This window comes from Oryza glaberrima, chromosome 4, assembly GCF_000147395.1.
Source record: "Oryza glaberrima chromosome 4, OglaRS2, whole genome shotgun sequence".
In the NCBI taxonomy this organism is placed as follows: Eukaryota; Viridiplantae; Streptophyta; class Magnoliopsida; order Poales; family Poaceae; genus Oryza; species Oryza glaberrima.
Window position 1 is genome coordinate 29921797 of NC_068329.1, and position 68233 is coordinate 29990029.

General features: G+C 42.5%; 10 protein-coding genes across 15 annotated transcripts; 3 read left to right on the top strand and 7 right to left on the bottom strand.

The window, feature by feature from the left end:
• Nucleotides 1–325: 325 nt before the first annotated feature.
• LOC127771491 (GTP cyclohydrolase 1) lies at nt 326–4867 on the bottom strand. 2 transcript variants are annotated; one of them, XM_052297406.1, is made up of 3 exons: nt 4773–4867; nt 4404–4652; nt 326–1985 (listed from the first exon to the last, which is right to left on the bottom strand). In XM_052297406.1, the coding sequence occupies exons 1-3, from the start codon at nt 4792–4794 to the stop codon at nt 769–771; spliced, it is 1488 nt and encodes a 495-aa protein (XP_052153366.1). In that variant the 5' UTR covers nt 4795–4867; the 3' UTR covers nt 326–768. The 2 variants fall into 2 exon arrangements, with proteins under 2 accessions (XP_052153366.1, XP_052153367.1); XM_052297407.1 differs by lacking the exon at nt 4773–4867 and having other exon boundaries at nt 4404–4745.
• A 3702-nt stretch (nt 4868–8569) lies between these two features.
• LOC127770466 (uncharacterized) lies at nt 8570–14707 on the top strand. Of its 2 annotated transcripts, none has more exons than XM_052296195.1 (16): nt 8570–8925; nt 9688–9749; nt 9814–9881; nt 10003–10124; nt 10499–10604; nt 10734–10785; nt 10868–10985; nt 11079–11109; nt 11305–11328; nt 11418–11542; nt 12430–12511; nt 12662–12784; nt 12882–12935; nt 13012–13081; nt 13618–13651; nt 14169–14707. In XM_052296195.1, exons 1-16 carry the CDS (start codon nt 8694–8696, stop codon nt 14510–14512), a joined length of 1647 nt encoding a protein of 548 aa, XP_052152155.1. In that variant the 5' UTR covers nt 8570–8693; the 3' UTR covers nt 14513–14707. The 2 variants fall into 2 exon arrangements, with proteins under 2 accessions (XP_052152155.1, XP_052152154.1); XM_052296194.1 differs by having other exon boundaries at nt 8571–8925; nt 14166–14707.
• Nucleotides 14708–15083: 376 nt separating this feature from the next.
• Nucleotides 15084–18712, bottom strand: LOC127770467 (uncharacterized). 2 transcript variants are annotated; one of them, XM_052296196.1, is made up of 11 exons: nt 18475–18712; nt 17331–17437; nt 17158–17228; nt 17025–17074; nt 16763–16836; nt 16619–16681; nt 16179–16266; nt 15891–15953; nt 15735–15814; nt 15581–15652; nt 15084–15490 (listed from the first exon to the last, which is right to left on the bottom strand). In XM_052296196.1, exons 2-11 carry the CDS (start codon nt 17360–17362, stop codon nt 15409–15411), a joined length of 675 nt encoding a protein of 224 aa, XP_052152156.1. In that variant the 5' UTR covers nt 17363–17437; nt 18475–18712; the 3' UTR covers nt 15084–15408. The 2 variants fall into 2 exon arrangements, with proteins under 2 accessions (XP_052152156.1, XP_052152157.1); XM_052296197.1 differs by lacking the exon at nt 18475–18712 and adding an exon at nt 18006–18196.
• Nucleotides 18713–26144: 7432 nt separating this feature from the next.
• LOC127770321 (protein IQ-DOMAIN 32) lies at nt 26145–32037 on the top strand. Its single transcript, XM_052295986.1, has 6 exons — nt 26145–26440; nt 27909–28622; nt 28709–28879; nt 29316–29372; nt 29457–31071; nt 31723–32037. Exons 1-6 carry the CDS (start codon nt 26336–26338, stop codon nt 31740–31742), a joined length of 2682 nt encoding a protein of 893 aa, XP_052151946.1. The 5' UTR covers nt 26145–26335; the 3' UTR covers nt 31743–32037.
• Nucleotides 32038–34781: 2744 nt separating this feature from the next.
• Nucleotides 34782–40171, bottom strand: LOC127770220 (zinc finger CCCH domain-containing protein 30). 2 transcript variants are annotated; one of them, XM_052295885.1, is made up of 4 exons: nt 39732–40171; nt 36280–36489; nt 36070–36194; nt 34782–35984 (listed from the first exon to the last, which is right to left on the bottom strand). In XM_052295885.1, the coding sequence occupies exons 1-4, from the start codon at nt 39789–39791 to the stop codon at nt 34970–34972; spliced, it is 1410 nt and encodes a 469-aa protein (XP_052151845.1). In that variant the 5' UTR covers nt 39792–40171; the 3' UTR covers nt 34782–34969. The 2 variants fall into 2 exon arrangements, with proteins under 2 accessions (XP_052151845.1, XP_052151846.1); XM_052295886.1 differs by having other exon boundaries at nt 36280–36484; nt 39732–40170.
• A 909-nt stretch (nt 40172–41080) lies between these two features.
• Nucleotides 41081–41413, bottom strand: LOC127770962 (PHD finger-like domain-containing protein 5A). Its single transcript, XM_052296721.1, has one exon. The coding sequence runs from the start codon at nt 41411–41413 to the stop codon at nt 41081–41083; it is 333 nt and encodes a 110-aa protein (XP_052152681.1).
• A 1610-nt stretch (nt 41414–43023) lies between these two features.
• Nucleotides 43024–46071, top strand: LOC127770221 (U11/U12 small nuclear ribonucleoprotein 25 kDa protein). 2 transcript variants are annotated; one of them, XM_052295888.1, is made up of 4 exons: nt 43024–43349; nt 43482–43566; nt 45077–45176; nt 45500–46071. In XM_052295888.1, the coding sequence occupies exons 1-4, from the start codon at nt 43088–43090 to the stop codon at nt 45593–45595; spliced, it is 543 nt and encodes a 180-aa protein (XP_052151848.1). In that variant the 5' UTR covers nt 43024–43087; the 3' UTR covers nt 45596–46071. The 2 variants fall into 2 exon arrangements, with proteins under 2 accessions (XP_052151848.1, XP_052151847.1); XM_052295887.1 differs by having other exon boundaries at nt 43461–43566; nt 45500–46057.
• Nucleotides 46072–46594: 523 nt separating this feature from the next.
• Nucleotides 46595–48530, bottom strand: LOC127771984 (WUSCHEL-related homeobox 1). The gene is made up of 3 exons (XM_052297949.1): nt 47577–48530; nt 47354–47475; nt 46595–47273 (listed from the first exon to the last, which is right to left on the bottom strand). Exons 1-3 carry the CDS (start codon nt 47959–47961, stop codon nt 46911–46913), a joined length of 870 nt encoding a protein of 289 aa, XP_052153909.1. The 5' UTR covers nt 47962–48530; the 3' UTR covers nt 46595–46910.
• Nucleotides 48531–55667: 7137 nt separating this feature from the next.
• LOC127771135 (uncharacterized) lies at nt 55668–59449 on the bottom strand. Its single transcript, XM_052296967.1, has 6 exons — nt 58392–59449; nt 57452–57615; nt 57042–57280; nt 56764–56963; nt 56129–56254; nt 55668–56028 (listed from the first exon to the last, which is right to left on the bottom strand). The coding sequence occupies exons 1-6, from the start codon at nt 59172–59174 to the stop codon at nt 55930–55932; spliced, it is 1611 nt and encodes a 536-aa protein (XP_052152927.1). The 5' UTR covers nt 59175–59449; the 3' UTR covers nt 55668–55929.
• A 188-nt stretch (nt 59450–59637) lies between these two features.
• On the bottom strand, nt 59638–63066 carry LOC127770963 (peptidyl-prolyl cis-trans isomerase Pin1-like). Its single transcript, XM_052296723.1, has 3 exons — nt 63061–63066; nt 61950–62535; nt 59638–60040 (listed from the first exon to the last, which is right to left on the bottom strand). Exons 1-3 carry the CDS (start codon nt 63064–63066, stop codon nt 59916–59918), a joined length of 717 nt encoding a protein of 238 aa, XP_052152683.1. The 3' UTR covers nt 59638–59915.
• Nucleotides 63067–68233: the final 5167 nt, after the last annotated feature.

Sequence of the window (68233 nt, forward strand, 5' to 3'; positions counted from 1 at the left end):
TTGTCTGCATGGCGCGCGATGAGTGAACAGTGATGTAAGATCCGGTCCCGCTGCTTCGTTCGCGCGGCCGCTTTGAACGATTGGTGGTGAGCGGGCGGGTAGCCGTGGCGCGCGTTCTCCCGGCGGGGAGGGAGACGTCGCGTGCTCCACCAACCTGTCGCAACAGCCCGTCAAAATACCAGTAAATCGCTAGCCCCGCGTATCTGCAATCTACAAGCACCAAAAGGGCAAAATGCCAGTTGGTGCAAACCCCACGAGCCAAAAATATGCATATGATGCCCTCAGGAAAAAAAAAAGAGAAGAAGACAGCGAGTGCATTGGCGGGTCAACACTCAAGAGAACAATCACATTCATTTCACAGGAGCTGGAGCCATTGATCTCATCAAAATTTGCTACAGTGAAAAATGATGTGACAAACATTGCTTCTGTGTACATATCTTTCTCGGCACATCTGCAACTAGTGCAGTATAGATTTCAAGTGCCGTGCAAATGAAAAATGGTACAACACAGAGAAAACCAAACCCTTTTGGTGCTTCCAGTGACAGCTTCAATATAATCTTCCATGTGACGAAAATTTTCCCTCACCAAGCAAATGGACATTTTCCTTCCAGAGAGACGTGGCACCAGCCCCGGTCTCGAACCAATGGGCAATGTTTGCCGGTAACACACCGAACTGGGTACCAACTTTCAACCATATTAAAGTGGCTGCAGTACTTCTCTGAATAATGTATTCTTAGCTGATATTCTAGTTTGTATGATCTAAGTGATTCATACTGCCAAACCAGTTGTATCTACTACGTTCTGCAGAAAGCGTGCCTTGGCAGAAGGGTCCGTCAAAAACTGACCCAGAACTGCAATCGTTGCAGTGCTACTCCTGATTTTCTCTATTCCCCTTGATATCATGCAAATGTGGTTAGCTTCTACAACAACTATGGCCCCACAATGTGAAACAGAATAAACTGCTTCAGCTATCTGCCTTGTCATTCTCTCTTGAACCTGAAGCTTGCATCCATAAAAATGAACCAAGGCCTGAAAATGAGATCGATCAATCACTTCACCATCTCCGCCGTCAAGGTAGCCAATATGCACTACTCCATAGAACGGCAGAAGATGGTGCTCGCACTGCGCACAAAATGGCAAATGCAGCTCAGAATGGATTGCTCGATGGTCAGCAGCATCTCCAGCTGGACTCGGGTATACACTCAAATTATTGAGTGTAAAGCCATTCAGCTTCACATCTAGGTTACATGCTCTGAACTTCATCAGCCATTGCACGTAACGCTGAGGAGTACCTACAAGTTCTTTCCTGAAGGGATCCTCTCCAAGGGATAAGAGCATTGAGCTAACAGCAGAAACCATATTAGAGGGAGCTGGTACTGATTTGGGTGAAATTGCACCGTTGGTTGTAGCCTTCTTGCAGTGCCCATTGCAGACTGGGACATCATGAGACCTTAAAGGGCACCAAGCTATGGAGGCAGAATGGCTGTCCCTCTCCATGTCTATGCCCCTAAGCTTAAGAAGGGCTGAGAAGTCATTCCAAAAAGAGCTGCTCTCACCCTCAAAAACTCCAGAGCGAGATGAATGTGAAGTGCTAATCCAACCTTGCAAAGTCTTGCATTTCAAGTTTTTTGGCAAAGGTATGTGCCAGCATTGCAGAGCAACAGCCACACCAGCAGGTTGTATGCTAGCATGCAATGCACCACAAACTTCACTAGCCAGTCTTTGAGGATTCTGCAACCTCTTGGCGAAGACATCAGCTACTCTCGAAAGCTTGCTTAACCCAACAACCCTTCCACCAGAGGGCACATAGCCAACATGGAATTGTATGCTGAATGGAAGCAAGCATGACTCACAGTATGAGAAAAGATCAATATCACGAACAACAACTTGCCCTCCAGTTCCTCCAGCAGAACCAGTCCTCTTGTCAACACCAACCTCAGGAAAGAGAGCCCCCTGCACAATGTCCTTTACTTTTTGCTTGTAACCTGCAATATTAGTTTTAACTATATGTCAAATAAAGCTCATAAAGCAACTGCATTACAGTTTTTTTTTTACAAACAAATAATTGTTAGCAGCCCAAACATTGTAACAACAAAGAAGAGACGCTGATACAACAAAGTAAATATATTGGCACCACTGCCTGCTGATGGGGCTGAAAGGATTCTTTGCCTTGCATAAGAATAACATGACCACAGATTGTGCACATGAACGCATGTGCTGACTATCCATGACTTCACACAAACCTTTCAAGATTAGACCCAGCATGATGTAGCTTGGATTGGGATGCCGCAAGTTGCACACATCAAGCTCAAAACTGTCCTGTTCAGGTAAACTAGCAGTCTAGTGTAAAATGGTCCTATAGATGATACGGAAAAATATTATATTTATTCGACTCCAAAGCAATGGTAAGAGTTAGCAAATGTTCGCTGATTGGCTACACTGTATAACTCCAGCACTTGATTAAGTTCTACAAGACCATTATCAGCTGCAACAAAGTAGCCAAAAAAGTTGACTTGTTATTTTGTCATCTATGCATGCACAGCTTGGGAGAAGACAAGAACCACAAGCTCCCTAGCCCTACCAGTTTGAGTATTCAAAGTTGCTATTACCATGTTACTGTTGTAAGGGTTCTGTTCTGTTCTTGTGAGTTAAGCCACTAAAATAAATATAAAATAACAGTTTTCTTTCAAAAGAGATTATAAGAGAAACAGCATACTCAAACAACGCTCCAACGCTGACAATGGTCCAGTAATCCAGTAATACCACAGAACATCAGCAGTCCTCTTTACCATCACAGGTAAAAATGGCATTGTGTTCTAAAGTAATACGAGTATGGAATAAATGTACAAGAACAGGCTTTTCATGGTATAATTTATGCTGTAAACCAACCAGCAATAAAGGGTTCCCTTCTTGGAAATATTGTAAGAGTATCATTGTTAAGTGTTGATTGTGGCCAAAAGAATGCTCCGAGAAACAAATAAAATTTGGTGGTTAGTTCTCACTTCTCAGTTGCCCCTAAGCTTTATGTAGACTACGGTCTCTCATTGACAGCAGTAATTTATCAAACAAGCAATGATGAAAAAACAGTCATTTTTTGTGGCTAGTTTCCAGAGTACAACCATTTGATAAAACAAATATAAGAACAATGTAATCAATTCCAATGCCCCCCAAATCCCATGAATTGGTACTCAAACTAAATGAGAAGCACTGTTTTATGGACAACTAGACACAATTAAATTAAAAAATGGTTGCGTAAGACAGATTGATACAGAAAGCTCTCCAAGAATATGGTAACTGCCAGCTGGTCACAAAAAAGGATACTAATGCTTGGCAAGTTGGCATGGCATCAGCTATGAAATAATTAAAGTAACTTTTATTTCCAAATTTTCTCTTTGAAATCGTAGTAGTAATGTATCAAAAGTCAAAACAGCGGAACAGTACATAACTACGATCCAACGTTACATTTCATAATGAAACAAAGAACATATTTCTAATTTAATCAAGGGGCAGGTGAGTTTGTGTAAAAAGTGTGGCCAGGATGAGAACTAAAAGAAAATAGATTACATTTTAAGTACTAAGTAGAAGAGCTGCCGGTTGAAGTTGCAATTAGTCTGTACGGAGCAGGAACTTTGGAAAGTAATAATAGATTAACATAATTTAAATAATCCAAAAAGACAAACCCAAGCACATGGCACAGCATTATCCTGCTGCTGCAGCCCATAAGGCAAAAGTAGACTAATAAATAAAGGACAGCCATTGTGATTACTACAGGAATTCCCAGTATTGCAGACTGAAATAAACAATTTTCATAACCATAAGAAACTGTGGAATGGCTTATTGCAAGTATGCAATCCAATCATAAGACTCCTAGTAACCACATACAACGGATCCTCGTTGTAACCATCTGAATCCAACTTCTCTTTGCACAATCCTGCTGCATACTTTGGTCATTCATGCTTGCATCAAAGTCTGTTTGGTGGCCAGTTGCTAAATTTTTGAAGAGAGGGGAGTTAATTGCTGAAACTACAAGCATAATAGCGCTGTAATAGCCTAACACCACCATAACAGCAATGATTATGACCGATGGGCAAAACCATTTACATCAAGTTATCACTTCTATGATGGGCTACCGAGATAGAATTCAATCATTCAGGAATAATTCCCAGACAACCCGACCCATCGTCCTGAGATCCAAACAACACCACACGAGTTCAAATGCCCCACGGCTTTGTTCTGCTTCACCAGGTTCGGTGCTAGACAAGCAAGAGAGACAGCTGCGGCCCGCAGCTCGCAAATCACGGATCAAAAAATTATGCCATGGACTCCACAAACAGCACACACACACACACAAAAAAAACGGATCCACGAACTCCGGAGGCCGGAGGAGGGAGTCTGGGCCGTACCTCGGGTGCCGTCGCGGAAGGCCTTGGCGACGCGCTTGGGCGTCCTCCGCAGCCCCTCCCGGCGCGCGTCCTCGCCGAGCCCCAGCAGCAGCGCGCGCACCGCCGGCTCCATGGCGTCGGCGGCCGCCGCCTCGCCGTCCCCCTCGACGAGGTCATCCTCCTCCTCCTCCTCGTAGCACTCGCACTCGCACGCGGAGATGGCGGCGGCGAGGTGGGCCTCCTCGAGCGCTCCCATGGCGGTGGTGGTGCCTGGTCACTCGAGCTATTATTAGGCGGCGGCGAGAGATGGCACAAGGTGCGCGAGCTTGCGGCCGCGCAAAAATAGATAAATAAAAAAACGCGGTGGAGTGGAGGAGAATTGATGCCCACCGCGCGCCTCGAGATGTGTCATGTGTGGATCTCGCCGCCGCCGCCGCCTCGCCTCCGCTCCTCTCCTTTCCTTTCCTTTCACAGGCCTCAGCGCGTCCCGGAATTTTTGGACCGGGCCGAATTCCAAAAGGCTTATATAAAGTGGGGCGGTGGGCCCCGCTCTCCAGTGGCACGCGTTACGATGGGGTTTTGAGGATGTGGGGCCCACAAGCCGGAAAGAAAAAAAGTGCGGCTCCGGTCTCACGACTCGCGGTGAGGCGGGGGTGGTCGACCGGTCGCCGTCTCGTGCACCGGATGCGGTGTTTGGTGAGGTGGGGGGCGGTTGCTTTACGAGCGGTAGGTGGGTGGTGCTGGTAAGCCACGACCACGAAGGTGTGGGTGGCCAGGTCGGCTGCAGGGAGCTGCGCGTCACGGTGACCGTTGGATCGAGAACCTACGGATCGGATCAACCTATGGGAGAGTCATCACGAACCAAGAAAATTGGGGCGTGTGTTTCGTTGCGGTCGGGTAACTCAAACGTGCGGTAACAGGGTCAGTGGGAGGGTCGGGCTTTCGTTGAATTTTGACATTTTTTGTGGTTGCCCGTGGCTGCAAGCTATATCCATCCCCGCATTTCAACGAGAGAATAAAAATGATTCTCCTAGTAGAAAAGATAATAAAAATGATAGGTGGGTATATTCTTCCGTTTATCTCTGCTTTTATACCGGATAATTTTTTTGGGAATTAAATCTCTTTAAGAGATACTCCTTCCGTCTTAAAAAAAAGACAAACCCTAGATTTCTGTGTCCAACGTTTGACCGTCCGTCTTATTTTAAAAAAAATATTAAAAAATTAAAAAGACAAGTCACGCATAAAGTATTAATCATGTTTTATCATTTAACAACAATGAAAATACTAATTATATAAAAATTTCATATAAGACGGACAATCAAACGCTGGACACGAAAACCTAGGGTTTGTCTTTTTTTTGGACGGATGGAGTACGTATAAATGCGGATGCTAACAACATGAGCTCACCTCTATAAATACATACACAAACACTCGATCCTCATGTGTATCTAAAAAATTGGACCGGTGTATCATAAAATGTCACCACAACGTTCCGTTATTGACATATATATCGCCTACCACTGAAATAACATCATATGGGAGCATCCATGTTAGGTTAAACTCGAGTGAACATATTCCACCACAAGGAACCTATTAGCACATATTTATGCTTCCTAGTCACACTTGTTTCCTAAAGCAATATATGGCCAAATTTACTTTGAAAACGCTATCACTAGAAACATTTAGAGAAAATTCTCTGTGTACCCCTAAAAGTTCATCCAATCCTTTTTATATCCCTGAGATTTGCCCATTCCCTTCCATACCCCTAAATTTCAATTTGGATCTCTTATATACTCCTTTTGTCAGTTGACCGTTAAATTCATATCATAAAGTCCATTTTACCCTTTGGTATCAAGAAAATTTAAATTTATGAAGTATATTAATGGAGTGTATAAATTTATTGTATACGACTATTATATTTATGAGTTTATTTTGTGAGATATTATTTAACAAAAATAATTTTTACCTCGCATAGCAAGATTTATCTTATAAAAATTTCCGTACAACTATAACAAAATATGCAGTTTTTAATGGTAAAAAATACTACGTTTTGTTTTATCTAAAATAAATTTTGCCATAGATAAAAATTATTTTGTTTTCCCTTCGCAAGGCGTAAAATATTACTTTTGTTAAAAATATCTCACAAAATAAACTCACAAATATGACAGTCACATACAATAAATTTATACACTCCATCAATATAGTTCATAAATTTATATTTTTCTTGATACCAAAGGGTTGTCATAGATAAAAATTATTTTTGTTTTCCCTTCACGAGGCGAAACTAAAATATTACTTTTATTAAATAATATCTCACAAAATAAACTCATACATATAATAGTCACATACAATAAATTTATACACTTCATAAATTTACAATGCAGGCGTCCTCATGGTGCAGTTTTAAGAGAGATGGTATTTCATATAGCCCCAGATGTCATCCTATCTCCAATCTCTTCTCCGCCTTTTTTATCATCTTGACGTCGAAGCCTCCAAATCCCTCACTCTAGTTACTACCATTCATCTGCTCTTCAGTTGTCCTTGCCCCCTTTCCTCTCCAGTCATCATCATTCCTCGCACCCCTCTAGCTGACAGCGCTAGTTTTTGTTATCCACCCAATGAGTCGATTGTTAGGTTGTTCGTAAAGTATATGACGCGACCGACCGACGAGGGCAGATCATGTGCAGCCCGTGTCTACTGACCTTTGATTCCTTCATGAGCCACTGCGATATAGCTATACTCATTTGGTCTCCTTATTGCTAGAGTTGTCAAGGCCATCATCATGTGGCTAGCTTTCTCCTTCTCACACGTGGCTCGTCGTAGTGCTCAGCTCAATATTTGTTCTCCAAATGACATCCTCTTTATCACTTTCCTCCTATAATTTCATATCCCGCTCCACATCCACCTTCCCTTTCCATACTCCTATATCCTCCGCTAGACATCTATGCTCAATGAAGCCACTCTCTTAGCTAAGGTTGAGGCTTAGCAAGGTGAAGGCCCGAAACCACTCGCCATATTACTTCATGACCTAGCCTCACAAGGAAATCCATCCTCTTAGAGCAGCTCCAGTGTGTGGAGAAATCGAATCGTGAGCCAAAAGTATCGAACACATCATGCTGAGAGAGTCGATCGTTGTGTGAGATAGCAGAATCGACCTCCAAACTTGAGTCAATGCTAGACAATTAAAGTATTAGGCTGTGTTTAGATCCAAGGGTGTAAAGTTTTGACGTGTCACATCAGATATACGGACACACGTTTAAAGTATTTAACGTAGTCTAATAACAAAACAAATTACAGAATCCGCTTTTGTAAATCGCGAGACGAATTTATTAAGCCTAATTAATCCATCACTAGCAAATGTTTATTGTAGCACCACATTATTAAATCATAGCGCTATTAGGTTTAAAAGACTCGTCTCATAATTTACACACAATCTGTGTAATTAGTTATTTTTTCATATATATTTAATATTCTATGCATGTGTCAAAATATTCGATGTGATAGGGTGTATAATTTTACCGGGGGATCTAAATAGGGCCTTAATTGTTGCTGACGGGGTTGAACACATACAATCCAAATCAAATAATTTACAATTTCTCTCAACTTTTCTTATTGTAAATGGGTCACATAAATAGATGTGCACACTGCAGCCACCAAACCAAAGTTGCATTCGCCATTCACGAACTAACACATATAGTAATCGAACATACACTGGAGTTGCCCTCAATCCATGACTTCTGACATCCTTGCCCTCGCCTGGCCAGCCAGCAAAAATTAGTTATGACCACAACATTTGCTCGTACTTACAGTTTTATTACTACATGCTCAAATCTACCGACAAGTGGACCCTACGATGACGATGGACCACAAGTCAGTAACTCATCACCTCGCAAAGTACGACCCATCGACGTCGTCTTGGGCCTCTTGGCCTGTCCATAGGAACGAAGCCCGGGAAAAGGCTGAAGTTAAAACCACGGCCTTAACTAAACCCAGTGCCACTTGGACCACGAACTGATCATCACTGACATATGGGCCCCACTTTTCCCGGTCCCACTGGTCAGTGCTACATTTGACGTGATAGGAAATATCTCCTGGTCCGCTTTGATTAGTCGACCCACTAGCCGAACCCACTGCGTACTATGAATCCGCACTGGCTCATAAATAACTAACCCGCACATAAAAAGAGTTTCTATCTGCAATCTCTAATTTCAAATCTCCCCCATTCGTTGCTTCTCCTCTCCGCTACCCCCGAACAAATCTAGGGTTTCGGATCGGAACCCTCCACCGCCGCCGGCGTTACTACCGGCGATAATGTCGGCCAGCGGCGAGCCCGAGAAGGTCCCCGCCGCCGCCGAGGGAGAGGAGAAGGCGGACGGCGCGAAGGATGCCGCGGGCTCCGGGGGAGAGCTGCTGTACTGCGGCGCGACCAATTTCGAGACCATGGGGCGGAAGGTGGTGGGCGGGGCGCAGGGTAACCTAGTGTCGCCGACGCGGATGCGGTCGCTCATGGGCGTCGACATACGATTCGTTGCCTCCGGGTGCAGTGAGTCCCCTCGTCCTTCTGTCAGTTTCAGATGGTCTCCTAGAGTCAAGTCACGGAGGGATGAGAACTGCCGCTGGTTTAGTTTATATTTATTCATTGGATGCGTGAAACCAGGTCAGGTGGAATTGGTCAGGTTTAAAGTTCGCGGGCTCTTCCAGTGGCTGGATGAGCTAATGCCGAAACGGCGCCACTCTGTTTAGTACTATCAAGTTAATGCTGGAAAATGTTTTCCTGACCTATTAAATTGACCGTATTGCGACAGATAACACATATGGAAAATTCTAACGCGAAGGCGCTGGTTGATTGGATTTTAGCGATTTAGACACGTGTGCTTACTGCTTAATGTTGCAAAATGCTGTCATGACCTATTAGATTGATAGCATCGCGACAGATAGTACATATGGAAAGTTCTAACGCGGGGGTGCTGGTTGATTGGATTTTAGCGATTCAGACACGTGTGAGAAACATACAATGCAGTGGACTTAATGGTCTAGATAGACTGCTGATGCAACCATCCAGCGAGTATGTGTGCTTTTAAGACGGACTTAATACGAGGTTGTCGTTTTCCTAATTTTGGTTTTGGGTGATCGGACGGAGTTTAACTCTAGGAGTGGTAAGAGTTCAACTTTAGGGCATTCTGTCATAAGCATTTAGGCTTGGTTGATTAAGTTTCCTAATTTATTTCCTGTAATCCACAAGCAAATTCGATCTTCTGGTGATCCTCAGTACTCCTGTAATAACTCTATAACATCATTTATCCAGCGGCTTGCCATTGTGTTGCCTTGGATGCTGAAGGACGTTGCTATACATGGGGTCGAAATGAGGTACGAAATTTACTTGACGCCACCTTTCTTCACTATATTTTTTAACACTGTTACTTTCTAGCAGAAGGGGCAGTTGGGGCATGGGGATACTCTTCAGCGTAACCTGCCGACTGTTGTTTCTGAACTATCAAAGTAGGAACTAACTATTTGTTTGTACTTCAATTGTTAACAATAGCTCTTGGTATGCTAAATTCATGAATTGACCAGGTGCACTGGTTGAGATGAATTATTTATGGGTGCTAAATGTTTTCAGGTACAAAGTCATTAAAGCAAGTGTTGGAAGAAATCACACAGTGGTTGTAACCGATGACGGGAAGTCATTCTCATTTGGTCACAATAAACACGGACAGTTGGGTACAGGCTCCCTAAGGAATGGTATGTACCTTTGGTTCATTTTTAACTCACTGACATCAGTAGTACACCAAATACATGTCCTGCTGACAAATCATTCTGTCTTTGGAAAAGTCTGGGTATATCTGCTTCACGGATGGTTGATTCTTTTTTGGTAATGCTTCCATGTGTGATCTGTCTGTTTAGACATTGATGCTGCAATGCAGTGTTTCACGGGGAGTTTTTCATATTCTTATAATATATGCTAACAAATGTTGGACATTTCGTAAATTCTTCCTAGCTCTGCGACACAATGTGTGATAACTGATAAACTTGTTTTACTTGTTTTGGGCAGCTTATTTCCCCTTTATTTATTACATTATTTGATTCTTGTTCCTTTGGTTCAAAAATTGCTGCAGAAATTGAGACATCACCAATGCCCTGTCTTGTTACTGAAGCAACTAATGCTGTTTGTGGTGCTGATTTTACTGTCTGGCTGTCATCAGTGGAGGGCTCTACTATACTGTATGTCTTGCTTATAATACGACACTAATATATTTTCAACCCTTTTAATTATATCTGCTTGTGCTCTTGTTAGTGAGTGTTGTTCGTGAACTTTTTTGAGGCAGTATTTTATTCTTCTGTGCTATTCAGTACAGCAGGTCTTCCCCAGTACGGTCAGCTTGGTCATGGAACCGACAATGAGGTTGTTTGCTACTCTATTAACACAGATAACCTGTTCATTTATTTCATATCAATGCACTGATAATTGATTTGTGCTGTTGCAGTACAATATTAAAGACTCATCTGTAAAGCTGGCATATGATCCCCAGCCCCGTCCCAGGGCAATAGCTTCATTATCTGGGAAAACTATCGTCAAAGCTGCATGTGGAACAAATCATACAGGTTTCTGTTATATTTACAGATATATATTTTGGTTATTCTAACCTTTCAGGATTAACACCAATCTCACACTGTTCATTTACTTGTGTGCTGCAGTTGCAGTTGATTCAAGTGGCTATGTTTACACGTATGTTATTTATTCATCAATTTTTTATGCAATTACCAACTTTAAATTATTTTGACTTGCTAGTATGATAGTATCCATCTGTCCTGTATCAGCTATCAAGCCGTTTCCTATCTGCAATATCTAATAATACATGTTTTCTTCAGTTCCCTGTTTATGGTTTCTAATATCGTTTCTCTTTTCTTTTGGCACTGGCAGATGGGGCTTTGGTGGATATGGAAGGTGAGACACTGATGTCATATAACCCAATATCCCACTATAATCAGGATAGCATCGTTGATCTGATCCCCATCCACTTGTTATTTGCATAGGTTGGGCCATAGAGAACAAAAGGATGAGTGGCAGCCTCGCCTTGTTGAAGTCTTCCAGAAGCATAATGTTCTGCCACCCAATGCTATTATATCAGCTGGTGCGGCAAGTTCTGCATGCACTGCCGGTATGTTTCCTTTTCTGATATTTGGACATCGATAGAGTAGTTCTGTTATTATTTGGCTCAATCATAAAGAAATACTTAATAAAAACCACTTTGGGCCTGTAAATTAGGCAATTAGCTGAGTATCATACATGGAAAATAAGCTATTTGTGATGTAAGTTTATATTTTGTTTTGTTTGTAATTATAATATTATAGAGCATTTTGGTTGTATTTCTGAAATTCGATGATTGTACTGTTATTCATGTATTCAGTTAAATGGCATGGACTAATAAATGAGACATGAAATTCAGCATGTCGCATGCTAACTTTTTCAAAATCGGGAAGACATTATTTTATTGTCTTATGGAATTCCTGTGCATTATCTCTGCCAACAAATCTGTCAAGTTATTATCAACTTATTGCCGTTTTATTGATCCTCCCATGTGTTATTATGTGAACAATTGTCATCAGGGTTTTGTGTCTGCTGAAATGTTGATACTATTGGCTTTGCTCTAATTTGCTGTTACAACCTCTTTGCTTTGATGATTGAGTAGTGAGGTGCTATAGGCAAAGGGGATCCTATGTAGTCGAGGAGCCAGTTGAGTGTTTTTAAATGCTTTAGCATGTACACTAAGCATCTTATAGCGTAAGCCTGCTCATTTTTTTCTGGCCTTCTGATAGGCCGATATGAGCATGCATCAGGTTTATTTTTTTCCCACTCTATGTGTTTCCTGCTAGTTAGATGGAGATTCATGTTGTGTAGTATTATTTATGTCCTGTTAAGAATATCATACTTGAATCTTGGAGACTTGGATTCTGCTAACCAAAATGATGTTGATAGTGTTGCATAAAAAGATAAGAATGAACACCACATTATTAATAATTTTTGGGTATTTGCTTTGTTTATTAGGTGGAGGACAGTTGTACATGTGGGGAAAGTTAAAGAATACAGGCGACGACTGGATGTATCCAAAGCCATTATTGGATTTAAGGTTACTTGCGGACAAACTTAACTGTAGATACCATATAGTGATGAATAGTTCCGTCCTTGGCTATTCTTTCTGTTGATAAATCATGATTAGCTGCCTGTTCAAATGATGTTATCCAAAGTTATCTGTTTAACTGGTGATTTTATTGTTCAGTGGTTGGAACATTCGTTGCATGGCTTCTGGTAACATGCACCACGTTGTTGGTGCAGATGATTCTTGCATAAGCTGGGGAACAGCCCAAAATGGAGAGCTTGGCTATGGCCCTAATGGGCAAAAGTACGCCTATTGAATACTGTTAATATCATTTTAATACTAGGCTAGCAATTGTTAAAACCATAGAATTCCTCTTACAGTCATTGAACTTGTAATGCAGGTCATCTGCTAATCCTAAAAAGGTTGACATCCTTGAAGGAATGCATGTTATAAGGTAACTACACTAAATCAAAATGTTTATATAGTTGCAGCTCCTGTATAATCAACTAAATTGCTGACACATTCTGCAGTGTTGGTTGTGGATATGGGTTGTCTGCGATTGTTGTGGACAGATCAATTGCTAGTGACCGGCTTAATCAGGTAACTGAATGTGCTCCAATTCACAGGCCATCTGCTTGATGCTACCAAGAGATTACAATATGTTGCAACATTTACTTGAGATGTTCAACAAAGAAAATGAGTTGCTCGAGTTAGCAGCTATCTTAGGTGTTATGCGGTATCATAGTCTCTATCTCGAATAAGGCAAATTAGATTTACCAACGGATGTTATGCTATAACTTTTAGGTTTAAAGACTTGCATTAGGCTATCTACCCTTGAAATGGAGCTACACTAATGTTAAAAATGGCTACATTTGTCCTTACAGTCTTTTAAAAGCACAGCTTTGATCAAGATAGTTTATCTGTTACCAAGGTGTTCTTTAATGAGCTACCTTATTCACTTATCTTATTTCGTCTCTTATATTGCTTAGACTAATAATTTTGTTTTATCATCTAGCATCTCTTTTAGTAGTCGCAGTACAAACTGTACAGATGTATGCTAATTTCTTGCATTCTCTCGTTACCCTAGGTTTTCGGATTATTATTGGTTATCTTATAATAAATGTTTTTTTTCTCAGCTGGATATTTATGACGGTGATACCTCCACTGAAGGTTTGTATTTTGCGTGTCCTCTTTATTTTGTTTTACAATCACATTGTTAAATTATGTATGCAAGCTTCAAGAAATTTAACGTTGTATGAATATCATCCTTAGTTTGGTTTGATATGTGCAGAATAAATTATTGTCTCCAATTGTATATAATTGGATAGTCCCCTACCACCATGGTTCCTTTTGTTTACAGTCAATAGTTTTTATGTGCTTAGTTCTATGAGCTAATGTGGTTATGCCCTTGTGCGGGGAGGCTGCTCCGCTTGTGGAGGGAAAATCGCTTAATAGTGCCAGTGTGATTGTTGGTGTAACTCAAGTAGTCAAGTATGTGAGCAACTTTTGGCTTTACATGCCATTTCTATATCCTGCTGTTACTTTACATTTTGCTGTGAGCGTATTGTCTGAAATTTGAATGGACTGGTATTGTAATCATGCAGGCTGCTGAAATGCTTCTCATATCATTTACCATTTTATTATTTTGCATCGACTCATGCATGATTGGAACTCTTCACTGCAGTAGAAGACAGAGTGGAGGTCCAGGTTGCCAAGAAGGCATCTGCTAGCACCAATGCACGATCTAACAAGCGCAAGAAAACCAAGGATGTTTCCGAATCAGAAGAGGATGATGATGAGGAAGATGATAGCGACGACGATGAAAATGGTGAAATAAAAGGTGGTAAGGGTAGACGTGGCCGCAAACCTTCAAACAGAGGGAGAGGCAGGGGAGCTAAAAAGGCAACTCCTGAGCCAAAGCCATCTGCAAGGGGCAGAGGCCGCCCGAAGAAAACCGAGTCTCCTGCTCAGAAAACTGGGAGCTCGGGGCGAGGCGGGAAGAGGGGGAAGCGAGGAAGAGCTCGGAAGTGAGTTTAAACCAAGTAGGGCATTGTTGAACTCAGATCGTGTGATTGTCTAACTCCTGATGCGATCCAACCCAGCCATTCAAGGGCATTTGTTTTCTTAGCAATGGTTTCTTACTCTTGCCCTCCTTACATTGTTGAGCCTGTTTTTTGAGTGGAATTACCTCTGGTATTGAAGACTTGTCTGATTTGAACCTGAAAAGCTCTGTTTAGTTAGCCTCCAAGAGCATGAGATAAGTTAGCTCTCGTAGAGCCCAGGGCTCAAGAGATTTTATCCACACCGCAGCTTCTATAGCCATTAGAAGCTTTTGCTTAGGAAGTTGTGTAAATTCTTGTCTGACAAGCTTAGGAAGTTGGGGGCGTGGAGCTCGGCCGTAAAATTCCCTTGTGAACTCGATGAAAATTATTGCTGGTTGCCGTTGGCATCAATTTTGTGCATGCGTGTAATGAGCTTACAGAATCGTCGCAAACAGAGTGCGGCGAACCTTGATAGCCAACGGCAGACAAATTCTCCATATCAAACTCGCGTAATGCTTAACTCATTCAGGAGTCGGCACTGCCTCGTTCAAACAACAGCATAGCAAATTTGCAAATCAAGTTACAAGCATAACATAACATTGTTAAATATACATTATTCAACTGCATAGAACGAGAATTTCGATCTCAACAAACACTAGCTTAGGTCACCAAGTAAAATGCCAATTCAAGTCCCAGGCTAGAAACGCAGAATTTCCTGCTGTCAAATCATAATATTATGCAGGCCTCGGTACAGGTGAAGTCTGCTAAGAAAATTCTGGTTGTAGTTCCTACTGGCAACTGCCAAACTGCCATACATGATATATACTGGTACTACACAACTGGATGCCACACTGGTTGGTCATTTTCCTGCCAGAAAGGTGTCAATTATATGTCCATGTCTATCAGTGCATCTTCCTCTTCACCATCGGATGGTGCACTGGTAAGGAAGTCATCTCCTGATATTTTGCTGTAATATAACAGAAACTTGTGAGTGATTCAAAACATCGCGCATCGTGTTTCCTGCAAAAGAATGCAGAACTGCATAGCAAGTGTCTACCTTATACAACTGCAACGAAAGCTCACAACTCGCTTTAGCTTCCGATTGTAGAAGAAAAAGTTGATCGACCATCTAAAAGAAAACAGTATACCATATTCATGTAACATTCATTTGATTGCTAAGTTAAAAGCATGGTTATCACAGCTTAACTTACATGACCCCCTTTTCAAGAAATGGATCTCCATCTTGGTCTGGATTATAGCTGTAGATGTCAGACTCTCCGATTTTGATAACCTACAAAGTAATGTTTGACAGTATAAAATATATGAATATCCAAGTTCTCTGAATTAAGCATCATGTAAGTGCAAACCTCATCAATGACATTAGTCATACTGTCTAGAAGAGAAGTGCCCTCATTTGTTGCTGCCCATTGCTGAAAGATAGTCCAATTTTAGGTTAAGCAAATCACACCAGTGAAAATGAAAATAAATAAGTAGGACAATCATCATGGAAAAAATTAGCTATGTGTTAATATATACATTTTTGCTTTTGCAGTCATACCGTACCTATTTCTAAATTCTGATAGCATGCATGTTTACAAACACACCTATCTTTGGATTAAGAGTAGATGCATAAAAAAGAGAGTTCAAGTTGTTACCTTTGAAGCCTCAGATAAGTAGGTGTCTGTCATCTCCTTAAAGCTTTCCCACTCCTCTTCTTTGAAGAACAGGTGTGCCCGAACAGCACTGGTAAGTGAAAAAATGTTGACAAAAGGATGTTATCTAAAGGTCATCCTGTCATGCATGTGTCACATAACAGCAAGAAGACCTTTAAGAAAGTTACAGCTCAGTCAAATACACAAAGGGCAAGGGTAATGGAGAGAATTGAACTCTCAGCTCAAAGAGCAACGGATATCAATCCGTCTGTCATACCATTTGACAACACCCCCTTAGGCTGGCAGGAAGGACAAAAGCGGGTTGCCAAATCGCCAAAATAGGCTGACTATGACATTACCCAATATCCTTCCTCCCAGATGGTTTTAGAACACACTAGTTAAGAAGACAAAAACTACCTTCCTGTAAAATGAAAGAAATTTACCTGAAATCATAATCTGGATACATGTGGCTAAGGGTGAGAACTAGATAGATCAATGTTTTCCGACTGGAATGAGCAGCAAACACAAAAGGCAGTTAGTATTGTATAATAGAAATTCCGCAGCATAAGTAATCTAAACGTGATTACCTTGACCGACATGACAAATGCTCCACTGGTGATGAATGATCACTATCAGAAGACTTACTGAGGCAATCAAGAATCTGAGGACACGACAATCTTTTTTAAGAAATCGGTATAATCACAAACATATTTGATAGTATTCACTTTGCTTCGGTTTTCATATGATTTGCATGAACAGACATACAATTTTCTAAATAAGACATGGTAATTTATCCTAAAGCGGTCTCAATGGTGATAATGCATGGAGGGAAAAATGTTAAATATTTACCTCATGTTCTAGACTTATTGAAAGTCGACGGTCATTACCAGTGTGCTTGCCTACAAATCAATATTAGAAGGTTGGTCTTCATTGTCATTAAAGTCATATACTCAATAAGAGACTTGGCAGGGAATATTCCTACATGAGAAGGCTTCAAGGTTTCCTCTTATCATACAATCACCAAGGTCAAGATTATCAAGGAACAGATTTATACTGAAACAAAACGAATCAAACAGTAGAGTTAATAAGTTTGTGTAAAATTTGCATGCTACCAAGAGTACATCAATAAGAAGAAACAAAGGATAGAACTATTACCTGTCGAAGGGGGTGTATTCTAAAAACTTCATGTTGAGTGTCTTGTGAACTCATAAAAAGAACAGCGATATCAGATGTGTCTCGAGAAGGCGAGATCAAAAGCTCAGCTGCATAGAATGCCAAAGATTAGACATTAATACATAGAAACTCAACATGGCAAGAAATAGAGGAAAAACTAACTATAACAAAAAATTATACCCAACACTAGCTGTCCTTAGAGAAACTATGAACAACACTTCAACGTATTTTCTGTTAAATTACTGGCATTATCAGGTTGGTCATGGAGGCTCAGGAAACAAACTTGGTTGCATCAGTAGTAGTTAGTTGGGGGCCAAGGGGCCAAGAGGCCAAGATCAGCAAGAGTGTATAAACACAAGAATTTTAGACTTCAGCAAGCGGGTGGACAAGGTGGCATCAGGAACTAACAGGTGGCATCAATGTTATCAGCGAACAATGGCAGATGCCATATAAAGTCACTTCTTCATTCCTTTCTCCTAGAATCCTATCCCACTAAAACTCGCACATAAAAAACCCGATCAACACACACTACGCTCTCAAAATGTGCAGACCAATTTCACCGTGTTTGCACATTACACGCGAGCGCGCGGTTCCATCTCCACTAGCATCGTACTCGTACCAGCATCGAATTAAACAAACATGGACAGGATGACCCACCGAACAATCACCAGGCAGATAACGAAAAGGAACAGAAGGCATCATGCAATGGGAGGGGACCCGATGCGGACCAGAAGATCACCCCGTAGGTTTCTCCCCGGACTCCCTCAAATTCGAGGAGCTCGTCTCTGGATGAGATGGGTGGTGGGGGATATTGCCCTCGGAGTCGGACCCGTGTCTAGTCTAGTTTAAGCGATAATATGGCTACCAAGCCACAGGATGAGGATGAGGATGAGGATTTTTTTCCTTTTTTTTTTTCGGAATATTCCTACCAGATGCTGTACCATCACGCCCCGCACGGGATCGCTCCGCTCCCTCACGCGGGCCTCACGTGACCCAGAGGCGCCGCGCATGGTCACCGGCGACGACGACGGGGCGTGCGGTGGCCGGAGAGGGGCGGGACCGGTCGGAACACGGGGTCGGTAGAGGGGGTTTGGAGGAGGATTAGCCGACGAGGAAGTGGACTCACCGACGTCGGCGACGTGCAGATCGGACCGCGGCAGCCGTTCGCCGGAGTTGACGGAGAAGACGGCGTCCCCGGCAGCGAATCGGCCGCCGGAGCGCAGGGTCAACGAGTGCCTCGGATCTCCCCGGCGCGCCTCGTCTCCTCCGCCACCGCCTCGTGGTCGCAGGTGTGAACTGCGAAGGGGGAGAGGAGAGAGCAGGGTGGTTGGAGAAGGGGAAGCAGAATGGCAGAAGCGAGCTCGCGGCTCCGGATTCGATTTTGTCCGGAGCTGGAGTACGTGGCAGGCAGCCAGCCAGGGGGAGCGGCTCCTGCTCTGGAGCTCGAGCGGCGGCGAGGAGAGGGAGCCGGAGCCCATGGACCGTGATGGTCCCAGCAGGAGTAATATGGGCCTAAATGGGCCCATGGACGTGGAACGTCGCCAACTTTATTGTCTATAATCAGGCTACAAATACAGGCCCTAATTTAAACTCCCTGTACAGTACAGTACTCTCTGATGTCATTCATTTCGTATTTATTATACTCCCTCACTTCCAATGTAGTACTTGTCAACATTAACTAAAATAATATAGCAAATAACTAAAAACTGTATTATATTTTAGTGAACGAAAATTGTATGGTTCTGTTTAACATGCAACGATTACATGTCGTGTTCTTAAACATTTTGAAATTCTTTGCTAAGATAATGTTTGTCAGAGTTTGCATATAGATGCTGTATGTTGACAGGTGAGTATTTTTTTGCACTCATGTGTTTTATTGATTTAGGACAAAATACATGAGTTGTGTACCAGGGAGGCAAAGCTGAGAGAACAGCTTGTTTTACATAAAAGCAATGGTTGGGCAAATTACACTTCGAGCATAGCATATGCGAAGAAAGACATAAAAAGATATAGAAAAAGCAATCAAGTCCTTTCAACTTACAACTGAAGGGTTTGAAGGTGAACCCATCATCCAAAGGACAGAAAGGAGACATCAAGAAGAACGCCGACGAGGACAGCCATGTTTGTCATGCTAAAACAAGAAGAGTCGAATACCGACCACTCTTTTAAGCCACACAAAGAATGAGGTGAACCTCAGAACGGGAGAGATTCGACTAGATCTAATCCTATCTCTACTATAGTGAGTGACAGGTATATTTATTTATAGTTACTAGTTACTTACTACTGGATAGGATAAATTTGAATTGTACCGTGGCTATATACGGATCTACGGGCATGTGAATGAAGTGGTAGTAATACTCGCAAGAAAAATGCGGCACTCACTCCACGAGCTACCAGTGGGGCAATGAGCTGTGTGATACTGATCTGAGCTACTGAGATAAGAGCAGGTGCACTATTAGCCAGCTATAAATATATTTTCATGAGATAAAAGATAAGAGAGAAAAGCAGCGGACTATAAATTTGTAGCCAACTGCAACACGGACTCTAAGACGCAATGTGTGTATAATAGGTATGACAATATATTAATAGTATAGTAAGCAACTATTGTATGAATTGGCTATTAGATCGGCTATAAATGAATTGAAGCTAATATTGGGCTATACTATTAAACTGGCTCTAAGTATACCACTTGTACAGATCATTTGCAGGTGGCAGCACGCTGACTTCACTTCCGGCTCTCAAGACATCCGATCTGCTGATCTGCAGTTAACTGTAAAATCATCAAACAGCTCGCGCTAATGAATAGTATAACGGTGCTAGATTGATTATAATTCGAGTATAGCGGCTGGAGAGACAATAATCTATACGAGTATAGTAGGGGTAACATGCATCATGCGGCGTTGTCCTCCTCCTCTCCGTGATCCATTGGCAGCAGCATGTGGGCGTCCGATCCGGTCGAGTACATGATTGACCACGAGCATCCACCAGCAGCAGCAGCAGCTACAGTGTGCAGGTTCACAGCTTCCATCAATCGCGTGCGGCTGCAACGAAGCTGTCCACGACGACGTCACCTGCGTAATTTGGCCGGATTTCACAGGGAGATTCTTCGGTGCTGATTGGAATTTTGGAGCATTATCTACTGGTGCTGCTGCTGCCTATTGAATACTTGTCACTTGTTGGTTACTGACGATAGTATATATCTACTGTAGTAGGTGGCCGTAAAAATTCTTCTTCATACTCTGTCTTCGAAACAGACAAAAGGAAACTTCACCTGCGCTGATGTTTTGGTGGTTATTGGAAACTGGAAATTTTCATCTATGCATGGTAACAAGTGAAAGATACTTTTAAGCACTGATTATTTTCGATAATTTCTTCTAACTAAATCAAAATGTGAATAATTTTCTTGATCACGTACTCTTACATTTCATTTAATTTCTCAAAAACAAAACATAGCTAATTAACTTCCGATCTCTACACCAACTGAGGCAGATATACACACGGTTAATTTGATATATCTTCTAGTCTCTGGTGGACAGGACTCATCAAATTGGTCATGTCACGGCAACGAAATGTACATTCATCCGTTGCTAACAGCGTTCTAGATTGTATCTGACTGCAGTGCAGCGTGTTTAGGCGTTGTCAAAGGAGTAGGTAGCACAGACAGGAAACATGGTAAGATAGACGATGGCGCTCTCCTATCTACTACAACAGAAAGAAGAAGAAGGCGACGACGAAGAAGAAACGTGAATGGAAATCGCCTCAATACCACCACAACCAGTTAGGTGAAGCTTCCTTGTCCTGAGTGCTAGCTAGTTTATGAGGACAAAGTTGGGTTATAGAGCTACTCATCAGCTAACTCTCCTTGTCATTTTCAGTTTCCCCCTCTCTTCAAGGTTTCAATATCAGCTGGGTTATCTTGTCATTGTTGCTTCATCCTCGGCGTAGCCTGCGATTGATTCACTAATCTGCCATATAATGCATCAAAGACTAGTGTTGGTTGAGTATGTAGCTTAGAATTGCATGCATGAAACTGTCCCATTGATGTGTATCTCCTGAAACCTAAATATATAGTGCTGTCATCCATCACTGCACAGAATTTAATTCCAACAAATGTATATGACTTGTATAAGCAGAAAAATTCTGTGAACAATTTTCTCTTCTATCTAGAAATTTTCTAAACCCATGGACTAATTAATTATTCTATTATGTACATAAGAATATTCCTGGTACAGCCAGCATATGGGCAAACATTAATTAAATTTCTTTGAATTTTCCTCTACCGGTAGATAGAACATACCACCAAAAGCTTGTCTAGACTTCAGACAGGTACAGCTTGGCTTAATTTCCTGATAAACAGGCAAATCTCATTTGATATCGAAGCCTGACCTTTCCTTAACTATTTTATCCTTTATCCGTTAAGATTTCAACATTGCTGACAATTTATTCCAATCACTTCATTTTATTTTATAACAACGCAATTAGCCAATTAACTGGACCCAATTTCCTCTGTTCCAATTGCGAGAAGGCTAGAATAGTAGAAAAAATCCCAGTTGTGCATCTATAAAGTCTTCTAAGAAATGATATGGCAACCACATCAGTTCCACTGCATAGGAATATTTTTTTTTTTTGCGAATGCCGCTGCATAGGAATACATATTGGATAGCATCGCTACCCCATCAATCCATCATTACCAAAAAGGATCCAGATTAGTGCACGTACCACGTACAGCTCGTTTGATTGGGATGGGGTTTAGCCGTTTAGGCCCCCCAAAACCAATAATAATACAGCCTTTCAAGAGTGAGCATCATTAACACATAACCTTAACCACAGTTGATCATGTCAATACGGAAATGGTGTACCTGTTCTTTGTCATAACCGCATTTATTATTTTACCTATTAATTCGATCTTCATTGTTTTTATTTAATTTCTTATTATTACATATATATGAAAGCTTCATATATAGTACAAAACATTAGCCGGAGTTATAATAAAGAGAGAAATGAAAGAAGGTTATGATTGATACTGAATCTGTGTATGTACTGTCCAAACTGGTGGAGACAATAATAAAAAGCAGAGAACCCCGTTGGATCTCGTCTTCATCTTCAGATAGATAGATGGCAGTAGTCTCCAGTCCTCTCAGATGGCCTGTGCCCTCAAACTTGCTCTTTTTCCTCCACAAGCAACATGGAGTAGCCTGTCACTGCCTCCCAACTCTCTGACAGTGACCTTTCATGTGGCCCCTAATTAATCACCTCCCAAATTAACAAGAATAAACGAACTGTCACAACAAACCCTGACCTAATACATGTGAGCTGGTGCAATGCAGGCCAATTTGTGTGCCTCCAATCACTCTTGTCTACTTCTGAAACAAGCAACCCATATATATGTTTCAGTGAGTGAGCAGAGAAAAAAGAAAGGTAGTGTGTGTGCCCCCTTTGTGTTGGGCATGCACGACTTTTGGGCTATCCAGGGACCATGGGATAAGATGTGCTTGCTGCTTTCTTGCTTTAGTTTCTCACATCTTTGTGTTAAGTTCAACAAGTGGGGAGGAAATAAGAGAGCAATGACCTTTCGTTCTTTCTTAGTTTAATCCTCACATTAGCTGATCCCATATCACAATTTCAGAAACTATCACAGCTCTAGACATTTGGTCTCTATGATCACAATCACTGGAACTGTATTTTTCACCTCTACTTACTCCTACCAAATTATTCTGCTACATATAGTTCATGGCACATATCAAATTCAGCATTAATTCTTCCTCAATGCTATTGGCATTATGCTAGAATATAGTACTATCTAGCTAGGTGGTGACTCTACCACTGATCATCAACTCATGGTCAGAACAAATGTTGGCCTGCTAAGAACCTAAGATCAAGGTAGTAGGAAGGAAACAGCAATTGATATTAAGAATGAAAACAAAAGGTAGCACCACCACTACATGAAGAATCATGGCTGCTTTTGGATCCTGGTCCATCCCTCCATATATGCTCATGCTCTGCCCTAATCTAATCCACACTACCGGTCGTTCTTTTCGCGTAGGATGCCTTTAGTGTAAGCATCATTGCACGCTGCCAAAAAGCACCTTGTTGTTTGGATATAGTAGTATCTCTTATTATGGTTTTATGCATCTGACGCTTGCTTAGGCCGTTAATTACTGTGCCACGACACCGTTGTTAACTAGGTGATTAGATGATGCTTCCTTTGAATTCTTTCTGCCTGTTTCTTTCTGGTCCTGAGAGAGAGAGAGAGAGAGAGAGAGAGAGAGAGAGTAGAACAAAGGCAGGAGCTGTAGGAGATAACGTTTACGGTGGCATCGCACGTGGCTGTAACGTGGCGAGCAGCGCGCTACGTGTCCATGTGCGAAAGGCTGGCACGTGCCCGGTGGTCTCGGGGTGGCCCCACTCGCAGCTGCTCGTAGTGGCTCGGACACCCCTCGTTGCGCACGTGGCCCCACTTTGTTTTCACATGCACTGACTCACCACCGTTAATAAACACTCGTAACGAGCTTAATTGCCACACCGTTGTTGCGTGCAAAACCGCTCGCGTGGTGACCACTTAACCACCATAAATTACTAACCCCATTTGACGGTCTAGCTGTCGAGCGCTTGACCGCGTGTGGACCGAAACGACCGTGCCAGAAACTCAGTAGTGTCAGTGACTGGTCTGGCCGGTGCAGCTCGTGAGAGTTAACACAGTGAAAAAGGCCGTGGAGGCGATGAATTCTCCGCTCCGCTCTCCCGTTTTTCTCGAACGCGATCACTGTGTCTCACGTGAAACGCCAACCAACCAACCGAACCACGGGCCCCATCCCGCGCTTGGGCGGCGCGCGGCCAGCGAGCAAAGCTCGCGCGATCACCGCGCCACCACCGCCACACCGCCACCACCAACAACCCAACGCCGCCCAATGCAAGCAGCAACCGCGGCCGCATGCGGCCACGCACTTTCTCGTGCTCGCCCCCGCCCCGCGCGGCCGCGCGCGCGCGAGCATTCCGCCGGGCCGTCACGTCGACGCCCGTACCGTTTTTTGCCGCGATTTAGTGCCGGTACCGTGTCATCTCGATCGTTTGTTGGTTACGAAGGTCGCTGTACTTACCAGCCGCTTAATTGCAGGGGTATCGCCTTCGCCGCATGCATGCAGCTGGCTGGCCTCTCGCTCTTTACCAACAGTGACAGGGTCAGGATGGCTTTACAATTAATTAATAGTAGCATCAGTACTGAGAATTTAGGAGTAAAAACGACTATGGGAAGAACAAGTGCTGACCTGTGTACTGTACTTGGTAACAATAGGCTGGCCGCGGCCGGAGAAACGGAAGCCCCACCAAAGTACGCTCTTGCCATGGCTAGGCTCGTCGGAGTTAGATTGTTGCTTGCATTAATGGCCTTGTTATTGCGAACTTAAAGGCGCCGTGGACTTGCAATCACAACTGACCGGATCGTGGCCGAACGGGACGGTACCAGCGCCATGAAGAAGAAGAACATTTGTTTGCACCCCTAGGCCTAGGCTTGTTAATGGTCGGTCCAAGGACGGTACGAGTGATGTGGTACAAGACAACGATCGAATGAGAGATGCTAACTCCCCACATATATTGCGGTATATTCCAATAGATCGAGCTATGCAGCGACGAGACCTGTCCCACGGAATTAGAGGGACTAATTTTGTCACAATTAAATTAGATTGTCATGTGGTGTGTCACACGTGCTAGCGTTATTTTTAAGAAACAAGTCGAATTTATCTCGCTATCTTTAAATCTATGAATTACCTTCTCACCGATTCCCTTCTCCTCTCTTGCCCACCCTCAAATCAAGGTGCAGATCAATTAGAGCAAGGCTAATAATATAGCCGAATTATTGCATATAAGGTTTTTTACAGCCTTCTCTTAGTCTACACATATAATAGTTAGCTATTTACAATTAATATATATGGCCCACTTACCTCTCTCACAAATTTTTTTTGTTCTTGTGTCCAAACCGGATATAAGTTTACAGCCCGCTTCTCATATCTCTCCTCCACTTGAGCATTTAGCCGACTTAGAACCTCCCATTATACTTGCCCTTAGGGAGGAAATGATCCCAACCCCCATACACATCCTTCTCGATGGGAAAAAAAGAACATGTAAAACCTGAGTGGCCTATTTAGTCAGAGTACTTTTCTTCCCAACTTATCTTCTTTCTTTTCCACGCGCATGCTTTACAAACTATTAAACGGTACGTGTTTTATAAAAAAAATTTTATAGGAAAGTTACTTAAAAAATCATATTAATCTATTTTTAAGTTTTTTATAGCTAATACTTACTTAATCATGAGTTAATATATCACTCCGTTTTGTATGCACGGGGAAGATGTTTCTGACCCCTTCGAAAGCTAGAACACGGCCTTAAAGATCCAATATGGTTGGGCTATAGAACATCTAAGCACTCATATGATAATCCATTAACTGACTTAATATACTAGAGGCTTATAAATCCTATACCCACGTATATCATGTGTCTAGTACTCTTGCGTATGTACAATCACGAAAACTATGTCCCGCCGTCTTGCGCGTATACCGTCTTCCGTGTGTATCTTCTCCCGGATGAAATGCAAAGGTAAAAGAAACAAATATAAAATCACTCGCAAAACTTTTTTAAAACCTCAATTACGTATTAATTAATTAACCTTAATTAATAAAAGGAAAAGAAATAAACAAAGCATATAAAGCTGCATTGGAGAAGGGGAAAAAAAAAAGGGAGGAGAAAGGAACAGCGGCAAGGTAGAGATAGCGGAGGGCCCGAATCCTCCGGAATATAAAAACTGCAAGCAAACAAGCAGAGCCGCAGCTAAACGCAAAGCAAAACCAACGCAAAGCCAGAGAAGAAACAAGTCAGAGGAACGCAGCTCCCTATCCTGTTCCGCTCCAGACGCACGCACGCACGCGCTGCCCTGCGCTGCACTGATTGAGGCCGACGCGGCGGCGGCGGCAGCGGCGGCGGCGAAAGCGACCCCGATGACGAAGCCCAAGAACGGCTGCCTCAAGATCCTCGCCTGCGCCGGCGGCGGATCCGACCCGTCCGCCGGCTCCGACGGCGACGCGGATGACCATGTCGACGAGGTACTCGCGCGCCGCACCTCCGCTTGAATGCGCCGCCGCGCCGGCCTTGCTCGCCGAAGCCGTTTTTTTTTTTGTTCTTTTGGGGGGGTTCTCTCGAGCTGGTGCGTTTGTTTTCAGCAGATCTCAGTAGGATGCGTGGGGTCGAGGTGCGGGCGCATGTTGTTTTAGTTAGATCTGGGGTTGATTCGTGGCGGCGAGCAAGACGCAGCCAGCAAAATGAGAGCTTTTTTTTTTTTGGCTGGTGATCCCGTGCTGTTCCCGCACGTCCTATGAGTTCATTCAAAGGCTCAATTTTGATTTCAATTTCCTTCCTTTTTTTTACCCCTTCTCTTCTGTTGCTGCATGGCTCTAGCTGCAGCAGCTGGAATATTATGGCTGCTACTCTTGCCGCCCTGAGTCCATGCAAGATGTCAGGAAGGGATCTGGTGTTTATCTGCTGCTCAAAGTGCTGCTCACTGTGTATGGTGTCTCTCGTCTTGTTGCATGATTGGCATCTATCATTCTCTTCCTCGGAGCTGAGTGTTGCTAGCCTTGTCCCCCATGATTTCACACTTTGATTGTAATGTTGCGCTGTTGATTACTGTTTTTCCCTACCAAGAATCTCAGTGTGGGGAGGAGTTCACTGGACTCTGGAGCAGTTCATTTTTCACTAATTGGCTGGACGCTCATCGTATAAAATCTCTATGTTGAATCGAGAAAAATCCTCTAATCGTAGGAGACAGCCGCACCATAGTGTTGGTGAAATGGGATCTGGAATTTTCACGGGACAGCCTAGAGGATCTGTACCAACTATAGTGAGTGACTGAGAGTAGTTAGCTCTTTTTGATGTTCAGGGAAAAGAGAGAGTAGTTAGCTCTCTTTCATTGATATAATTGCAAAAGGACAAATTTTTTCTTGCTGGATCAGTGGTGATAGCTGACAGCAAACCAAATGTATTTTTGCTAGGATTCTATGCCTCCACCTGCAATTATTAGAAGTTGGCAAATTAAAAATACTCCTGATTAAGTAGTGCATAATTTCACCAAGGTATTACCTGAATCATGTTAGCTTACCTCCTTTTATAGTTTATTTACTGAACTGGTATTTTTGGAAATAAATTGATTATTGATGGATATATCACGCCAGTAAGGCATTAACAAACTTTGGGTATTTTTTTGCGAGGAAAACTTTGGGGAGATTTATTAGGAACTGGTACATTAATTTCAAAACTAATAGAGTTTATCTGCCACTTCCTTTCTTTTTGTGTTGTTTCCCTTCCTGGTCAACGACATTTTGCTTCATTAAATGAGAAGTATGTTGGTTGCCTACATTTCAGATACACGAAACTAGCCCTCATTACCTGCATTTTGCTTGTAACATCTCTTCTAGTTCGTCTCGGGTGAAAAAGCTACCAGAGAATATCTGTCTTCTCTTCCTTATATCAAGTAGATGAATCATGCTAATGGCTGTTAAATGTTGGCTTTTACAGAACAAGGCCATATCAGATAAAAGTAGGTGGAGCTTTCGTAGGAGGTCTACAAGGCATCGTGTTTTGAAGAATTCTGATATATCTGAACCTGAAACTCTTAGTTCGAGCAAAGCAAAAGCTGAAATTGCTCCAAGCAACATCTATTCTTCAACTTACTCCTATGCCTCAGAAAAACCTCTACAGCAAGAGAAACCAGATGAGAAAATTCTGCAGCAAGAGAAATCAGATGAGAAAATTCTGCAGCAAGACGAACCAGCTGAGAAAATTCTGCAGCAAGAGAAACAGGAAGAGAAAATTTTGCAGCAAGATAAACCAGATGAGGGGCCTTTGAATGAAGAGACGCCTGATGAAAAACTGATAGAGAAGCCAATTGATCAGCCAGGTGATGAATCAATTGAAAAGCCAGCTGATGAACCAATTGAAAAGTCAGCTGACCAGATAACTGAAAGGTCAATTGAGCAGCCAGCTGAAAGAGTAACTGAAGTGCCAATCCAAGAACCAGCTGAAAGGGTAACTGAAACTCCAATAGTAAAGCCAAATGATAATGATGTTGAGGAACACACTGATAAGACAGATGAAAGTATTTTTGTTTCATCAACTGAGGTGAAGCAGGAGGAAACCGTCTCTCTCTTTGATGGAAGCAGTGAAGACCATCAGGAAGATTGTGCGGAGACTGCTGCTGCTGTCATTCAGTCTGGCATCAGAGTGCACACTGTATGTTGCAGTATTTCCCACTATTTATATTTATTAATTATTTTTCTGTTAGTGTTATTACATTATTGTCATTTACATGACTATAGGAAGAGCAAGAACTACCAAATGATAAGGACCTTGTGAAACTGCAAGCTGTGATACGTGGGCATCTTGTTAGGAGGCAGGCTGCAGAATCATTACAATGCTTGCTTGCTATTGTTAAAATGCAAGGACTTGTCCGGGTTCATCAAGCACAGCAATATGGAGGAAAGTTTCAGGTATTCAAGGCACTCTCATTTAGACACGTATGGTATCATTGTATCTAGACAGTATAAACTCTTTTGCTGCCAGTCAGTTAAGCTTGGTTTAATATTATTCAATATAAGTTTAAGATGCTATGTGAAGTCTATGATCTTCTTATCCTTCCTTCGCCAAGTTCCTTCTTCTAGTAACCTGAAAGCTGTCAACCTCTTGTTGGCAATTGATCTTAAGCTTTAGTATGTGCGGAGGCAATCCACTTTAGTTGCTACATTGATTGGATATCTCGCATCTCGATGTTGAATTCCATGCACGCACAATCATTAATTTTGGATCAAAACCTTATCTGCTGCACTTAACACGTATATAATTCTTGTTTCTGTGTGACAATACTGAATAGTAGCCTTGCTTGAACATTTTGCTTGTTTGTTCATGATTTTACATTTCTTTTTGCAGGACTCTTTGATCTGTTCTTCAAGTGAGAAATTACTCAATAATGGATTTGCTCTGAAGGTTAGATGAAAGAACCCTTATTAACTAAGATTATCATACGTTAGTTCTTGGTTGGATTTTCTCATGTTTGTTACCTTCTGTCAGCTCATGGACAGCATGTCGACTTCAAAATCCATTCACATAAAATGTGATCCTTCTGAACCTGATGTTGCATGGAAATGGATGGAGAGATGGACATCCATGATTCCACCAAACACTGGGGGACACTTGCTAGAGGATAGAGAGAATAACGAGTCGGTGGATGAAAAAATAAAAGGAGATGCTCAACATGAGGAAAATACCCTTCCTTTGGATTCTGACATCTCTTTCCCGAAGTTGGTGCCTGATGATGCGGAAGAGACACTAAGGCCATCTGATTCTCATCCCCTGGAGGTTTCTGCATGCATTCCAGATAGAACTTCTGGAATGGAAATTGAAGATGTTCCTGAACCAGATTTGATTGAAAAGTTCAAGGAAGATGTTGAAAAATTGACTGAACCGGAGACTGAGAATGTTGCGGAACAACCTTTGGAGGTCTCAGTTGAACAATCTACTGAAACTGATACATCAAGGGAACCCATTCCTCTTCCTGAAAAACCTGAATCTTCCTTTGATGATACTATGGATGCATATAAAACTGAGCAGACTTCGGAGATGGAAGGTAAAAAGTTTATGGCTAGAAAGTCATGCAATCCTGCATTTGCTGCTGCACAGTTAAAATTTGAAGAGCTGACTTCCAATTCGACGGTCAGTAGGTCCAACAGTCTGGATGGGGCAAACAAACCAAAGGTACATAGTCCTCGTTCACAAGACAATGTCTCACCCAAGCAAAGTAATGACACAAGCATACCAGAGAGCTCAGTGGGGCATGATCCTAAAATCGTAGTTGCTGCTTCAGAATGTGGAACTGAGATATCAATCTCCTCTACACTTGACTCACCGGATAGATCAGAAGCTGATGGTGGCGAGATTGTACTGGAGATTGGATCCCTGGAAGATAGGAACCGTGTTGGTGATAATGCTGAAAAGGATAGCAGTGTTTTGCATTCTGAAGTGAACACTTCTGGAGGAGCTATCGAGCCAGAAAAGGAAGTACAAACTGATGACACTGCTATCGCTGCCAATGCAATTGATCCTGTGCCTGTTGAACAACCACATCTGGGACAGGAAAAGCCTGATTTACATGATGAACTGGAAAAATCTGTAGGATCTTATGTGAAGACACCTGAAGGTACTCCCTTGAGCCGAACTACCTTTGCTGAATCTCATGGGACACCATCAAGTGAGGTCTCTGTTAACACCAAAAAAAGCAAGAGCAAAAGGCCCAAGTCTCATGTAAGCAAGAGATCACTAACTAGTCCAAGCAGCGATTCTGTGGGACGGAGCAGCATGGATAATCTGTCAAAGGATTACAGACTTGGGAGGCGAGAGAGCTCAGGCAAGGTTAAATCTGATCATGTTGATCAAGAACCTCGCATAAGCAACAGCACTCCATTGCCAAGTTATATGCAGTTTACAGAATCTGCAAGGGCAAAGGCATCTGCTAGTGTATCACCAAAGTTAAGCCCGGATGTGCAAGACAACAATCCAAGGAAAAGGCACTCTTTGCCCATGACTAACGGTAAGCAAGATTCATCTCCTCGCATGCAACGATCATCATCCCAAGCTCAGCAGAATGTGAAAAGCAATGGTGCTGTTCCTGTTCCTCCCAATTCATCTGGTAAGTGACTAAGTGCGCACAAGTCTATTCCTTTGCTAGTTGCTACTATCATCCTATGATCTTAGTATGATCATTTTGCACTTGAAAGCTTAGTTTACGAAGATGATTTGTAATGATTACCTGTTTTTCTCTGGATCACTGTAGCAACAAATATCTTGTAGCCTCGATATGCAGTTTAGGTCATTAAACTCTACTCTAATTTGTGAGGTCCACTTTTGTGAAGCACCCACTTGCATACACAAGCTATTTCAGGGAACTGCATAACATTAAAATTAAGATGAACATAGAAATGTAGTGTTTGGGCATTACCGGTAATCCGCCTTCCCTGAACATTCCCAGCGACCTGTGATCTCTTCAGTGGTGCTTTTAGTGTCGCCTCAGAACATTTTCGTCCTTTATATGTAATGTTCATTGTTTTCAGTTTATTACTGGCTATATTACTGATAAATGGTAATGCACTAATCCCTGAATATTATCATGTACTTATATTTTTACTCTCTTCAGTGTGGTTTTGTGCTTGCTCAGTATGATCATCTACCAGTGCTGTTGCTATGTTTGTGTTACCATCTATTGAACAGTATAGAATAATACGATAGACTGTATTTCCATCCATGATGCACATATATCTAAACAAGAACTTCTGGTTTGCAGATAGGAGATGGCATATATGATGAGTGCGCCTAGCAAGAGTTTTTAGCGAGGTGCCATAGAAGCATTTGATGAGATGACTCAGATTTGTGCTTGTTTTCCCACCGCACACCACCATCTAATTCGTCAGTTTTTTTATTCTTTGTTGGAATACTCGGTATGGTTGGAACTTGGGAGAAGAACAGCAACAGCTTTCCTATAATGTACATTTGTTGGTTCTTGGTTTGTTGTTATTTGACTGGTAATGAATGAATGAATGAATTGTGTGTGTAATATATCTTGACTTGTAATGCAACAGCGGTCTGTTATATTTGCCAATATTGATGTTCATGTTGGTGTGGAGTGAGAAATGCCTGACCGCTGTATGAGCTTCTGTCGACAAGAAATTGACTTGCTCTATCTTTTGTCTTCTACTCCCGTGTGTCAGTGCGCAGGGAAAGAAAAAAAAACAAACCAATGAACCCGCTAGGCCCAGTCCAAAGAGACGCACAATCATGTCTGGCCAACAAAATCAAATGGAGTTACGAATTGAAGCATTTTTTGCGAGGAAAGTCCATTTAAATTTCTGACATCAACGATCCAAATGTGGCCCACAAAGTAATACAGACAGTCCCAATTCCTAATGCACGAAATGCCAACCCCACCACACGGTGCTCGGCATGCAAAACGCGGGTTCAAATCCATTCCTCCCCATGCGAAACAATGTGACAGATTAGCGCATAATTAATTAAATATTCTTAGCTTAAAAATTAAAAATTAAATTAATATAATTTTTTAAAAACTTTTCTATAAATATATATTTTTTAAATTACACCGTTGAGAAGTTGGGAAAGATTTATAGATCATAGCCTTAGGTCAGGTGGTTGCGCAACTTGCGCTCATTTCCTTCCTTAGCGTGTGGTTTTAGTTCATTCCTATTTCCTTTCTCGGGTTGATCCATTAATACATGTATAAAGCTTCTATACCAAATATTCTTTTATGTACAAAGTTTTTGCATCTAAGTTCTATGCATAAAATTTCTATACCGAAGTTTCTACACATAAAGTTTTTTTATATATAATTTCTATACTAAAAGTTTATATTTTAAAATAAAATTCAACCAAGTCGAATGCTCGTGTGGTTGTAGGCTGAATGCACATGGGCTTTCGAACTTGGATTGGGCCACGACATGTTCACGGGCCTAATGTGCATGGACACATGCGTATTAGCCCCTCTCTCCAAAGCCGTGTTATCCTCCATTGACTATCCAAAATTCTTGTCCTCTACGATGCTAGAGTCTTTATGTTTAGACGGAGTCGGAGCTACTGCATTGGATTCAGCCGTTAGGTCGGGCAACGATAACACTCAACACTCCAGCTCTGATTTCCTAGAGGCTCTACACCTTTTGAGGGAGTCTTAGACGAAAGCCTAGTCTGGGCTCCCAGGATCGGCGACATCGAAGCCTGCGGGCGCCGTTTCCTCCTTGGAGGTGTTGCCTTGTAGACTCTCTCTTCTTTTGGGTGAAAACCCAGCTCAGTTGGGCGGGTGTCGACAGCGGCTTCTGTCGTTGTTCACCTCCTTGGAGGCTTCGCCTTGAAGGTCCTGCTCTTCCCTCGGTGTCTACTGTGGTTTGTAGTTTTGTCACAGGTTTTTCATGTCTTCAGTGTAAGGTTTTGTCGGTTTCCCTTTAGCAAACTGTGCAGCTGTATGTTTTTTGGGACTACTTTTCCTTATAAATAGGGTCAATTCTTTTCTAAATTATCCGGTAGAACTCCTACCGTCAACTGTTTCAAAAAAAAAAAAACTATCCAAAATTCTTGAGTTTTTAGTATGCTCAACATGTTAAGAGTTGGTGGAAAGATTGGTCATGAAAGTTTCAATTTTTCTCATCATCCTTTATTTGGTAGTAGAGATGAGAATCACCGAAAGTTCGAGTGAGAGTTAAATTTTATGATGATGTCCGGCTCAGATTTATCTTTAACGTACTTACGATGAAATTCCCTCATAGTTACATGTCCTACCTAGGTATTGAAAAAGTGAGAGTTTACTCTTAAACTTCACCATCCAAACAACGTAATTAAGAACCCCTACCCTCGAATTAACAATTCCCTCCAACGAAAACACGCTCTTATTAAAGGAGGATCCAATGAAAAATTAAGAAGACAACGATGAGAGAGCTCAAACGATTGACTAGGTGGCGCGCCAATGGTGGTCGATCAGGCAACGTTGTGTCATATCGTCCCAAAATATAACTAAGTATCGGATAAAACATTTCATAATACTATAAATCTACCGTCTGTCAAGATTCGTATAACTAGGAAATATCTCCTCTCCTCCGGTCCAAGTTTCTTATGTTTTGGGACGGAAGGAGTATATGATTTATCCCACGTCAAATCTCTCTAATTTTAGCTAAATTTATAGAAAAATCTATGAACACCTATAACGACAACTAAAATACATTATCAACACACATTTTATATAGATGCTGATATAGTTTTATCATAAATTTACCACAAGTTAGCGAAATATGGAAAAAGAGTATGTATCTATACTATCTACAAAATTATAACCCACTAAGTCTAAAACTCAACATGTAACCATGCTACATCATCACCCACTAACAATAATTACATATTTAACCTCATACAAGCATACAACATCTACAATTTATTTAATTCAACAAATTAACATACAAACATATCCAATCATCACCCCTCACATCATTTGCATAATATTTTAACAAATCTATCTATCATTTTTATAATGTTTAACATATATTTATCAATATGTTTCATATTATTTTATCATTTGTTTGTTTCATGATAAGTACTGATACACCTTATATTTTATTATCTTTTCTTTTTTACTTCTATCTTGGTTGTAAAAAAATATATTAAAAATTAGTTAGTAATTTCCGCAGCAATACACGGAAAATCACCGAATCACCTAAGAATAGACTGGCACGATGAATGCGAAGAAGACTACGCTTCATCCGTGCACTAGTATTTGCAGAGTGCGACGTTTCACTGACAAACCGACTGTCACAACTAGAGACAGAATTAGTGAATTCAGAACAAGATATCGAGCTCGAACTTGATTCAGTAAAAATTTGAGCACCAATCAATCGTGAAATATTTTGCTTTCTTTCAGAACATCTCCTCTCCTCGACGAACATAAAAAAGGAGGCTAATGGAAGAGCTAACGGAGTAATATTTACTGATCCATGATAGATGAACCAAAGAACAGTCAAAAATTAAATGGCGGCTTCAGCTCAATTTCGACCGCCCATTGTGTTGTCTAATTTTATCCTTTTTGATCCCTTTTGCTTCTGATGATCTTTTCTTGTTGGGGCTGACGCATCATGTAGGAATGTGCAACTAGCACCATTTCGACAACCCTTCGGGCTGTTAAAGTATGCACACGGTTTCATCGGCCTCACCTTGCCATCTCTGCTCACCATAGCAGCAGCACCGTTCATGGCATCAATACCGCCATTTTGTGGAGGACCAGGTTGGCGGTACATACCAAACTGCATTCCATGCTGCTCAAATGGTTGTTCCAGTCTCTCCCCTCCATGCTGATGGATGAGGGTTTTATAATAGCCGACACCCCTCCCTGGAACACTTCCAAAGTTCACTGATGGGCTTGAACTTGGCAGGGCACTTCCAAAGTTCATTGCTGGGCTTGAACTTGGTGGATGATTCATAGCAACTGAAGGAATGGTTGAAGGTGGCCGATTCATCATTGGTGGTGGAGGCGGCAGGGTAGGATTCGTGCCATGAAAGGTTCCGACATGATCAGAGAAGGGGGCAGGAGAGCTTGCAGTTATTTGGGGTGGTGGGATTGATACCAATGGGGCAACAACAGAACTACTAGCTGATTGTTCATGTCTGACTGGGCCACATTCTTTCATTAACCTCTGAAGCTGTGAAGGATCACTTAGTATTTTGAAGAGTAGTTCCTGGTCAATCGTGCTCCCGTTTTGGTCAGCCATGCTCCCGTTTTGATTACTCTGTATGGTTTGCATAATTGCAGTGACTGTTGCTGAGACTGCAGCCTGAGGCTCAATGGTGAATCCAGAACTTATAGCACCACCACATGGTGGTTGTTGCTCAGCGGAAACAGGAGTATTTGAAACTCCTGTTATGTTGTAATGGCTTGGTAGATCAAGGGTTGGTCCTTCCAATTGATCAGATGCATCATCATCTTCAAGAGGGATCAAAGGAACCAACAGGGTTTTGGAATCGTCATAATGGGCATCTTTCACATCAAGAGAAAGAAATGGGCTGGATTGGCACACAAAAAAATCATTATAAAAAATGGTATGTGACATCTGAAGAACTTGTAATGAAAAAAAAGGAGCTTGCTTACTTTGGCGGAATGTTCGATGGACGTGGGTAAATTGCCTCAAGCGCTCCATTTATTCTCTCATTTTGAATTTCAATCTCCCTACTTTCTTCTCCAGCAACAATATGCCAATCCTGCTCCAATACTATCTGCAATCAAGAGAGTGTTGGGAATTTCAGTAATCTTTGAACTTGTCTTGCTATTGTCCAACACAACAGTAACTGTGAGCCTTACATGTGGGGGGCATTTCCACCTAATTAGGGGGATTTGAGACATGTCAATTTTGAGGTCATTGCTTGGCGGCAATGACTCAAAGCCTGGAGGCAAGGAATCATCTGAGCTTGGGCCAGCTGCATGCAGTAACCATGAGCCTTTTGCTTGGAGATTATCCTGCGGTCTTAATCCAGCTTGAGAGGGGGAATCCTCTGACAGGAAAAGCCTTACCTGACACAAACACATGATACAAGGTTGTTCAGTATTTATAATTTATTACAATGCTTTAATGACACAAGAAACATTAAACGAGACAAACAAGTCCGAAGAACACGGGCAATAAGATGATTTACTATCATGAAGCATTCTGTGAGCCAAATAACAAATTTGAAGAACTTGGTCATCGTATCATCAAAAGGGCTATAATGCTGGGTGCTAAAAACTTCAGCTCAGATTAAATTTAATCTTCTGCTGACTACCAAAATGTATAGTTCAATGAAGTCTCAAAAAAGAATAATTTTTTTAGGAGGGTTCACAATGTTAAGGCATGATAACAGTTTGTGACAGACATTAACCTCAAACAAAGCAAGGAGCTAGTTTCTATCCAATGTTCTTTTTTCTTTTTTGAAAGAACTCCATCCAATGTTCAATCACTTGCTTAGCACCTACCTGCCTCCAGGATAGTTAAAACCATTCTTTATTATCCAGTAAAATAAAAGGATTGTTTAATACCTTCATGCCACTTTTATATATCTTATATGCCTATCCAAGACAAGATGCCTATCCAAGACAAGATGAAAAGAAACAAGAACTAAACCCTTCCTCTTCAATGCCATTTCAGGGCTACTTCAGCAGTTCAACTATTTATTCTTTTAATTTTCCTAACATACATTCTAACAGCCGGCAGATTGCAGCTTGTATGAATCCACAAAACACAATTGCTGACTAGTTTTAAGATGTTTCTTAACAGAAGACTATGACCATCCTTCAAAATTCTAGAACACCAATAAAAATCTCTTACAATTAATACCATCTTACTATTGATCATTTATTCAAAGTACTACTAAACCATCAGCCAAATTTTATTCCCGCAATCTGTACAATTTAAACACTCAAGGCCAATGTGAAGTGCTAAAATCAACTTTCAGATAATATATACATGATTTGACACGTTGTATATGCAAATCCATATTAACTTCTTAGATTTCACAGTCCATAACATATCAGTTACCAGGCACCAGCAATCAAGATTCGAGGATTAGTCCTATGTAAATCTGCAACTAACATGTCGTCTCACAAACAGGATACTTAAGATATGAATACCAATTTAGCTGTCATTAGCTGGATTGGCAGTAGGAATATTTTGTTCACATTGTTGATCCATTAAAAAAACAACAATGAATACCATTATAGCACGAAGAAAGAAAGGTGCACGTGCAAGGGGAAAAGGAGTGTTGTATTGGTGATATGGATGCACTTTCATACGGTTGTCAGTTATCCGTCCATACGTACAAAAAGGATATGAGTGGAACAAGGAGTCAACTCTGGACTTATCACAACATAGCATAAGGATGAGTGGAACAAGGAGTCAACTCTGGACTCTGGACTTATCACAACATAGCATGGTATTGATATCGCTAAAAAAAATACTAGTGATATAACAATCATGGAAGCAACATGCATGTGAGATTACATATATATAGACGTGGCCTTTGAAGGATGCTTACTGCATATGCTGATTACTTGATTTCGGTGAAATAAATGCTTTAGTATCTCATGAGCTTATTGTGAATTGCTGAATAAATTAGAGATTATTGTGAATTGCTGAATCAATTAGAGATCACTCTTTGTACTTCAAAGCAAAAAAAGGTTGAGATGAATCATATAACTCATAGAATATTTGTTTCATGTCTTACTTTCATCCTTTAAAGTCATGTGTTAACAAGTGATATAAGCTCCACATAGCTTAATATGTTAAAAATGATATATTGGTCATTAAGTTCTATAGGACACTTTGAATTGAATCATCAAAGTTTATTAGAGTCATTAATGGCAGGAAATGGTCAAAATGAGACGAAGCGAGATAGCCTGATTAAATGTTTACATTACTTTTAAGTGTAGTGCTACAGTTCAATTCTTGATCCCAAAATGAAGCACAATCCTGATTAAATGTTTACATTACTATTGAGTGTAGTGCTACAGTTCAATTCTTGAGCCCAAAATGAAGCACAATCCAATATATATACCATAAACAGCCATACTTTTGAATTATTTTTGTTTGTATCCTATTAACACATTAGAACATCCTTTAGATTAGGTTTTAATATATAAAAGTTAACAATTTGAACCTAGACAACAGTCACATGCTTCAAATTAACATTGCTGTGTTTCATCCCAATATATGACAATTCTGAAATATATGTAACGCCTGGTCAATTAAAGGTAAAAAAAAAGTAAAAAAAATCCAGCATTTTTTGCAAGCTAAACAATTCATGGTATTCGAGTTATAGAGGGTAAATAATGAGACATTTCTCAAATACACGTCCTATCATGCATACAGATGTGTCAGAGACATGACCTGCTTTGCATCAGAGGTGTCTATTGAAAATCTTATAAAGCCCCAAACTCATTCGGTGTCTATTGAAAATCTAAGCCCCAAATTCATTCATATTTAGGGCAGTGCTTGCTGCCTGCTAGGGCATAAAATTCAGCATTACATGTGAACATTAACAGAAGTTGGTATAGACCTATGGAATAAAAATTATAAAAAACCTAAGACGAAAATTGTGAACAAATGCCATTTAAAATTATCTGGCTATACAATTTGAATAGAATCTTAAAGCATGCAGTCCTTCCACTCAAGAATATGAAAAAAAAAAAAGATTCTTTGGTACATAATTTTCTAGATGAAGATCAAATGGCTAAATCTTGCTTCACCGATGGGACATATTTTGTCCCCAAAAGAATGATAGACCAATGGGACATATTCCCCAAAAGAATGATAGTTTACATGCACCAGGTATCATGTTGTTATCGTCCTTTTTGTTTCATTATCTGCGTATTAATTGTGGTTCGGTACTGATATTTGCTGGGGATTCCCCCATCTTTTTTTCGCTGCAAATTCAGCATAGAAATTCTGCATCATTGGCAGAATGAAATCCATCTCAGTCGATTCTTCTGCTCATGGATTTGCAAACTGAGAATAGCATGTTCGTTTTTTTTGTAAGCATTCACACATTTACCACTGAAAAAAAATTGAGAGATCGTATTTGATCGTATTTTTCGCGGAGTTTGAACAAAAGGCGACTAAATCAAAAAGCAAATCAAGGGTAGAAAGCGAGCTAGCAGAGCAAAACAATCTCCAACGAGTGCACTGCACGGAGACGATGCAAATCTCCGCAACAAAACTGGGAGATACAGGATAAGCGAATCCGTCTCCTCGCCGTGGCAGTGGCAAGTTTTTATCACAGTACCTTGCAGAGATTGCCTCCGGAGGCCCATGAAACGCGCCTGGATCGCCTCGACCCCATCATTACTCTCCAAACCCAAGCAACCAATCCGAACCGATCCGATCTACAGCGCGGGAAACCCTAGATAGGGTGGGGCGGGCGATCGACGGACGGGCGAACGAGCGGAAAAGCCGGCGGCGGGTTCCCGACCCCGAGATCGGGACGGTTTGGGGTTTCCTCCTGCTTCTCCCCCACTCCCTCCCTCGCCGTCGCTCCGGTGGCGGCGGCGGCGGCGGCGGCGCAGGCGGAGCGGCCGAGGGGAGGGTTGGATTTGGAGCGGAAGAGGGACGGGAGGTGGTGAGGCGGATGGGCTGGCTCTCGCGTCGGCGGCTTTGCCCTTATTTCTTCGCGTCGATTTGCTTTTCTTTTCTCTCTCTTTTTTTTTTTGTAATTTCTGCTCTCTTTCCGCGCTATTTTGGGCTGCTTAGTTTAGCGGTTTATTCAGTTTTTTTTTTAAAAAAAAAAAACTTCTCCGGATCTTCTAGGCAACGCTTTGCGTGTTTACCATGTTACCCTTGTCCGTGACGGAGGCAGGTCATGTGCCTGACGGTTTCGTTCTTGAACTCAATCATGGACTCTGGTGACCGTCTCGTCGTGTTGTTTTAAAATGGATTAGATCAGTGTTTCAGGAGACGTTTCAGATAAGAACTCTGTCATCCATCCAACGAGGATAATGACTGAAGGATATATTTTGAGTTAGGTTGGTATTCCTAGCAACCTGTATCCTGACTTCAACAACATTTATCTTAGAAATTTGGAACACTGGATATTTCAGTTCCAGAATATAATAGCCCTTTCCATTAAAGAAATAAGGTCCTAAACAGCAAATATGCAGAGTATCTTCAAGATGCATCACCTCTCTTTATGTTACATGAAGAATAAAACTCAAAAAAGGCCAAGAATAAAACGTGAAAAGCAGATTCTACACAAGTACTCATAGAAAATAAGAGCCAAGACACGCTAACGCTCGGCTACTGATCAGGTAGCCATGTAACCTCAGCGGCATTTCAGCTCCTAGATAAGTATTATTGCTTCCCAGTTGATAACCATATCAGGTCGTTCGAACAGCTAAAGCATTCACTTATTCACTACAATCAGTGGCTTACATAATTATAAGACTTAAAAGTATCTCGGTTCACATCTCATGTCAACAATCATGGTCATTAACATCAGGTACGTACTGCACATGCAGCCTTAAGAATCTAGACCATATTCCATAGAATACAAAGATGTCCGCCTTAAGTCCTTAACAACCATATCAGTGCGACTGAAAACACAGTGAGGAAATGGACCAGACAAATCCAACTTCCTGATCATCTCTTCTTAAAACCATACTTCTTTCGTTCATAGAAGAGATCGGTCTTGGCGCTTCCAAGATTGACAATCTTGGGACATCCATCTCGGTCCTTTTCCTGCTGAGTGCACTCCTTGCAGTAGTAGGCATCTGAGATGCCGACCCCTCCACAGATGACACACCTCCCCTGGAAGGAACCATAGTTGCACTCATCACAGACTCGGACAAGCGTACATGGGCGCACATACGAGTCACAGATGACACACTTGCCATCACATTTCTCGCACAAACGACCAATAGCAATGCCAGGCTGCTTCCTGCACATGATGAGATCAGGATGATGCTTTGCCATGGCTGTCGAATGCTAACCTGTGGAACCATAGCAGAATGCAAATATATATCAGAAACAAGCAATGCTGGTCCATCACTAACAGAAAAAACAAGCAGAAAAAAAAAATCCATTTGTATACTATTCAGCTGTTGGTCGAACAACCCTATGATCTTTGGGCATAGTATGTGTAAGAGAAGCAATGCTGATTACAGACTTTCCAGTGAAGAACTTAACAGGCACATCAACAGAACAATTTCTAAAACAATAAATACTCATGGTTGAACAAATGGGTTACTAACTGAAAGAAACTGCTAGATATAGGACCACTCCGTTTTGTTAGACCTTAAAATATAGTTAACCATATTGTCACCAGGTCATTCCATCGACTCTAGTGCTGCAATATGCAACCACCAAGTTTGGCATGCGAATTTACTGATAAGCTGCACCAAAGCCAAAGACAGAAATGTACATGCAGCCAATGATCTCAAAAGAGTGTCATGGCAATGCAAGGAGGAAGGGGGTGGTCAGGACTCGGGATCAGAGACAGGTGGAGGTAGCAGCAAGGAAGGCCTAAGGTCACCTAGGGAACACAATGCAGTGAGGAGGAAGAGGTGGCTGCGGACTGGGAGCAACCTGGACATGAGGAGGGGATGACTTAAACAACGGGGTAGCAGCTAAAGGTGGCCTGAACATGAGTTGGTTTGAATCAACAGTACACTGCCCAGTAGCAAAAGAAAACCACCTTGCAATCACACTAACAAGAGTATACAGAGCAAAACAGAGATGCATGCTACAGGATCACTAGTAGTTCATCATCAAATTAACAAGCTAACCAAGGAGCAGTGCTGGCCCCCTGATCTCAAACCTTCAGCTTAGCAAATTCTAATCTCCACCTTAATTCTATTGTGCATCAGTAAGCAGGATTCTTAACCCAAGCTCTCTAAAACCCTGCCTAATCCAACATCCATCCGAATTCGCCCAAAGTACAACACAAACCTCCATGTGAAGGAATAGCAACAGAATCTCATGGATCAAAGATCACGGATAGCCAGAGATTGGCAGCCCAACCAGCAAGCAAGAACGCTCTGCTCGGTGTCCCTCCCCGCAAGGCCGCAACCACTTCGCAAGCTGCTCTACTCGGCGCGTCCCTCCCCGGGGATGGCAACGGGGCTGGATCAGCCCCGTAGCCGACAACCGACAGAAAATCCACCATCGAAGCCCAGCATTATTCACTAATTCAGCAATCCAAGCAGCAGATTGAGATTAGGGAACCCAAAAAAAGAGGCGTTGAGAGCTTGCTTGCTATACCGAAGAGTATGAGACGCGGCGGCGATCTGCGCGAAGGAACCGACGACGAGGTGGCGGCGTTCTGGTCGCGGATCCGACGAGGACGAGGCGGCGTGGTCGAAGCCGGCGGTCGGTGGCCTTCAACTCCTCGCCGCCCCTCCGATGGCGAGGCCCGATTCCGGCGGCGGCGGAGACGAAGGGTTTGGGGGATTTGGAGCGGAAGAGAGACAGATCAAACGAGAGGATCTCCGTCCAGATTGCTCAAGAATCCAATCCAACGGCTGGAACGCGCAGCCGCAGGAATAACGCTACGGCCCAATTAATTACAATGGGCCACACGCTCGTGGCCCAACTAGCACTGGCCGGCGAGAGTTCGTCCTCCACGGCGGCGGCGGCGGCGGAAAAGCAATGGACCCCGGGAAATCGTTCTCTGCGGCGGAGGAGGAGGCGACGGATTCGGTCTCTACGAAGCCGGAGGAGGTCGCGGCTTACCAGAGCAGCGAGGCCAAGCAGGCGAAGCTACAGTCCATGCTCGCCGCCCTCCTCGACGACCCCATACTCGCCGACGTGCCCAGGAAGCCCTCCCTCGCCGACGTCGACACGCTGATCAACCTCGAGCTCGGCAGCGCCATGCGGCTAACCGTCGTCAAGCTGGATGGCACCTCCTTCGGTACTGGTCCCTTCGAATGCCACATTTCACTGCCTGTTTGGTTAATTTGCATCTACTAGTAGATTGCATAAATTGTATGACGTTTTAATGTCTTCTTTGTGTGTGTGAAAGATGTTGCAATGTTGAACACAGCCACTGTCAAGGATTTAAAGATGGCTATCAGGAAGAAGACGGATGAGATTGAACAGGAAAAGATGGGCCATCGTCATATCTCATGGTAAAGCCCACATCTCTTTAAACAATGTGATGATTGCAAATTGTTTCTCCTTTCTACGGTGGATGATATCCTGCGATGAATACCATTTACTTTCACTCATGGTAACCTTATTTGTCCTGATCACTAAATGATCTTTGAAACATTTGCAATGTAATTTCGCTGTCTAGCATCTCCTACAAGGGAGACTAGAGCAACGTATTGATCAATCCAGAGGTATTGTGCATAAGGATGTCATGGGGTATATATGCTGAAAGAGTGAGAGTCACAGGATATATGAGATTGATTTGAGTTGCAGCCTTGTAGGGTTGCAGCTTAGCTCAAACCCCATATGAACCCAAGCTGAAATTTGTTTTGATTTTGAGTTGGATCTTACAGCAAGTTGGTGAGCTCAACTTTTGTAGGCCTGAATCTGTATGCATAATGAGTGAAGCCCATTTAGTTGAGGTTATAGACAGGTCCTCCATATCTTATTACTTGTCAGTTGAAACTAAGTAAATTATAATCATGATCGTGCTGATCCTTCTAGGTTTCTATTTTTCTTTATGGCTTTTTTTCAAGAACTATCAGATCCCTTCACAGGTATAATCATATTTCCTTAATTTTAGGAAGCTTCAGTCCTGTTGTCCTACCCTGTCAAGGATCACACTTCTCTGCTGATTATGCTTGTGCATTTCTTTTACCTAGCAAGTAGTGATCACTGGAAAGAGATCCCAACACTAGTACCACTAAATTTGCATATATGGTGCCTGACATGCTGGGGGTAAGTTCAATCCCTGGAATCAAGTATGGCTGTTTGTTAAGCTAAACTATAAATTATGGAAGGAGTAACTCTTGTTACTTCTGTACAACCAGAGCATTTGCATTACCTGATGACTAGTGACAACAAAATAATGCGTTTTATTTTAGAGGAAGCAACGAAATAACATGTTGTGTTGAAATTGTAGCCATAGAACTAGTTTGAGATTCTGTCTCCCTGATGCTAACACAGCCTTAGCCAGAAACTTAGCTTCAGGTTTGAGCCACAGCCCACAGAATAGCTGATATAAGAGTTATACGTTATCCTGAAGGTGTCATCTTGGTGTTCCTTGTACCTAAAATTACATCTGTGCTCAGTTTTGAGGAAATCAGGAGTTCTTGACCTTCCTACAGAAGTACAGATTATACACCTGAAATTTCTTCGTTAATAACATTGGACTCTGAATTATTTTAAAATCCTGATTTGTATGCAGTTCGATAGCTTGTTGATGCACGAAGTTATTGGAAGTTGTGAAATTGAGTTGCATGTATATGTGAGCTAGATGTTCATCGATCTCTTTGTTTCATAATTCATCTGAATCCGTTCCGCAAACTCCATGTTTCCATCTGTTCCCTACACATAGTAACTGAAATGCACGGACATGTTGTTTGTCGATATCTCCCACCGTTAAGGATATTGTGAACATCTGAAATCTGATTTATGCATTTTTATTGTTATGTATGCCCTCTGTAATATTAGTTCTCTTTGTTCCAGGAAGCATATTTGGGATAACTACTGTCTGACACATCAAAATGAGAAGTTGATAGATGACAATTCCGTGCTTTCGTCTAATGGCATTTGTAATAACTCCAAGGTAGTTCTTTTATTGAAGAATACCAGAGTATATCCGCTTTAATTAACCATAATGTTCGTCAATTTTCTGTTAAATGTTTTTAATCACATATGCTTGTTGGGAGTTATATCCTTTATTTTCTGTTTCTCTTTTCTTTTTGCATTCTAGTACAAAATTTGAGCGCCTGTCTTATTTGATGATATGGCACAGTTTAACCTACATGGCACACATCTGTTTGAGGATATTACTTACTAGTAATACTTATTATATTACTTACAAAGTGTGCACAGTTGAGGATACTGCACACATCTGTTTGACTTCATCTCTATGTTCTGTCAATCTAGGTTTATTTCTCGCCGCACGTTATGTCCAGGGTATATCGAAAGCACTCAAGAAGAAGAAAACACCGCTTTTTCCATGGTCTTAATAGGAAAATGTGATCCCATCTTGTTTATTTGAGCTGGTGTTGGGGAGCAGCATGGTCACATCAGAGACAAAGAGGTGGCCAACCTTCAGTTCTATTGACATGAGGGAAGCATGTAGCATGAAACCATTGTTCTGAAATTCTTCGATAATCTCAGCTGGAAAAGAGCTGTAATATCTTTTTTTTTTTAGAACCAAGAGCAGATCGTGCAAGCATTTCATATGTTCTTATATTGTAGCTACTTTCAGTCATGTAAGTTTTCAGTAGTTAGGACTTAGGCGTGGTAATACATCTTTCACTTGTACTATCTTTTGAGGGGGTAATATTATGGAACCAATTCCTCAGCTATGTTTGATCTTAAAAATGATGCTCTCAGTTCTTCAAGTAATTAGGTTGTGAATGCTTCTTAGGCTTTGTAAGTAATTAATCTATGAGTGAACTCCTACTATACTTTTTGTTTGTTTGTTTCAGAAAGCTCTGAAATGTTCAGGATCATTTTCATTTTTTATAATCGCAGCTCATAGGGTCATAGTATATAGTACAATATCTCTATCGAACAAAATATATATATATATATATATAAGTTTTCTCTTAATATCTCTATCGAAGAAAAACTTGCATTTCTTCACTGTGCTAACAGTTATTGCGACGATATGCTTTGTCTGATCATCAGATATGAAAAGGCGTAAAGCGAGAATGTGTGTACGTGAGCAGGCGAGAGCATTTCCAACACTGCAGAAGTAAATGTGATGATCACACTGGAAAGGCTGACCATTTCCTAACACTAGCCAACAATTCAAGTTCAACCAAAGTGGTCCCAGGCTTGCTACTATACATGGAATTCTGAAACAAGAAACTGGCAGTACAAAAAGCGAAAATTATACTCCTGCTGAAAAAAGGAATGAGAAAAATCTCAACAGGTGATGAGCATGAGCAACCAGGCAGTAGTAAACAGCAGACAGACACAGAGATATAGATAACTTTTTTCCTTCAGCTGGAAGCCATCAAAGGGAGAGACAAGTTTGACACAACTGTGCCCAAACACATCACAAACAGCCAGCCACTAGTGTAGTTAGTAGTAGCAACTTAGCATGCAGTGCACTACCAGTTGAGGACCACTGCATTCTACAGGCAGCATGCATGTTATAATGCTGCATACTCCCTAGCTATGTAAATATAGTATCTTTCAGACATGCTTCTATATATGCTTCCTTCTAGCTAAGCTCTCTAGTAGCTAGGACATGGACACCATTGCTCTCTCAATCAGAAACACTCACACTGTTCTTCTCATCAAGCAGTTGGCATCATGGCATGAAGGCAAAACAGCTCTATCACATGGACCCTGCAGGGTAAGGTGAGCATGAGCAGTAGTAGGAGCTGAGAGTGAGCTCCAGGGATGTGCCTGCTGCCGGCCCATCCTGGCTGTGCAGCTGGCTGCTGCTGCTGCTGTAAAAGTTGTGCTGCTGCAAATGCTGCTGGACCGTAATGGTGTTGGTGGTAGCAGCAGCAGAACCCCAGCGCTGGAAGTTGGACGGGAAACCGCCGTGGCCGGCGTGACGATGCGCGCCGTCGCCGCCGCCGCCGCCGACTGGGAAGAGTGGAAGCGTCTCGGGCTCGCGAGTCGTCGTCGTCATCGCCCACGGCGTCGGGGCCGCCGCGGCGGCGCCGCCGCCGCCGCTCACGCCCATGTAGTCCTGCAGCATTGCACATTAGCTTGCTCTTGCATGGTGAATTCACACACACCTGGAGGAGGTAGTAGTACGTGTGATCATACCTGCAGGAAGGTTTTCTCGGCTGCCATGGCGGTGCAGTCCCAGTTGACGACGTTGGCCTGATCCGTCTGCAAGGCGCCGCCATTGCCGACGTAGAAGCCCGGGAAAGAGGGAGCCGTCGCGCCTGCACACGCAGAAGCATCGATCGGCGGCTCGGCGCCGGCTCGCGCATTACAGCTTAGCAGGGAAGCAGCGATCGGAATTAGCCATGACGCAGCAACGTACCAGCTGCTGTAGGCGAGAGGGAGAGGACGGCGAGGTGGCTGGCGTCGGCGTCGGCGGCGGCGGCGGTGGTGGTGGTGACGTCGAGCGTGGTGAGGCGCTTCTTCTGGCGCTCGCGGGCCTTGTGGTTCTGGAACCAGTAGAAGACGTTCTTGCCCTCGATGCGGCCGTACTGGCGCAGCATGGCGGCGATCCGCTGGATCTGCTCCGAGTTGGGCGACCTGATGCCGCAGCTGTAGTACAGCTCCCGCAGGATCTTGATCTGCTCCGTCGTCGGCGTCCACCTCGTCCCGCTCGGCCGGCACACCGGCACACCACCCCTCCCCGCCACCTCCTCTCCTCCCCCTCCACCCACCTGCTGCCGCTGCTGCTGCTGCATGTGATCCATGGAAACGGATGCCAAGTGAAACCAAGAAGAAGAAGTAGAAGATCAAGATGAGGATCAAGATCAAGATGAAGAGGAAGAAAGGGCTTGTGGCCTTGGACTGGGTGGAGGAGGGACATGAGGGTTTATAAGGAGGAGAGAAGGATGGAATGAAGGTAGCTAGGGAAGGGGAGCTATGGAAGGTAGGGGGGGTGATATAGGTTGGGGCGCTCTGAGGGAGAATCATGGATATCTTTTGGAGATGGACAAGTGAGGTTGACACACGAGGTAGGAGAAGGAAGAGAGGCATGTGGGGACTACGCAAGGGGGCGTACTACCATGCAGGCGCCTCCTTATGGCAATCGCTTCTTCCTCCTCTCCTCTCCTCTCCGATCCTTAGCTAAGCTGCAAGCCTTCTCTCTCATCATACACACAGAGAGAGAGAGCATGCATGTTGATGCTTTCATTGAGCTGTATTTGGAGGCAACCATGGTGGTGGCATGGTTTGTGGTTGTGATGTGAGAGTTGGTACCATGTTGCTTCTTCAAACTTGCCTGTGTTTTCAGTTCTCTGTGAATAATGTTACGTTATGAGAGGTGTGTGTCGATCAGATTGACAGGGAAAATAATCCAGTTCGTCCGGTGCTTTATAGCTGTGTTTAGATCCAAGGGTAAAATTTTTTACGTCACATCGAAAATCGGGTATACGAATACACATTTAAAGTATTAAACATAGTCTAATAACAAAAAAAATTACGGAATCCATCAGTAAACCGTGAGATGAATTTATTAAGCCTAATTAATCCGTCATTAAGCTTAAAAGATTCGTCTCGTAAATTAGTCGCAATATGTACAATTAGTTATTTTTTAGCATGTATTTAATACTTCATGCAGGTGTTTAAACGTTTGATATAATATGATGAAAAATTTTGGGGTAGCATCTAAACATAGCCTCAGTACTGCGTTTGAATGGTGAAATCTGACGTTATTTTGATCCGTGATTCGACAATGTTTTGATCTTGAGAGATACTATTAGCTAGTAGGTATATAGCCTTTTCAACCTTGCATTTTGATTAGAGAAATTATAAAGAAGAAATGTAAGCTACTGGTAGCCTGGTACGCAGGGGAAAGAAAGATAGAGGTTTAGCTGACTTCTATACTCCATGTACCAAATACACATATTCTTTTTTGAACTCTCACATTACTACAGAAAGTCTTTGCAAACAGCTAAAATGTATTTTTCATATATGGATGTAGCAACCGTCTATCCCCAAATATCCGTAAACAGTTGAAACAATTTTTAGGCGCGCGCGACATCACAACCGCACGCAAAAACAGGTCTTTACGAGACACCCTCTAAAACTTTTAAAATACGGGTTTTATTTTAACTACTTATAAGAATAAAAGGGTGTTTGTAAAGACATAAGATGGACTTACATAGTGTTACTCCCTCTATCCTATAATATAAGAGATTTTGGATGAATGTGTCACGTACATCTAGATTTTTTTTGTATTATGACTATTATAAGACGGATGGAGTATATTAGAAGGAAACCAAATACACATATGAATGCACATATACTCCTAGTTCATTTGGATTATTTTATTCGAATTTCGTGTAAACTCTAGCTTCATTCAGTTCGATTTTTCTCCCTCGGGAACGCGAGGATATTCTGTCATGATTGGTTCATGGACACAATAGACTGCTGGTAGGCGCGCGGTAGCATGCATTCTGAACAAAACTTTTTTCAGTACCAATGCATCCTACGCAGTCTACTGTAGCATACGATCCAGCTAGCACAAGGTTTTCTGTGCAATCGCCTTGCATGCAGTGGTGCATATATCCTCTGTTTTATGTTTCTTAAATTTGACGAACGTACGGTTTTGATGAACTTCAGTGTGGTCGATGTATATGAAGGCTGTGTTTAGTTCAGCGCAAAGTTTGAATTTTAGTTAAAATTAGAGACGATGTGACTGAAAAGTTGTGTGTATGACAGATTGATATGATGGAAAAAGACTGAAGTTTGGATCTAAACACAGCAGAACTGGAGATGTTTTACAATGATCTTTATGATTAGTAGTATAATTAATTTTAATTGATCGTATTATGGATTGTAGTATCTATTTATACTATTACCACTTAATTGCTGTAAAATATTTTATCTTTTATTTGTAAAACTCATAAATCAACAATTAAGATTTTTTACTAGTACTGATAATACTAGTATTAGGATATTTTCAATATAGATTATCCTAAAGGTACTCGGAATGTGGTACTATATATAGGTGCTCCTCATCAAAAGGCTAAATTATGTTTGCTGGTATAACCAAACTCCTAGCTATAACAAGAGAATTGCAATTTAGTACGTGCAGACGAATTGCCAGCACACACTTTAGCACTTTCTAGTTTCAAGTTAGGCCGTGTTAGTTCGTGTGCCAAAATTTTTTTTAAAGTATACGGACACATATTTGAAATATTAAACGTAGACTAATAACAAAGCAAATTACATACTCCGCCTGTAAACTGCAAGACGAATTTATTAAGCCTAATTAATCCGTCATTAGCAATGTTTACTGTAGCATCACATTGTCAAATCATGGCGTAATTATGCTCAAAAGATTCATCTCGCAATTTACATGTAAACTGTGTAATTGATTTTTTTTGTCCATATTTAATGCTCCATGCATGTGTCCAAACATTTGATGTGACAGAATTTTTAAAAGTTTGAAGGGAACTAAACAATGCCTTAAGATCACATGAAACTTTTCAATTGTGAACTCAAGCTTCCATATTGAATATTACAAATATTTTAACTAAAAAAAACTCTCGTATGAAAGTGTGTGTTGGGAATGCAACCGTGCTAAATACTCCCTCCGTCCCATAATATAAGGGATTTTAGGTGGATGTGACACATCCTAGTACAAATAGATTGCACATCAATATATTAGAAGAAAGCAGAGTTTCAAGTACACAACACAACAACCATAAAGGTTATCGCCGGGGGACATGAAAAATAAGTGAAAAACTAAAAGACTACTAAGATTAAACTACAAGAGAGAAGCTGCTCCCATATAGAGGGAGATTGTGGTGGAGGGAACCCCACTAAGCTCCTAGTAGGCCCCCAAACAAAGCGGCACCTGCCGATGACCAGAGCCGGCCTTCCTGCAGGATGGATTTGAGAACCACTAACACTGGCGAGAGCGAGGAATAGAAAACTCTAGAGTTTCGCTCATTCCACACCAACCTTTGGTACGGCATATCTTTTATCTTGTAACGTCTGTTGTACCTTGTGCTGCATCCGGCTTTGTGATCTCTTCTCTCTCTTCTGATTCAATATCAATTGAGTTGGGTAACAGTTTACATATTATACTCACTCTGTGAACGTGTGGCAAGAGATCAATTGACGGGAGCATAAAGGGGAAAATGTATCCATTCTTTTAATTTGCATTCACGGTTTTATTTGATTATTGGAACCTACTACAATTTATTCGTGCCTATACTCAAGCTGTGTTTAGTTCAGCGTAAAGTTTGGATTTTGGTTGAAATTGGAGATAATGTGACTGAAAAGTTGTGTATGTATAACAGGTTGATGTGATGGAAAAGGACTGAAGTTTGGATCCAAACTCTGTATCTCAGCACAGCCTCATACAAGCATGTCCACGGCACGCGCCGCCCCGGCACAGTGACCGCTACAGTTCACATAGTGACCGCCACAGTTCACAAGAATGCATGCATGAACCCTAGTATACTAGCTAGCAGCAATTCCAGCCAGCTACCTCGCCATAACTCTTGACTTGAACTGAACCCCGGCCCCTGTTGTGCAGTGCAGCAGATCACATGAGGAGAGATGAGGGATCGATCAACCGGTTGGTTCACCATGGAGGAGTATGACGAATCTCTACAGAATGGGAAACGCCGAGTCAGTCAAGAGAAGAACCTACTCCCTGATCCCATCTCATCTCATAGCCCTTTTCACTCCATATCAATGGTGCAATTTTGTGTCCATGGCAATTCAAGCAGCAAGCAGCTAGAGAGACAAAGGGCACGCTGGTTCTTGCTTTCCAACAGAAGGACACAGAACAACACATGCATCCATGGCTGTGCCCGGATGGACACCTTGTGATATCTTCTCGGTGATCTCCTCTCCTCTTCTCCTCTTCTTGCAGTGATCAGAAAGAGGAGCATGATTGCCCTATAGAAACTTGTCTCTCTCTTCCCCCTTTCCTCCCCTGTACCTATCTGTCCCTAAGGAACTTAGGTTCTTCCTATTAAGGGCCCGCTCTGTTCTGCATGCCCTCCTGCAGCCTTCTCTCTCTCTCTACATATCTCTTCTGCTCTGAGAGAAAGAGAGAGAGATTGAGAGAGATGTGTGTGAATTGAATGTGTTGTGAGCTGCAGCTGCAAGAGAGCTTGTGTATAACTTCAGTTCAGCCATCAAGTGCTTCTTGTTTTGCATGATAGGGAGAGGAGTGGACAACATCTCTGTGGCACCACATGGAAACTGGAAGACAGGCAAACGGTGACTGAAGAAAGGCAGTATGAAAGCTCTAGCTACTCCGGCTAGCTGCTCCTGCTATCAGTACCAGGGCTGAAGCTACGGTTAACTGAAGTTTCACGGGGATCCCGTGGTTATACTCATAGGAACTATCCAAACTGATACACAGGGAGTAGAGGGTAACAAGTTTCGGGTGTGTTCAAAGAAATGTTATGCTAACTCCGTCTCAAAATAACTCCACTTAATTTAATCAAAGAAACTAATATACTCATGTAATCATGGGACCTGTTAGGTAGACCTTTGTTGCAGCGTTTTAAGCTGTGCTGTACAGCGTAGCAGTTCGGCTGCATAAACACATGGCTACAAGAATCTGCTGCTTGCTACTGCTTGCTACTCTTGCTATCAGCTATACTCTTAATGAAAAAGGGAAAATTATAATGGCATGGTTCCAATTTACTCGAAGAAATAAATGAAATATGCAACGAAAACAAAATACAATACCGTCATATTGCATGTATCCAAACACACATTCATGGCTACTTGCTGCATTGGCTTGTCTATATGAAATTCCAACCGTATTTGGTGTACATTACTGAGTAGTAACTATTTTCTTCGTACCAAAATTACTTCTTTCTTCAATTTATTTGTTCCTAAAAACTTAGTAGCAAATATTTGATAAAGTGAAGGATATTTCAGTTTTTTCCTTCGTATATTGATATGTATGGGTGAAAAATTAATTTATTTCAGGATGGAGGTAGTATATTAAAAAAGAAAAGGAAGAGATCAGCTGGGGAAAACAAATCAAACTCTGTGAGGATTGCAGAAAGGGGAGTGGAATAACTCGACCAGAAGACAGGCAGAGAAAAGCACCTATCGAATCAACCGTAAATAAAACAGTGTCGCGAGTTTGTACAGGATCGATCGGAGTTTGTGTTTATATTCAGTGAGCCAATCATGCATGCTCTTGTCCAAGGCGTATGGCGATCGTATTCATGCAAGCATACGTTCCCGAGGCTAGCTATCACTGAAGAAAAGCTACTGTAGCGTTGGAAGGGGGCTACCAGCAGCCGGTTTTCAGTCCACTGCGTTGCGCTGCTACCGCCGCCTGTCCATCGACCCATAGATCCATCTTTATTTACTTCGTGTCGTATCATTTCTTTTCTGCTTTTACAGTGTAGAAGTAGTAGGATAAGCTGGTGGTAGCCATCGTAGTAGTAGTAGTAGGAGAGTACTGTACATTGTACGTCTATTCACAGCTCGTACGTCTACCTTTCAGTGTAATCTGAAAAAGATTCAGCTGCTCTCTCTATAGAGATCACTACTGCTAGCTAGTACTTATCTCACACAGGCAGCAGAAGCTAGTACTTATCTCACACACGCAGCAGCAGCCAGCAGAAGCTTGCAGCATGCTACATTGCCAATTGCTAGCTACAGTAGCATGGAGGTCGGAGAAGGCGCCACCCTTGGTTGCCATCGGCAGCAGCTGGGAGTAGGAGTAGCATGAATGGAATGGAGGCATGGTGATCAGAGCTAGCCAGGGTAGGGCAACGTCGGAGTGGTGGAGAAACGAGGGGCAGATACAAATAAACCTATCAATAGGAGATAGTGATCTCCACATCTCATATTAATGTCTAGTTGGATACTCTTTTCGTTAAAAAAAGATTCTAGCAATAAATTTAGACAAATGATTATCCAGATTTATAGATAGAATTTAATGTTTTTTTACCGAGGATATAAGAGAGAAGGCGAGGCGAGAGACACGTACTAAAAAAAAGTTTTTGGATCCAAACTGTACGATCCATGATCATGATAAAAATACTCCCACCATTGCAAAATATAAAGATTAATATGTTGTTTAGTAGGAGTAAATAGTGATGGAGTACATTATTCAATATAGTATATCCTATGGTTATATTTTTAAAACCTTAATCTTTATACCAAATTAGTATAAAATGATAATTATTTTTAAACAATAATTATTTTAGGATAAAGATAATATTTGAAAAACATATCTAGGTACACTAGAAAAAATGTGGTTCTTCTAAGTGAGGGTCCTCTGCTGTAGTACTGCTCACTAACACGTGGGTGCACAGATCCTCGGGCTCACATGTAATGCTACATGTGTAAATTGTAATACTCCACCATATAGGATCTGAATTGGTTGCTCGCTAGGAACTTTTGGTGTGCAAAATGAATGCACTACAGTGGAAGCGAGCACGGACAAGTTGAAGTTGAAGGGACATGTCTGCCCAAGGTGGAAAATGGAATGTGTGCTCTCGAGATTAAGGAGCCGACAGGCAGGACCACAGGAGGGAGTAGCAGCCACCAACATGGCGTGGGGTGGTGAGTCTCCGGGCAAATCATGGTCGGGCAGAGAATTTGTTGCCGCCGCGGTAGTTGATGGGCAATTGGTCGGTGAAACTGAACATGCATGCCTAGTACATTTTTTGTACTATCCGATCGATCGATCATCGATCAGGCCAGTGGTTGCACCAGAGTTTGTGAAATGAACAGCACAACCCGGGGAAGGGCAGCAGCAGCAGCCTGCACGTACTTTTGCTACTAGTAGCAGGCATATGGTCTACCGCTAGCTCCCGCTCTCTGTGTGTTTATCTCGTACTGTCTCGTCACGTCCATCGTACTATATGTAACTGTGTGTGTGTTCTTTCTACCCAATCATGGCTGCAAAGGTATCCTTGTTCTCTCTTGGAACAGACACGGGCCAAACCTATGCACTGTTTGAGTCATAAACGATTTAAATTTTTACCTAGTTTTTGAAAACAAGCACCTACAAAATTTAGAAAATAAATTAGAAGTTATAAGCCGGCAAACTCAGCTTTTTTATATTATTACCAGCTACATTCTTGGTCCAAAAATTCAATTCTAACTATGAACTCAATGTTTGTCCAGTTTTGTAGCTAGAAATAAAAAAAATTGGATGAAGCCACGGAGGGAGCACCTTTCAGCATATGTATAGAACTCGAGAAAATGTAGTTTGGTTTAACAGATACTGATAACGTGAGCCTATGATACTGCAGGAGCCGGGATGAATCGGCCAAGGGAACCGTCAGACATTAACGAGAAACCAGGCCATTTGCAAACCGATGTGAGATAATCGGAAATTACCATGTCTGTGTGATAGTCTGGACACGGGAATAATCTACAATTTACAATACAGATAAAAATTTATTTGCTATCGATTCCCATAAAACAAGGGGAGCATGAGAAAGGAAGCTCTATGCCGTTGTAGACCGATATTCTGTATACAAGACTCTTTTCAATTCAATACTTACATGACGTGTTGCCCAGTCAAATGGCCCAAACATCAAATGGAGCAAATATGTGCACCTACTCCTCTATATATCTCCAAGGTACAAGAAAGATGAAACCTCAAGATCGTCCATTTCCCATGTCCAGATATGTACTGGCACTAAGGCAGCTATAATAAACATTTTTTAGATAATGAGCTATAATAAACATATAGTCCAAAATTGTATTCAACGGTCCTCCCGTCGAACTGCATTTGGATCAGAAATCATGTCCATCATCATTTTCTCTGGAGAGTCCTCCCAATTGCCAAATGTTTTGAGATCAACCTGAAAACAAAAATAGGGGACAGTCATTAAAATTTCTGTCACACGTTTAACGGTACTAGCATAGTTAGTAGTTAAAAGATTTAGGTGCTTTGATTAGTACTTTTCTTCGCTGCTCTGAGAAAATATCCTCCCTCTTCTTGTACATATCCTGTTGCCGTCTCGTTGCTTCTCCACCAAGGCCCCATACTTCAACATCAAGTACTGAAGCCTCAACAGGTAAATAACCCTACATGAAAAGAAACAGAGTGTAGAGTAATATGTTTTGCTAGCATTTAATCGAAGGCCAGGATTTGTCTGAAGCGAGGTCAGATGATATCAGTTCATGAATTCTTTGTTTCACAACACATACTGCTACTACAATTCATTCCAGACCTTACAAGGGAAGGAAAGTGGCAAAGTGTTCTTGTGCCCTATTAAAATGAAACCTAAAAGGCAGTTTACATGGCTACCAGTGTTGTTCGTAATTTATGTAAATTATAAACAGGATGCAGTTTCTAATTTGTGAATTCTTTTTAGCTTAGTGTCAGTACTACTCAACTGAAAAATCATCCATTGCCTCAATCTTATTACTTCCCTTGGCACTACAACGACATTTTAAAAACCCATTTTGCTTCTGCTACCAACTAATTGACAAACTGTATTTCAGGAGCAAAACAGATTCAGATTTCCTACCTAAAAAACTTCACAGCACAATCAGGTTATAATTTGTAATGACTAGTACATGCAAAAATTCACCTGGTTGGGAATGAGGGAGCCATGTTGGTAAGTCTTATCAACAGCATGATGGCGAACTGTAAGTTTAGAGAAGTCCTCATCTAAAAAGATTCTCTCATTTCCAATCGTTCCACCAAATCCTAAACCAACAGGCTTTGGCTTTGCCTCGTACACCCTTATCTGAGGATGTAGGTGGCAATATATGAAATTCTTCTCCTTACCTGCTAGGTCAGAGGCACAGTAAGGCCGTAAGCTACTATCAGCTGTGGTAAAAAGGAAATGACCAGCACAAGTCATACCAGATGGTGGGAGCATGCGGAATATTGGATATGTGGAGCACAGGGAAGCAGAGCTACCATAGAAGGTGTCTTTGTTCTGTAAACCCTCCTCGGTTAATATACCAATGCCCCATCTTTGATCAGTATCAACATTGTCACAACCACTACGAGAGAAAGCTGAGAGTAAAATTAGCACTGGTCCTTTATATCCCTCAACACAAGACCAAAACCGGCTCAGCCCTTTTCCATGAACTGACGACCTGCAGAGATGTATTCAGTAAAGGCTAAAAGTTACCAAAATGTAATGAAAAACCATAATAGGAATTGATCTGGTATTGATTACAGTTTAGAAGTTTACGGCCTTCAATAGAAACATTAAAAAAACATAAGAACGAGTAAAATGTCACCAGATGTTTAGAACAAGGAGTAACCTATAAAGAAGGTCTTTTGTATCCATTCCAATGACAGATGCTGATAAAAACTTTTCACTCAACGTGTTTCTGAGGCTGAGAGAGATTGCCCATGCCCTCCCACGTGTTAACAAATATACGTCAGGGTTACAAGATGACGTGTTACCAGTTGAAACAGAACGTTCCTGCGTGTAAGAATCAACGTCTAAGATCAAACATTTGGTTGAAGCTTAATGATCATTAATATGCCATCTAATTGGTTCCTCCAATAAAATGGGTAAAATAAATAAAGCTTCATCATTTTAGCAAAACAATGATCATCACAGAAAGGAGCTCCAAACTACTAAAACCAAGTGCAAACCAAAAGTTTTTGTGACTTATTTATCTTTTTGTTACAGTAAAGACCCAGCCACATCAGAAACACCAGAGCAATTTACTAACCAAACACCATTATGCCTGGACATCCTCAGTAGGATTCTTTAGTCACCCTGAACTATCAGATATAAAGAAGGAATGGCATGTTTTCTTAGCAGTCATTTATTCATTTTGACTCTAAGCATCCTTGTCTTCTTACCAGTCATTTACTCATTTTGAATCTAAGCATCGCAGAATTTTTCTTATAATTTGCATACTGGGAATAAACAGAATCTGACTACATAATTTAGTTCTCCCACAACTGACAATGTGTCATCAAATATGAATCTACTAAAGAACACCTAAGATTAATATCCCTTCCATCATTTTTTAATGAGGACGTTAAATTGAAAAAGTAAATAGAGGGAGTACAGCATAACTAATGAAAACATGGCAAAATCACATCAATTGAAGATCCCCCACCATTTTGCACTTATCTGAAGTATGCAATATGTCTGGTTCTCAAAATCCATGTTCTATGCAAAACAAAGGCAATGCAGCTAACCTTTCACAGTAAATTACTGACTCTGCAATGCAGCTTGCTTACCTCTACTGGATCAGCTGCGCACGACCGGAACCTTTCCTGCACATACCGCGAGAGGCAGTTGCCAAGCCCAGCAGCCGTGGACAGCACCCAAGACGTGAACTCCTGGACCTTCACCCCCTTCCCACCACGGGAAACCTCCCATCCCCAAACACCAGCGTCATCCGCGACGGCGCCCGCCGACACGAGCGCCGACAGCACCAGGTGCGTCACGTCCGGGAGCAACACGGGTTCCCCCTTGCCGCCTCCCTCCTGACCACCCGAAACCCCGGGAGCCGAACCGCTCCACGCCATGACCCAGCACATCCAGAGCAACACGGCGATCTCCCCCGGCGCCAGCTCCCCCACGACCTTCCCCTCGCCACCGGCGCCTTCCTCGTCCGGGTGGAACTGAAGGCCGCAGGGAGCACCCGCGTCGGCGCAGGCCGCGGCGTACACGCGGAGGAGCAGCGCCAGCGACTGCGACGCCGGAACGCGCGCGCAGCAGCGGTTGAATCCCCTGAGGAACCCGAGCCAGCCGGCCGCGTCCCCCGCGGGGCCGACGTCGGAGAAGAAGAGCGAGGCGATGGCGGGGCCGAGGCGGGCGACGAGGTCGTGGAAGCGCGGGGGCACCGGCGGCGAGTCGGATCGGAAGGCGGCGGGCGGCGGGGACAGCGCCTCCGCCAGCGAACCGTTCGAGCGGGAGAAGGCGGCGCGGAGAAGCGGGAGGGCGAGGGAGGCCGACGCGAGGGTCTCCTGCTCCTGCGCCTCCAGTGACGGGTTGCTGGTGGAGGTGGACGCGCCCATGGTGGCCGGTGTTGCTGTCGTCGCCGCCGCGTGCGGTGGCTGTCTGCGTCGGCGTGTCGCCGAAGGGTGTGGAAGGTGGAGAGTTGGGGGAGAAGGAGAAGAGAATCGATCGACTCCTGGAGATCCGAGGGGGTGGAGAAGAAGGAAAGCTGCAGCAGCAAGACGAAGAGGAGGAGCCCAGGAAGGGGACGGTGCGTGTACGTGGCTGAATCGCGGAAAAGGCGCGAGGTTTGCGGGATCCAATCGGCAGCTGCCTCCTGTACGCTGGAGCACTCGTACGCCTGTCAGATTCACGATTTCGTTCGAATTTCATTCGAAAGTGGCAAACTCTACCAAACAGCTGGATTTGTGTAGAAATTTTTTAAAATTCATCATCTGACTGAGCTCGCATTTCGACCCAAAAACGAGAATGTAAGCAGGAATGCATCGATAACTTCCTGCTCAGTTCAGCTAATTCCAAACATGTTGTAACAATCAATATTCATAGGTTGTCTTGAGCATCATTCCAGAGCAAATGTCTCCAGCAAAATGTAAGAGTAAAACATAAACTTTTCGCAGATCGAGAGTACATGCACAGGTTTGTAACGAAGCAATAACCAACATCCAATTTCCCCAGTGTATACAGATTGACAAGGCCCATACTTCTGCCCCCAAACAGCCTCAATATGATATGCAGAGTTGCAGACAGCGACGGAGTGTATAGAGAATGAGAGATTGAGAAGGCCCGTACTGCCGCCGTAATCAGGCAGTCCTCAGTATGATATGCACCCCACTGTCTGTATCAACCACATCACTTATCTCCCCAACTTTCAGAGCAAGAACTGCCTTCTCAAAAGCCTTCTGCATCTTGCCTCTTTCAAATGGACCTGCAGCCATAAACCGCGAAAGTAAGATCACTCTTAATTATGAGGTCTCGGCTAGTAAGAGAAGTGTGAAATCAAGAATCATCAGTAGAAATAGAATCATGGACATGAATTCCTTGTGAGAAGAACCAAGTTAGTTGCCACAATAGCATGTGGCACTTTGCTCCCCTGCAATTTCTTCTCCTTTTTCGCACCAAAAAATTACTAACGCCAAGATAAACAGTACCAAATAATTTGCAAACATATTAATCATATATGTGGAATAGAAAGAACAGATAAATAGGAGACATCTGAAAAAAAGGGACAATATCAAAATTTTCTGTCAGCTTACACCTATTGCCGTCTCCTTCTCACTACTTCGTAGTAATCACACTAGCAAACCATGAGACCTCAATTACAACTCATATGTTCCCTGTCAGATACTGTGCCAAATGCTAACGCATCAGCCAGAATAACCGTCTCCGAAAGCATCATTTCATTATGGCAGCGACATAATAGGGGAGACCACCCAGCCCAAGATATTCCAACTTAATTGTGATGTCACAAGTGGTTATTCCGATTTGGGCAGGTAATAATTTCCCGCACAGGGAACAATAGACCTGCAAGAAAATTCATTACTAGTGTATCGTGCGTTGTTTTTGTGATCTTAGTCCCTCATGTGCATGCTCATAATAGTGCTTAATAGTCCCAGGGATGGAAATGGTCTGAATGCAAATATCCACAAAAGATCAATATAGCCAACCATCTCACGCTGAGAAAATCCTTTTGAGAAAAAAAAAAAGCAATAGCACACCGCTATATCTGTAATAGTGTATTGTGCTGTGTCTCATGCCCCGAATGTGTTTGCCTCATGTACATAACTACATATAGCAAATTATGCCATGTTCCGCAAAACTGTCCATCTTATCAACAAATGGCAGAGTAAAATACTGGTGATTATTCTACAAGGTATTCATAGAAAGAAGAAAAATGAAGGAATTGACTGCTGTCACACATTCCAAGTTGGTCACCATGACCATGGTTTCCGCCTGCGGAGTAACATTTTTCCTTTTTCCTAAAGAATAAGATATACAGTGCCGAGGAGACAGAGTCGGTGGGCACGAAGAGATAATTCAATCTAATTCCTACCCTAACCTGGGGAACCATCCCCTTTATATAGAGGGGAACTTCCTAACCCTTTATATATAGATAGAGGGGAACTTCTAACCCTAGACTCTCTAACCAACTGAGCTACGTATATTGTTCCTGTTGGGCCTTGGCCCTCTCGGCCCATACCCAAAGGCGGAACATAAGGACATGACATGTTCATAACAAGAAAAGAAATTAATGATCCCCGCCATAATAGCAGTTACTAGAGCCCCAATTCCATCAAAAAGGACAGTTCGATATGGAAAACACAACGGATACTAGATAAGGGTGGCGCGAACAAAACTGCATCAGCGCATGATTCTTAAGACTCTTATTAAGTGGACTAGGTCACCAATCAAAACTGAGAATCTGGCAGTGATGTTCATACTTTATCACGCTGAAGCGATGGTACACTGATAGTAATTGTCTCATAATAAGAGCTAACATGACTGTCTTCACGAATTATAGCACAATTGTCACATGTAAAATTCAATTACTGCACATAATTAAAACGGGAATAGCTCCATCAAAATTGACCGTCGTAATACAAACTAACACGGTACCACCTCCTTCACATAGATCTCACGAAGTGTACTTGATAAATCAAATTTCTGTGCCTGTATAACATAAGTACTAATCTAAAATTCAGATCGATTCGAAATAACAAGTTCCATCCGCACATCTAATCAGACGCTCATCAGAAAGCAAATCTCATAGTTCTGTATAGAAACACACCAACAGATTGACATGGGGGTGGATGGGTAGCGGCGTGTGGCGTACTGACCTAGGTCACCCCCACGCTTGGCGGAGTTGCAGTCGGACTCCTCGGTGGCGACGTCCTCGAACTTGCGCTCCCCGGCGACGATCTTCTCGCGGAGGGCCCGCGCAAGGTCGGCGGCGTCGTCGCGGGTGGTGGCGGAGATGGCGACGCCCTCGGGGTCGCGCCACGAGGCCTTGCGGCGGGAGCCCTCGTGCTTGATCAGGATGTGCGAGGCCCGCAGCTTCTTCTCCCCGCTGACCGCGGTGGACGGCCGGGCGTGGCCGTGGCTGTGGCTGTGGGCGTGGCGGTGGTGGCGGTCGCGGTCGCGGGAGCCGGAGGGCGGGGGGTTGGGGCGGTGGCGCTTGTCGGCGAGGGGGGCTGGGGCGGGCGCGTCGCCGGCGCTGGGCCGCTTGCGGGCGGCGTCGCCATCGGCAGCGGGGGTTTCGGTCCCTATCTTGGCGTCCTTGGCTGCGACTCTCCGAGGAGCAGAGGAAGCAGAGAGAGAGGGTTCGGTCGAGTGGGAGAGAGCCTTGGTTTTTGGTTTGCTGCTCGGACTCGAGAGAATGAGCCGGTTTTTGCTATATAGCAGCGTCCGCTTTGGATCAGGTGGCTTCGCTTACGGATTCTTTGCATCAAGGAATTTCATTATTTATTTAAAAATAAATTCTAGTAGACTTTACAAGTTACAACAAAAGAATAGGACTGAAATAAAAACATAATAAATTAGATATTCCTATAGACCTATGGGGCTATAACTTCATTTATGTGTTTTCTTTATTCCCGTGTTTTCATAATCTATGTTTTAAAATGAACCATGGTTATTGGTAGCAGAGTGAAAAATATATCAACGAGTATTGTTTCCCAGCACATTTTATGGATATCTATAATTACTACCGCTCAGTTATCGATGACCGGTATAATCATAGTCACTTCCTAGCTATATAGCGTCCCCAATGGTTATATTGGTGTTCGTGGCAATAAATATATACTCCTACCTTACATATAATTAACATCTACTAGCAATTATTAGAAAATAAAGATCATATAAGGCCCTGTTTAGCAGAACTCCATCTCTCGAATCCACCTTTCCTATAGCTGGAGTCTAACCAAACAATTTAGATTCGTCAAAAACTACGAGCATGGCGGATCGAGTTGCTCCAAAAAAAAATTGAATTGTACCAATAACTACTCAAGAGTATCTTAAATCTCATTCAAACATGACATCATTTAGAATATAATATTATTATCTTTTATATTATAATACTAAAAAATACCCGTGCATTATAACAGGTAAATGCTATTTTAATTTTATTATTGTTTTATGGTTTAGTTAGGATATTTATTAGGAGTACGTATTTCATCTCAAGTTAGCATACGAGTTTTTTTTTAAAAGATTTCTTATATGACTCTGTTAACGACCAAATTTGGTAAATTCTATCACTATTGGCATCGGAGATGAAGATCAGATTGAAGTGGAATCCAAGATGAATATCGTTGCAAAAACAGAGTAAGAATCGGCTACAGTCCAAATTGGCTAAGGTCAGGTCGGCAGAGTTCGAGTCGGACGAGGCTAGCCGATACAGCCGATTCCGATAATATGACTCGGTGTATGTCATCGGGTTCAAGTTGATGTGCTTCAAGATGATTGCCACGCATAGATAGAGTCCTGGGAAGGCAATTATATTTATTAATTAGGATATTCTATGTGATTTCCTTAGAGATATATTTGGGCAAAAGTCTGCCGTAAAGACTTATGGTATCTTAGAGTTTGTTAGAGATAATAATCGTGTCCGTTATGGGCGTATCTTGTAATTCTCGGGTATAAATAGACCCGAGCCCTATATAAAAAAAGGACAACACATCCAATACAATCTCGGTGCATCGCCACCCTTTTTGCTTTACTTTTATTTCGACGAGTTCGTGCTCTCGGGTTGAGCTGCATTGGTTTCGATCTTCAACAAGAGGTAAAACTTGTCATGACGACTTATGTTCTCAGGATTAGTGCTTCCATCTTTATGATACTCTAATCTTGTCTATATGATTCGTCGAGTTACCATATATCTCACATAATCTTCGATAATATCTTTATCTAACATGTAATCGACTAACATCTGTTAATGGAAGGCAGCCGATTAGGTTAGACAATGACGTTAACTTGGATTATGTGATATATCTACCACTCTACGAAACTTCCAGCGGCTTGATTGTCTAGATATTGTGTTTCTTTTCATACTTAGTGCTGCATCAGTTAAGTTTGATCTACTAAGTCGTGTTTAGAACTACAATCTCTAGCCTGCTTTCTGGTTGCCGGTTAGGGTAGTATCGGAGTTTCAGCCGATCTTATCTGATTTAACTACTTTTATTCCATATGCTTAATCTATATGTTAAATCTGCCCTTTATGTTAAGATCTTATCGCATCTAAGTATATTAGACTTATGTTTGGTATATTCTACTTGCTTTAAAATCTTAATATAGAGTGGTATTAGAGTATTAGCCAATACATACTAGATCCATTTGATCGGCTATGCTATAAATGTATATAATCCCACTATTAATATATATTTCGATCTAAGTGATTTATATTGTCTCGGCAAGGTGACCGATTTGTCCCAATCACTTGATTTAAGTATATATCGATATAAGGATTATATATCATTAATATCTACAGCCGATCGAGTAGGTTTAGTTCTGATTTGTTTATTGATATTTACCGATCGATGTATGCATGACATAGGCTTGAAATGAATGATATGTCATCGGCACCTAGTCGATCGACTATCATTTATAGGATTGATTGCGGTTTCTTTGTTCTATTTCTTGTTGATTGCAGGATCAAATCAACTGGCACGCTCATACATCCGAAGGCAAGTTTTGGACCTGCACTGGAGTTAAGCAGATCTCCCAGGCCTCGTATTTTCTGTCAACAGACTCCGTTTATACTTCCGACAGGAACAAGCTTAAAATCTAACTCAGACATGGATCTGTATTTCCAAAAACAAACGAACTTAAAACCCGACTCAAATACGGATGACATACCAAAATACGGTAAAAACATCTTTAATTTTTATAATAGTAGAGATTTAACATGTATTTCAAAGCAAACGTGGGTATCACCTCATTATATCATGGTGGTATTTTCAAACACTGCTAGACAATCCCATCTCTAATAGAAAGGCCGACAATTCAAAAATTTCAAAACCATCAGAAAACTATGAAGAATACCCGAGTCGGATTTATACTGTCAAACACAAATTCACAAGTAACCAACCTTCATGAAAAAAAAAAGCGCTGCTGATCGTCACAGTCTCACGTATCAATGGGCCTCTGCAATGTGGGCCGAGCCCAACCATACGTCGTCCAGAACTCCAAAACTGACTCGGTCCCAGACCGATCCATCTACACGCTGGTCCTTTTCTTCGTCCTCGTCGATTCGCGCCCTACGCCGCGCATTCGTCGTCGAGGTGTATCGAATCGAGTCCCCGGCGCGGCATTCTCGTTATCGTCCATTTTGGAAGGCCTGAGAAGCGGCGGGTCCGGAAGTACAGCGAGTTGAGATGGCGGCCGAGAAGACGCCGGGCGACCATATGGCACTCTGCCTTGGAAGCGGCGGCGGCGGCCCAAACAGAGCGGTTTCGGAGGACACGGGGAATGAGGATACGGCGGCGGCGGAGGAGCGTCGCCAAGTCGCCAGGTACAAGCAGACGCTCTGGGAATTCAAGTTGTCAGCCATCGTCATCGTTCTCGTCCTCGCATTTTGGGTGGCCCTATTGCTCGTCGGGACCCTCGACCACCACATGTCCGAGTAGTGGCGCCAGACCTACGTCAGCTCTGGCATGGTTGCGTCCGGACCCTGGCTATTCATGGTCATCTGCCATCTCAGAGATTATGGCTTGTCCGTCCCCAAGATGTCCGACTTCAGCAACCAAGAGCATCAGCTGCCGCCCCGTGGGCCACGACCTTTGCTGACTGACGGCTATAGATCGATTATCCCTCACAAGAGGGGGTCACTCCAAAATCCAGATCGTTCTATACTTCTATATATGTAGGTCCAATTCTATCATACTATTATGTCAGGTTTCTGTGATCTCTTGTCTCTGTCATAAGTTGTAGGGCGGTGCCGGTTCGGGGTGTGACAACAACCTTCATGAAAAAAAGAAGGGCTGCTATACAACGGAATCCTGTTGGGACGGGATGATACTGTTTAGGTATCAGGTCCTGATAACTATGAGGTATCATGTCCTAATACCTAGCCGGTATCAGACGATACTTGCAAGGTATCAGATGATACCTATAAGGTATCAGGCGATTGTTGACACGAAAAACACGTATTGGCCCGAGAGATCTACTTAACTCTAGTGCAGGTTCAAAGAGATTTCCTTCGGGTTCTGAGCGTGCCAGCTGGTTTGATCCTGCAACCAATAAGATATAAAAAAAAGACAAAGTTAAATCCATCAACGATTGCCGATTGGCTGGATTGCCGATGACATATCGTCCGAAGCCATGCCGATGTAACTTGCGTCAGATTGGCAAAGGCAGATAAAACTTGGAGATTGTTGGGTCTACTCGATCGGCTGTAGATGTTAACGATACATAATCCGTCCAATGGAACACGTATAGACTGAGTGATTGGGATAAGATCGGTCGCTGCACTGAGACAGTATAAATCACTCAATATCTAGACGAGCCCCAAAGTAAGGATTATGAACGTTCACAACATAGCCGATAGGTTTGGGCAAACCTAACTTGTATCGGCTAGTATTTCGATACCACCTTATACCAAGATATCAGCACAGATGAAATATACAAAACTGAAACCAATCTAACAAGCAGAGTGAACTAGCAGATTGATAGGAAGCTTAATATACTTTAAACGTATGAGATCTTGATATAAGGGGCAGATTTAGATGATCTAGAACCAAATAAGGAAACAAGATGACTAAATCAGGTAAGATCGGCTGAAACTCCGATGCTATCTCTATTAACAATCAAAGAAAGAGCTAGATAAAATATTTCAAGACAGTACTTAACAGATCGAACCTAACCGATGCAGCATTAAGCGTGAAAAGACACATAATATCTAATCAAATCGATGAAAACTTATTCAAGATGGTAGATACACTGCATAGTCTAGCTTGATATTGAAACCTAAACCTGCTGGCTGTTTTCGATAATAGAGGCTAGCCGAAGAAGTTTAGATGACGAGATCAATCTAGATTATGCGGTATATTTGATAACTCGGCGGTTTACATATAGACAGGATTAGAGTGTCATGAAGATGTAAGCACTAATCTCGAGAACGCAAGCTGCCATAAAAAGCTTTACCTCTTCATCGGAGATCGAACCCGATGCAGCCCAACTCGAAAGTAAAAACTTATTGAAACAACGAAAATAAAAAGGGTGGCGATGCGCTGAAGTATTATTGAACTGTCATCCCTTGATTACATGGTGTCGGGTCATATTTATACCCAAGTACATAATGTGTCCTTACTAGACACCTCTTATCTCTAACACAACCTAAAATACGAATAAGTCTTTTAGGTGGACTCTTACCAAACATATCTCTAAGGAAACTGAAAAATGTCCTAATTAATAGCTACAATTGTATTTTTAGGACTCCAATCCTTGCGTGGCAATGGCTATGAAGTGCTTCGACCAATTCCAATGACGGACGTGGGACCATCTTTCCTGAGACTGGTTGCATCGGCTTAACTCCATCGGATCCGACACTTAGCCCATATGTGGCAGCTGATACCGCTTATAGCCGATTCATGCGGTAGCCGATGCTGCTTGTAACCGATGCGTATTCTGCTTTCTCGAACGGAATTTCTCCAAATCGGCTTTGACTCTAGCTTTGAATCCATGACGTGGCATTTCCAAATGTGGTCGTTAACAGCGATTCCTACCACGTATCAGGTGATATACCTGTCAGGTATCAGACGATTCCTACCATGTATTAGGTGATACTTACGAGATATCGGGAGCTGGGCACCAAAGTGTCGTCGCTGGTGGACCCACCGTCCACATCCCACGTTGGAGCTCGTCGCCGGCAACCACATCCTCCACTGTCCATGCCACAATGGAGCTTGTCACCTGCGACCGCTCCTCCGTCATCCACGCCCCACACCGGGCTCATCGCCATCGCCGGCGCCCGCGTCCTCCGCCGTCACGTCCCACGTCGGAGCAAGTTGCCGGCGGTCGCGTCTTCCGTCGTCAACGCCCCACACTGGAGCTCGTCGCCGGCGGCCATGCCTCCGCTGCCACGCCCCACACTGGTGGCTGCGTCCTCCTGTTGACGAAAAAATCGAAC

Coding starts and splice junctions, on each gene's coding strand:
- LOC127771491 (XM_052297406.1), bottom strand. CDS start 4,794: ATGACACATCTCGAGGCGCGCG. Junction 4,653..4,772: donor GACACATCTCGAGGCGCGCG/GTGGGCATCAAT, acceptor TCGAGTGACCAG/GCACCACCACCGCCATGGGA. Junction 1,986..4,403: donor CTTCCGCGACGGCACCCGAG/GTACGGCCCAGA, acceptor CTAATATTGCAG/GTTACAAGCAAAAAGTAAAG.
- LOC127770466 (XM_052296194.1), top strand. CDS start 8,694: ATGTCGGCCAGCGGCGAGCCCGAGAAGGTCCCCGCCGCCGCCGAGGGA. Junction 12,785..12,881: donor TATGGCCCTAATGGGCAAAA/GTACGCCTATTG, acceptor CTTGTAATGCAG/GTCATCTGCTAATCCTAAAA. Junction 12,936..13,011: donor GAAGGAATGCATGTTATAAG/GTAACTACACTA, acceptor CACATTCTGCAG/TGTTGGTTGTGGATATGGGT.
- LOC127770467 (XM_052296196.1), bottom strand. CDS start 17,362: ATGAAGTTTTTAGAATACACCCCCTTCGACAG. Junction 16,837..17,024: donor CAATAAGTCTAGAACATGAG/GTAAATATTTAA, acceptor TCGTGTCCTCAG/ATTCTTGATTGCCTCAGTAA. Junction 15,815..15,890: donor TGACTAATGTCATTGATGAG/GTTTGCACTTAC, acceptor ATTACTTTGTAG/GTTATCAAAATCGGAGAGTC.
- LOC127770321 (XM_052295986.1), top strand. CDS start 26,336: ATGACGAAGCCCAAGAACGGCTGCCTCAAGATCCTCGCCTGCGCCGGC. Junction 28,623..28,708: donor CTGGCATCAGAGTGCACACT/GTATGTTGCAGT, acceptor ACATGACTATAG/GAAGAGCAAGAACTACCAAA. Junction 31,072..31,722: donor TGTTCCTCCCAATTCATCTG/GTAAGTGACTAA, acceptor TCTGGTTTGCAG/ATAGGAGATGGCATATATGA.
- LOC127770220 (XM_052295885.1), bottom strand. CDS start 39,791: ATGATGGGGTCGAGGCGATCCAGGCGCGTTTCATGGGCCTCCGGAGGC. Junction 36,490..39,731: donor CCGGAGGCAATCTCTGCAAG/GTACTGTGATAA, acceptor TGTTTGTGTCAG/GTAAGGCTTTTCCTGTCAGA. Junction 36,195..36,279: donor GGTGGAAATGCCCCCCACAT/GTAAGGCTCACA, acceptor TCTTGATTGCAG/ATAGTATTGGAGCAGGATTG.
- LOC127770962 (XM_052296721.1), bottom strand. CDS start 41,413: ATGGCAAAGCATCATCCTGATCTCATCATGTGCAGGAAGCAGCCTGGC.
- LOC127770221 (XM_052295887.1), top strand. CDS start 43,088: ATGGACCCCGGGAAATCGTTCTCTGCGGCGGAGGAGGAGGCGACGGAT. Junction 43,350..43,460: donor GCTGGATGGCACCTCCTTCG/GTACTGGTCCCT, acceptor TGTGTGTGAAAG/ATGTTGCAATGTTGAACACA. Junction 43,567..45,076: donor GGCCATCGTCATATCTCATG/GTAAAGCCCACA, acceptor TCTTTGTTCCAG/GAAGCATATTTGGGATAACT.
- LOC127771984 (XM_052297949.1), bottom strand. CDS start 47,961: ATGGATCACATGCAGCAGCAGCAGCGGCAGCAGGTGGGTGGAGGGGGA. Junction 47,476..47,576: donor CCTCTCGCCTACAGCAGCTG/GTACGTTGCTGC, acceptor CTGCGTGTGCAG/GCGCGACGGCTCCCTCTTTC. Junction 47,274..47,353: donor CCGAGAAAACCTTCCTGCAG/GTATGATCACAC, acceptor GCAATGCTGCAG/GACTACATGGGCGTGAGCGG.
- LOC127771135 (XM_052296967.1), bottom strand. CDS start 59,174: ATGGGCGCGTCCACCTCCACCAGCAACCCGTCACTGGAGGCGCAGGAG. Junction 56,964..57,041: donor CCGCATGCTCCCACCATCTG/GTATGACTTGTG, acceptor CTGACCTAGCAG/GTAAGGAGAAGAATTTCATA. Junction 56,029..56,128: donor TCTCAGAGCAGCGAAGAAAA/GTACTAATCAAA, acceptor TTTTGTTTTCAG/GTTGATCTCAAAACATTTGG.
- LOC127770963 (XM_052296723.1), bottom strand. Junction 60,041..61,949: donor CAAGCGTGGGGGTGACCTAG/GTCAGTACGCCA, acceptor TTATGGCTGCAG/GTCCATTTGAAAGAGGCAAG.